The sequence below is a fragment of the Tiliqua scincoides genome, chromosome 6 (genome assembly GCF_035046505.1).
Source record: "Tiliqua scincoides isolate rTilSci1 chromosome 6, rTilSci1.hap2, whole genome shotgun sequence".
NCBI classification, from domain to species: domain Eukaryota; kingdom Metazoa; phylum Chordata; class Lepidosauria; order Squamata; family Scincidae; genus Tiliqua; species Tiliqua scincoides.
The window spans coordinates 60,963,975-61,036,063 of NC_089826.1; the positions used below are offsets into that span (position 1 = coordinate 60,963,975).

The 72,089-nt window shown below is 44.3% G+C and overlaps 1 protein-coding gene and 1 pseudogene across 1 annotated transcript; one reads left to right on the top strand and one right to left on the bottom strand.

The window, feature by feature from the left end:
* The first annotated feature begins 3,921 nt into the window (after nucleotides 1-3,921).
* On the top strand, nucleotides 3,922-34,112 carry LOC136656065 (coagulation factor XI-like). The gene is made up of 14 exons (XM_066632903.1): nucleotides 3,922-3,979; nucleotides 8,468-8,630; nucleotides 8,884-8,987; nucleotides 16,058-16,217; nucleotides 18,091-18,200; nucleotides 20,588-20,744; nucleotides 21,890-21,999; nucleotides 22,140-22,299; nucleotides 22,391-22,506; nucleotides 27,072-27,246; nucleotides 29,132-29,307; nucleotides 29,601-29,696; nucleotides 31,475-31,614; nucleotides 33,945-34,112. The coding sequence occupies exons 1-14, from the start codon at nucleotides 3,922-3,924 to the stop codon at nucleotides 34,110-34,112; spliced, it is 1,893 nt and encodes a 630-aa protein (XP_066489000.1).
* Nucleotides 16,391-16,510, bottom strand: LOC136656384 (5S ribosomal RNA; annotated as a pseudogene).
* Nucleotides 34,113-72,089: the final 37,977 nt, after the last annotated feature.

The window sequence follows — 72,089 nt, forward strand, 5'->3', positions numbered from 1 at the left end:
CCCCCACACTGCAGGATGCAGCACATACCCCATTGGCACGAGTGCATCAGTACTAGAAAGTTGGATAGGATTGGGCACTAAGGGGCCCTAAGTAAGGAGGGGTGAATTTTCATTCCATTCCTTGCAGGGAAATTTCCATTCTGTAGGGAAATTTTCCATTCCTTGCAGGGAAATTTCCATTCTTGCAGATCCTTGAGGATAAGGACCTTGGAGGCCAGCCCTTTTCAATCAGTCAAAAGGGCAGGGGGAGGAGCTAGTAAGAGTATAAAACTAGGTTCTGCTGGCGTGGGATCTTCATGAGCAGTGAGTGGCCTCCTGGAATGGAGTGCCAAGGTACGACATAGTAAGTTAATTGCCTGTGTGAGTTTAGCAGGTGGGTGAGGAAGTTAGGGCCCCAAACACTGCCCTTCACTTCCCTTGAGAAGAGGGGCATCAAACTACCACAACAAACAAAGCTATGCAGTCAGAATCAGCAGCAGGGTGGGGGCTGCCCAGTGTTTTGCAATGAGTGTCATATGTACGACTATGCCTCTTGGGCATAAGTTACGTGTGTGTCCTCGGATTGAAGGTAGGTCTGACCATCATAGCAGAACTGTGGGTTAAATTACCAGACCCAATGAGTGATGTGATAGTGGGGGCCTGCTATCATCCTCTGGACCAAAAACCTCATGGGGACCTTGAAATGAGGAAATAAAGCAGGGAGGCATCAAAGATTGACAGGATTATCATTATGGGGACTTCAATTATCCTTGTATTGACTGAGTCAATTCATGCTCAAGTCATGAAAAAGACTGGATTCCTTGATGTGCTACATGACTGGGCCTTAGAGCAGCTATTCATGGAGTCCACCAGAACCTGTGGTGGTTAGAACCTGGTTGGGGATGTGTTCTGGCCATGCGCTGGGAGTTCTTTTTGGATTCAGAGGAAGAAAAATCCCCTCCAAGGTTGTCATAAAATAGCCTTATTTGTTTAAAACTAAAGAGCATCAACTTACAGGAACATCTCCAGGCATACGGAGGCATCTCCAAGCATAAATTTACAGCATTCCCAGGCATAAGGCTTGTTTTATGCAAGCCTTCAGGCAACTCTACCAGCAACACAACCTGCCAGTGTCCAGTGAGGTGTGAGAGCAAAGCCATGGCTGAATACAGTATGAGAAGGCTAGTTAGAAGGAAATCAGAAGGGAAGGTTAAAAAGTGTCCAGTCTCTCCAGAGTGCATGGTGGCTGTTTAAAATAACAGAGGCCCAGCAGAAGGAAGAAGGGCTTGTCTAAGTCCAGGAGGGTACCAACATGGATAATGAGCAGAGTCAGAGAGACTGTGAAGGTTAAGGAAGCTTCCTTCCATAAATGGAAGTCTTACCCTAATGAGGAAATGATACAGGATGCCAATAAAGACTTTGCGGCTGTAATAAGTTAGAAGCAGGAAACCTGCCAGAGGAGGAGTTGGCCTGCTGCATGGTGAGGGAAGGAAAGGGATTTGAAGATTGCAGAGAAATTAAATGAGTTCTTTGCATCTGTCTTCATGACAGAAGACATCAGGCAATTTTCTGTGTGGGAGATTTTCTGGTCCACAGTCAGGGAATAAAAGGACCTGCCCTCTTGAGGGTTTGGAGCTGGTTGAAGACCAAGAAATAGATCACAATGAAGAGAGATAAAAAGCAGTGTGCTCCAATGGTCTGTTCTGGGACCAGTGCTTTTCAACTTGTTCCTAAATGACCTGGAGGCAGGGATAAGCAATGAGGTGGCCAAGTTTGAAGACAACACTAAACTTTTCCAGGTGGTGAAGACCAGAAGGGATTGTGAAGAGCTCCAGAAAGATCTCTCCAGACTAGGTGAATGAACAGCAAAATGACAGATGCATTTCAATATAAGTAAGTGTAAAGTAATGCACATTGGGGCAAAATAAATCAAAACTTCATATGCAGGCTCATGCAGTGGCATCACTAGGGTTTGCATTACCTGGTGCGGGAGGCCAGCGCATAAACCTCATAATGAACCTCCTCCTATGCCCAGGGTGCGGCAATGCCCTGGACGGTGAGCATGGTAATGTACCATTGCCCCACCCCTGGTGGTTTTTTGGCTATAACTTTTGATAGGTATTTCAATGTGGTTTGATTTCATTCTACATGAAATCACACTTTGATGTAGAACTGATGGTATTATTCAAAAATACCAAGTTAAAAAAATTTTGGCCAGTAGTGGAGTCCCACAAACCCATGCACATCACCCAGTACGCCCCCCTAGCAATGCCACTGGGCAATGGATTCTGAGCTGTCTGTGACAGATCAGGAGAGAGGTCTTGGGGTGCTGATGGACAGCTCGATGAACATTTTGACCCAGTGTGTGGTGGCAGTGAAAAAGGCTAATTCCATACTTGGGAATCATTAAAAAAGGATTGAGAATCAAATAGTTAATATTATGCTGTTGTACAAATTGATAGTAAGACCACGTCTGGAGTATTGCATACAGTTCTGAATGCCACATCTCAAAAAGGACATAGTGGAACTGGAAAAGGTACAGAATACAGCAGCCAAAATTATTACTGTGCTGGGGCACCTCCCTTGTGAGAAAAGGTTGCCGCGTTTGGGGGCTCTTCAGTCTCGACAAAAAGGCACCGGAGGGAAGATATGACTGAGACATACAAAATTATGTAGGGGGTGGATAGAGGGAAGTTCATTTCCTCTCATAAATCACCAGAACCAGGGGACATCCACAAAAATTGTCAGGAGAGTTAGAACAGACAAAAGAAAGTATTTCTTTACCCTGCACATAATTAATCTGTGAAACTCCTTGCTACGGGGTGTGTGATGGTGTCTTGCCTAGATGCCTTTTAAAAGGGGATTGGATAGATTTATAGAAGAAAAGCCCATGACAGGTGACAAGCCATGATAGATATGTGCAATCTCCTGGTTTTAGAAGTAGGTTTCCTCCGAATGTCAGGTGCAAGGGAGTAGCAAAAGATTACAGGTTTCTTGTTTTGTGTGTTCCTGGAGTCCTCTGGTGGGCCATTGTGAGATACATGAAGCTGGACTAGATGGGTTAGGTGGAGGGCTCTTATGTTCTTATGAATAACTTAAGTCCTATCAAACTGACTGGGAGTTACTTCTAAGCAGGCTGGGCTGCCAGAAGGGATTAAATAGGAACCTAAATGTCTGATCTAAAAAGAGCAGACTTAATATGTTGTGTTAAACCTTCTCTGTATTAATAATTTTCAGCAGATTGTTATGCAGATAAGAATGTTCGTCTTTTGGTTACATGTCTTGAGATGACAAACAATGGACTCTGATGCACATTTACTCTGAAGTTCAACTGTGTTCAGTGGAACTTGGGCTGCAGTCCTATCCACAATCCTATCCACAATCCTATCTATTACCTGGGAGTAAGTCCAAGACTATAATGGGACTTCTGAGTAGACATGCATCAGACTGGGCTCTCATTCCCTGTCTTAGTCTTATTTTCTAGGGGAGGTTTACACTTGCACTTTACACTGTTACACTTAACCTGTGGGAGCACCAGGCTCCAAGGGGCGCGGGGAGCCCTGCAGAGACATCAAGCACTGTTACAGTAAAAAACATGATTGAAAACCACTTCCTGGTTTTGATTTATAACCAGAAGTGGTTTTTGAACATGCTTTTTACTATTACAGAGGCTTGGGGAGACCTGCAGAGGCATCTGCAAGGCTCCCCTGACACATACTTCTGGAGGTCGGCAGGTAAATGTAAAGCCCCCCCCCCCCAAATAAGTGTAAAGCCCCCCTCCCGGTAGCAGTGTGATCCTGGGGATTGTGTTGCTGCCTTTCTTCCTCCGTTGCTGCCTTTCTTCCTTCCTATACAGCGAAAGCTTCTATTTGAAATTGAATTTTTTTTCAATAAACTAACACAAAACTGGCATTAAAACATTATGTTGCATTTATTTTTAGGATGGCATGGATTTTTCAAACATTCGATTTTGTCATATTATTTTCTTCTGTATATAGTGGTGAGTATCTGAGTAATATAACAACTTCTTATCTGTGATAATTTGTGAAGATATACAAAGTGTGGACATCTTTCCAGATAAACTAGGCAGATAACAATTGGGATATCTATATGGGTGAAAAGACAGGATATACGTTTTTCTAATAAATAAGTTTGTTTAAAGATACTGTTGGATGTTTGGATCCCCCTCCCGCAGCATTTTTTATGCTAACCTCTCTTCAGGTAGACTTTCATTTTCTTTAATCTTGGCAGGTCAGGTTTCATCAGGACAACCCCTCAAAAGACAGTGATACATTTACTTTAAAAGAGGGCTTATCAGCAGCAGTTTGGATGAATCGCTCATTTGCAATAATGGACAATATCCCAAAACTCCCCTGGAATGGGTGGGCGTGGGCCCAGACATAAACACATTCTTGATTATTGCATTGATCTGGGCAGGTAATCAGAGTATCAGACAAACTGGCCCCTTCAATAGAGCCTTATCAAATTCCTGAGGACATTTTCAACAGTGAATACCAAGAAATGCAGCAGAAGAGTTTGAGTTTTATGAAGGAAAAAACAAAACAAGAAAAACCGCAACAGTACATGATCTCAGAGTGTGGATAGCTTTCTGTGATGGGGGGGGGGGGAAGAAAACTTTTCACAAACTTGCCATTGGATGGAAAGGTTAGCAGTGAATACAAACCTGCAGTGTGGTTATACCCCCTTCTCTCCCCACACATTTGTATTGAAAGAGTAAAAAGAATTGTGCCAATTTGGTAAGGGAGCTTTAAAGGACAAGGTCAGAATCAAAGGACTGAGAAGGAAGCTTCTGTACATCTTCCAGTGTTTCTGAGGTTCCCCTTCTGAAAGCACTACCTGCCTATTTATTTCTGTAGTCACTGACTGGCAAAGCTGGAAGTGGAGGGATGCGGGGGGGAGAGAAGCGCCATGTGGTGCTGGTCTTAGAACAGGCATGCAGGGGTTAAAGTTGCATAATGTCCCTGAAGCGTTCAAAAATATCTTTCAATTTGGAATGTCACCTGATTGCAGAAATCTCACTGCCTTATCCTATGCAAGCCATGTTTGTTCAGAAGTAAGTCTCACTGTGTTCAAAGGCCCTTACTTGTAGGCAATTTGCAGCCATGCAGACCGTTCCTACTCACTTTTACTCAGAAATACACCTTTCTGTGTTCAGTGAGGCGTACAGGTAAGTGTGCATTTGATTGCAGCCTTTCTTCATTAATTGCATTTGAGTAAAAACAATAGCTTTTTTTCTAAACTTCCAAAATTTGTTTTATTTTACAATCTCTGCATGCAGGGATGGGAAAATCCAGCAGGGCTTGACTCGAGAGTCAGTGCCCCTGCAACTTGACTCAAAAGAGTCATAATGGGGGTGCTTTCCAAGTTGCCCCTTTGCCCAGTGGGAAAGTATCTTGTCTATATGCAAAAGGTCTCCAGTTCAATCCCAGGTAGCTCCAGGTAGGGTAGAAGAAAAATTCCTGCCTGATATCTTATAGAGCCATTCAGCATTGATATGACTGCACTAGATGGATCAGTGATCTGACTCTGTATAAGGTAACTTCCTATGTTCCCATCTGCAGTTCTTAGATATACAGTACTTGGATAAAAAAAAAAATCAAAATCTGTAGAAATAACAGTTCTTGTGACCTTTAATAACCTCCATTTTTTTTACTAGCCTGCTTGCTGAGGGTATACTTAGCTTTATCATCTCTGGCCTGCAAGGAAAGAGTACAGGTCGGCCCTCAGTATCCACAAAGGTTCTGATCCTGGAACCCCCGCAGATATCAAAATCCATGGATGTGGAAATTCACAGATTTGGGCCCCTTAAAAGCTCTGAACACGACCAGAGCTGTGCTCCACTGAGGGTTTCCCTGGCCCTCAGAATGTCTTTAAAAGGCATATAAGCATCACTTCTGGTTTCCCAGAGAAATTGGAAATTACGCTGCTTTGCCTAAAAGCATTCTGCTTTGGGCATTCTGAGGCCTGCAGTGGCCGTGGGTGAACGCAGAGCTCTGGTTGAGTTTGGAGGGTTCTGGTGGCCCACCCCTGTGGGCTTAGAATTTGCAGATCATGAAATCAGTACTGAATCCTTGGGTGCCCTTCAGGGAGAAAGGCAGAATATAAATCTAATGATAAATAAATAACAAGCGCCACCTGTCCTAACTTTTGTAGTTTTCCCATCCTGTCACTTGGAGGCGATTCTTCTTAGCCACAGTTGATCGGGCAAGTGGATATTTAAAAGCCTGAAATAAGCTGTTGTGCTTTGGGAGACATCCTTCTGCAGTATTTATAAGCATTATTCAGTTGAGTGGACTTCCAGGGGAAATATCAATAACTTTACATTTTAGAACTGTCTTGCTATGAATTAAGAAATGGTGGGAGGTTACTGATATTTCTGAAAGGCAACAACCAAGGGAAAGCTGCAACCCTGCTCTGCATTTTTCAGTGTCTGATTGTGTGAATGATTTACTTTCTTTGGCTGGCAAAACTCGGTTGCAAAAAATTTCCCATTTGTCAAGTTAGGAAAACTACATAACACCAATTATTGTATTGCTTACAAGTGTTTTGGGGCAAGTTGAAACTTGATGTTATCTAACAGACACAAGTTGTGAGACAAATATGACTTTTAAATTAACAAATGTCTTACTGTGAACGGAATAGCTGTAGCACTTCAGATTACTGTGTCAACAAAAGATCTCCAAATGAGGGTGTTTGATATGGGCTGTCTTATTTGGTGCTAACAGAAGGCTGGTACATCCTGAGAAGCATCAAGAAATGGGATGTGGACTTGCATTAACTAAGGAACTAAGATGCAGTTGGGACCTGGCCTTTCTCAAAGGCATTAGTAAACCATACACACACAAAGTGGATGGGAATCAGTATTGTTATCCCTAAAGAGTGTGTCTCTGGAGTACTTTCACAATGATTGTAGATTCAATCAAGTTTTCAGCCAAAGCTTTCAGTAAGACAGAGTGAAGCCAAACAAATGTTGGGGTGGAGGTTTGTTAAAACAGATCACCCAAACTAAGCAAAGATTGAACAAAGAATCCCTACCCACCCCAACCAAAATATGCCAATCTACAAAAATCAGATGTTGCCCATAAGTACATGTCAACATGTACAAATGTAAAGCCCATTTAACAATCTTGGCTTCCCAATCTAGGAGCCCTGGGAACTGTGAAGGGGACTAAGAGCCCAATCGTAAGGGCTTGAGAGCTGGCAGTACGCGCATACCACTGACAGGAGGTGTTGCAAACATGCTGTGAAACACAGTTGCAGCACCAGGGCAGGAGGGATTGCCAGTGCAAGGCTAGGACCAGTTAGCGCTGGGACTCAGTGCTGGGAGGATGCCCGTGACGAACTGCTAGGTGTAAATAGCAGTGCTGAGCAGCAGTGTGGCTTTTCAGGGTAGGGGTTCTAGGGTGGGGGGAGGGACTGGCCCAGGAGGGGGGTGGGACCAGCTGTGGCCCCCTCCAACAGATCTGATGCCCCACATCAGACTGAAAAGCCTGACACAGTGTTTCTCAAATTTCCACCAGTAAAATAGCTGAGGCAGATTCGAGTAGCCCCATTGTAGAACCTGGGGTCTTCCCTGGGGGAAGGGGATGAAAGTCCCCAAGGAGACCCACGGCAGCTTCCCTGGCCCTGCTGGATACAGCGGAAGCCATTTTGGCAGTGCTGTAACTGGTGGCGCCAGGGACGATAGGATTGTGTGATAGGAATGCTTAATAAACCATTTTCAGCATCCTTGCCAATCTACAGCTTCCTGAGTTGGGAAAAACGATGACAGTTAAGCCAGTTTAAATGAAAAGTGTAAATGTGACCCAAGGATCAAATGTGCCTTAGGTTATTTCTGCCCACTATGGAAACTACATATCTCACTGCCTATTTAGGAGGGAAAGAGCAGGTTTTGACATGAGGACAGATCCAATGCCAACTTGGCTTACTTATAAGTTTCATTAGTATTGCTATTGCCCGTGTACTTTTAGGTGACAGAATAGATGCTGACACAAATGACAAGAGCAGAATAACACTGCAACGAACAAGGATGGAATGCTCAGGCTTCTTTGGCCACATTGATCTAAGGTGTGCGATGCCAACTGGCTGCTTGATCAATCTTCTTGAAGCTTCTGTCTTCACAGATAACAATACTGGTCACCTTCTGAAGTCCTTGCACTGGCAGCAGGAATTCTAAAGTCAGAGTTTCAGGAGGACGGGCCTGGGGCGCAGTGGAAAGCATCTGCGTTACATGCACACGGTCCCATGTTCCATTGTCACCAACTCTAGGTAGGGGTAGAAAAACCCCCTCTTTGAAACTCTGAAGTGCTGTTGCCAGACAGCCCTTGGTAATATTGAGGTAGATGGACCAGTGGTCTGACTTGGCATCAGGTAGCTTCCTGTGCTGGACTCCTTAGTCAACTCTCCTGCAGAAAATTTAAATCCCCTACCTTTAGGGGATTAACACTTTGTTTTTTTTCTGCCCCAGAATGTGTGACTCAGGTCTATCAAGACACATCTTTCCAAGGAGGAGATATAGCTACAGTTTTTGCCCCAGATATGGAGAGTTGTCAAATTGTGTGCACATATCACCCAAGGTGCCTATTCTTTACCTACCTGCGAGGAAATTGGACTGAAAATAATTTTAAAAGGTACTGCTAAGATCTCTGTGTATCTGGTCATTGATGTATAGAGTGCCCTCACTGTACAAGGTGTTTTACAATGGAAAATAAGCAGACAGGACATGTCCCTGTCTCATTTGCTTATATATTTGTCTTAAGTAACACACAATTAGATTGTGTCAGTGGGAGACAAAAAAAAGGGGGGCAAAGTTGGGTTTATTTGAAGAGGGCATAAATCTGAAATAATGTTATTTGAATCACTGGCATCTTTCTTTAATCTCAGGTTTGAATGCCTCCTGAAAGACGCTGAAACTCCAACGTTGCCCAAAATATCTGTGAAAGGAGCAATATCTGGACATTCCCGGAAGCAGTGCAGTCGAATCACTGGTAAGTCCTGTTTATTCAGAGACTTCCCAAACTAGTCAAAGGAATCAATGGAATGGTTGATAATAGGTGGCCATGGATAATGATTGTAAGGAGTGATGGAAGTAGAGTATCTAGGCTTGGAAAGGAGGTTTGTTGTGAGTGAAGAGAACAAAGATGTAAACAGATATTGCACTTCCCCCACTGGTTTTTTGCTGTACCTTTTGATAGAACAAAGATAGGACACATTCTGCATGAAATTACACATTGATTGATATATAACATGATAGTATTATTCTTCCAAATTGTAATTTTAGTGATTTTGGTCACTAGTGGTGTCACACCCCCCCCCCCCCGGGTGTCAACTTACTAACACCTTATTGCAGCAGTTCTCAAACGTTTAGCATGTTTAGGACTCACTTTTTAGAATGACACTCTGTCCAAGACCCACCAGAAGTGATGTCATGGTGGAAATGACATCATCCGGCAAATTAAAATAAGTATAAATAAAGTAAAACAAATAATTAAATAAACAGAAGCCAGCCCTGGTCCACCAAGTGAATTTCTTCTGTAGCCTGCCTGCCATAGCACCCCTGCCTCCAAAATCAGTAAGGTTTTCAGCCCTACCCAGTGCCCAGTTCAATTTAAGAACTTCTGTTCAAACCAGATCACTGTCAGGATCCACCTGGCTTTGAATAGTAAAATAATGCATGATAAAATGGGCGCAAAATATAGACCATAATATCACAATAGATCAATGGGAACAGATCTGGAACCATAATAAGAAACTTACTAGAGTAGCAAATTTTATATTATTTTAGATATTATAGACAAAGAAAACAACATATACCTAGTTATTATGATTTTAATTGTAGCGAGGATTTTATGTGTTAGCTATTGGAAGTATTTTAAAATACCAATGAAAAATGAATTAATAGAGCAAGTGATGAATGTGGCGGAGATGGACAGACTTTTGGAAAGTCTCTCTGCAGGAGCACGTGGCCTCTGGGACCCCAAGTGCCTCTGGGAGCTAAGTGCCAGGCAAGGCACCGCGAGTTTAGCATCTGGGCAAGTTCAGCAGCAGGATGAGGAAACCAGGGCCCCAGATACTGCCCTTCCCCTTCCTTGAGAAGAGGGCAGCAAACCAGTGTAGGGTTTTTAAAAGTACCCCTAAATAAAAACAACAAAAAAGCTATGCAGTCAGACAGCCAGCAGCAGGGTGGGGGCTATCCAGTGTTCTGCATCGAGTGTCACCTGTATGACTATTTGCCTCTGGGGCATAAGTCATGGGTGTGTCCTCGGTGCAAGGAGCTCCAGGGTCTCAGGGAACACGTCCGCTCCCTTGAAGCCTTGGTGGCTGACCTGGAGAAGCAGAGGCAGGCAGAGAAGGACCGTGGGGAGACTTCCGGGGATGATCAGGCTTCGTCCCAACCTCAGGCATGCAGCTCCACAGCTGCCTGGGTGGGAAGTCTTGGGGCTGGAGGACGTCATCCTGGAGAGGAGGGAAACAATCCCCTAGGGGGGACCCCTTCTCCAGGGAACGGGCCCGTATCTGAATGCACTCAGGATACTCCTCGGCGGGAGGGGGTTCGGGGGCTTCTTGTAGTGGGGGATGCAATTATTAGAAACATAGAGAGGGGGGTTTGCGACGAATGTGAGGATCGCATGGCGACTTGCCTGCATGGTGCGAAGGTTGCGGACATCACTTCTCATCTAGACAGGCTGGTAGATACTGCTGGTAGATAGTGCTGGGGATGAGGTAGCGGTTGTGGTGCATGTCGGCACCAATGACGTGGGCAAGTGTAGCCAGGATTTAAATTTAAAATTTAGGCTTTTAGGTAGGAAGCTGAAAGCCAGGACCTCAAAGGTAGTGTTCTCTGAAGTGCTACCTGTTCCACGCGCAGGGCCAGCTAGGCAGGCGAAGATCAGGGGTCTCAATGCGTGGATGAGACGGTGGTGTAGGGAGGAGGGGTTTAGATGCGTTAGGCACCGGGGAACGTTTTGGGACAAGCGGGGCCTGTACGAGAGGGACGGGCTTCACTTGAACCAGAATGGAACCAGACTGCTGGCACATAACATTAAAAATGTGGCAGAGCAGCTTTTAAACTTATCCCTGGGGGAAGGCCAACAGGAGCCAAGGGGCATCCGGTTCGGGACTCCTCATCCCTATGGGACGAGGATGGGAAGGTTAGAGAACAACAAGACAAAGGCAGAGTAGGAGAAGAAATTGGGAATGGTAGCGTGATGGGATGTGATAGACGGTTTGGCACAGTGAGAGGATGCGGGGACAAAGGAGCAAATAAGCAGCCCACCCTGGGGCATTCCGTGTACAAATGCTTTTATGCGAATGCCCGAAGTCTCCGAGCAAAGATGGGAGAACTGGAATGTCTGGTGACTAGAGAAAACATTGACATAGTGTGCATAATGGAAACCTGGTGGAATGCGGTGAATCAGTGGAATACTGCAATCCCGGGCTATAAACTCTACAGGAGGGACAGGCAGGGGCATGTTAGAGGTGGGGTGGCCGTTTATGTTAAGGAAGGGATAGAATCCAGCAAAGTAGAGATTGAAGGTGGGTCCGACTCCACCGTAGAATCTCTGTGGGTTAAATTACCAGGCCTGTGGAGCGATGTAATACTGGGGGCGTACTATCGTCCTCCAGACCAGAAATCGGAAGGGGACCTTGAAATGAGAAAACAGATCAGGGAGGTGACAAGGAGGGACAGGGTTGTAATCATGGGGGACTTCAATTATCCTCATATTGACTGGGTCAACTTGTGTTCTGATCATGAAAAGGAGACCGGATTCCTTGACGTGCTAAATGACTGTGCCTTAGAGCAGCTAGTCATGGAGCCCACCAGAGGACAGGTGACTCTGGATTTAATATTGTGTGGTACACAGGGCCTGGTTAGAGATGTCAATGTTACGGAGCCATTGGGGAACAGTGATAATGCTACGATCTGTTTTGACGTGCACGTCGGGGGAAGAATACCGGCTGGTTAGAAGGAGGTTGAAAGGGAAGGTAAAAAGAGTCCAATCTCTCCAGAGTGCATGGAGGCTGCTTAAAACAACAGTAATAGAGGCCCAGCAGAGGTGTATACCACAAAGAATGAAGGGTTCCACTAAATCCAGGAGGGTGCCCGCATGGCTAACCAACCAAGTTAGAGAGGCTGTAAAGGAAGCTTCCTTCTGTAAATGGAAGTCTTGCCCTAATGAGGAGAAAAAAAAGGAACATAAACTGTGGCAAAAGAAATGTAAGAAGCTGATGTAGGAGGCCAAGCGAGACTATGAGGAACGCATGGCCAACAACATTAAGGGGAATAATAAAAGCTTCTTCAAATATGTTAGAAGCAGGAAACCAGTCAGAGTAGTGGTTAGCCCTCTGGATGGTGAGGGAGGGAAAGGGGAGATAAAAGGAGACTTAGAGATGGCAGAGAAATTAAATGAATTCTTTGCATCTGTCTTCACAGCAGAAGACCTCGGGCAGATACCGCTGCCCGAACGGCCCCTCCTGACCAAGGAATTAAGTCAGATAGAGGTTAAAAGAGATGTTTCAGACCTCATTGATAAATTAAAGATCAATAAGTCACCGGGCCCAGATGGCATCCACCCAAGAGTTATTAAGGAATTGAAAAATGAAGTTGCTGTTCTCTTGACTAAGATTGAGAACTGGTTGAAGGCCAGGTACCAGAAGATTGGAGGATAGCAAATGTCACGCCTATCTTTAAAAAGGGAAAGAGGGGGGACCCGGGAAACTATTGACCGGTCAGCCTAACATCTATACTGGGTAAGATGGTGGAATGCCTCATCAAAGATAGGATCTCAAAACACATAGTCGAACAGGCCTTGCTGAGGGAGAATCAGCATGGCTTCTGTAAGGGTAAGTATTGCCTCACAAACTTTATAGAATTCTTTGAAAAGGTCAACAGGTATGTGGATGTGGGAGAACCCATAGACATTATATATCTGGACTTTCAGAAGGTGTTCGACACGGTCCCTCGCCAAAGGCTACTAAAAAAACTCCACAGTCAGGGAATTAGAGGACAGGTCCTCTCATGGATTGAGAACTGGTTGAAGGCCAGGAAACAGAGAGTGGGTGTCAATGGGCAATTTTCACAATGGAGAGAAGTGAAAAGCGGTGTGCCCAAAGGATCTGTCCTGTGACCTGTGCTTTTCAACCTCTTCATAAATGACCTGGAGACAGGGTTGAGCAGTGAGGTGGCAAAGTTTGCAGACGACACCAAACTCTTCTGAGTGGTGAAGACCAGAAGTGATTGTGAGCAGCTCCAGAAGGATCTCTCCAGACTGGCAGAATGGGCAGCAAAATGGCAGATGCGTTTCAATGTCAGTAAGTGTAAGGTCATGCACATTGGGGCAAAAAATCAAAACTTCACATATAGACTGATGGGTTCTGAGCTGTCTGTGACAGATCAGGAGAGAGATCTTGGGGTGGTGGTGGACAGGTCGATGAAAGTGTCGACCCAATGTGCGGTGGCAGTAAAGAAGGCCAATTCTATGCTTGGGATCATTAGAAAAGGTATTGAGAACAAAACGGCTAATATTATAATGCCGTTGTACAAATCTATGGTAAGGCCACACCTGGAGTATTGTGTTCAGTTCTGGTCGCTGCATCTCAAAAAAGACATAGTGGAAATGGAAAAGGTGCAAAAGAGAGCGACTAAGATGATTACGGGGCTGGGGCATCTTCCTTATGAGGAAAGGCTACGGCATTTGGGTCTCTTCAGCCTAGAAAAGAGGCGTCTCGGGGGGACATGATTGAGACATACAAAATTATGCAGGAGTGGATAGAGAGATGCTCTTTACACTCTCACATAACACCAGAATCAGGGGAGATGCTCTTTACACTCTCACATAACACCGGAACCAGGGGACATCCACTAAAATTGAGTGTTAGAACAGAAAAAAGGAAATATTTCTTTACTCAGCATGTGGTTGGTCTGTGGAACTCCTTGCCACAGGATGTGGTGATGGCGTCTGGCCTGGACGCCTTTAAAAGGGGATTGGACAAGTTTCTGGAGGAAAATTCCATTATGGGTTACAAGCCATGATGTGCTTGTACAACCTCCTGATTTTAGAAATGGGTTATGTCAGAATGCCAGATGCAAGGGAGGGCACCAGAATGAGGTTATCTGGTGTGCCCCTTGGGGCATTTGGTGGGCCACTGTGAGATACAGGAAGCTGGACTAGATGGGTCTATGGCCTGATCCAGTGGGGCTGTTCTTATGTTCTTAAGTTTTGGATCAATAATGAAGGCCGATACAAATTGAGTAATGGAAAAAACCTTTTATGCTTGGTTGAAAATGAAGTTTTAGAAATAAATGATAGGGCATTTAGATTGTATTACATATATATTATATTTGATATGATATATTAATTATGGATGAAAAATGATATTGAGAGGTAAATTTAAAAGAGGAAATTGATTAAGATATGTAATGATTTATTAGTTTTAATGATATACAATTGTGACGTATGATTTCCTGCACCCTTTGTTTTGGTGTGTATGTGTGTATAGTGATGGTTTTTGTGTTGTGTGTTATGTATTGTGTATTTTTTGTTTGTGGTTTTAGGAAAATAAAAAAATTTTTAAAAAAGGATCCACCTGGCTTTGTAAGTCTCAAAAAAGTTCACCTTATCAGCTGAAGTGTCTGTTTAGATCCTTCTTAGTTGGGGGGGGGGGGCTGCCTTCTGGAGCATTTGTTGAGCTCCAGTTCCATCAGATCAGGATCATTCTGGTGGCTTCACATTGCCCTTTGCCTGGCCTGACCACCACCCAAGGCACTGCTTACTTGTGAGTAAACTCAACCGTGAGGCTTAGTTGCCCTTTCCATAGGACTAAATACATTCATCTGCTTGAATGGAGGGATTTCCTTTTCAGGTGTTTTTGGGGGCTGCATTCATTGGATCAGGACCATTCTGGTGTTGTTGGATTCCTCTCAGCCTGCCCTTTCCGACGGACTAAGGCAAGGTTGCCTACTCACGACTAAACATGTGATTCAGCTCAGTTTCACTTTCCATAGGGCTCCATGCATTTTTTGTTCTCCAGGTTTTTGGCTGTAACATTTGATGGAAAGGAGATATTTCACTCTGGTTTTTTGCATTGCATTCTACTGGAAATTTTGCATCCAACGGTTTATACCATGATGGTATTATTCCTAACCACCATGATTTCAGCACGTCACCCCCCTGTACACGTTACCCAGTATGACCTGTACCCCTAGCAACGCCACTGCTCTGACCCTTTCTCCCCATGTGTGGGCTCTGTCAGAGAGGGCTTTTAGTTGAGACTATGGCATACGGAAAAGGGTTAAATACCATCTCACTGCATGCTAGAGTCCTGATCCTGATCACCCTGATAGGTGCTATTTAAGTTTGGGGAAAAAGGTGGAGGACCAAACAATTACTATTAACAATAATATTCATATACCACTTTTCACACTGAAAGTTTACAAAGTGGTTTGCAGACAAAATCAAATAATTAAATGGCTCCCTGCCCCAAAGGGGTGCACATGTGAACCTTAGTACACATCCAGCCCAATCGTAACTTTCCAGTGCAATGTAACTGTGTCAATGGATTTGCGCTGCATCGTGATAAGGGGCAGTCATGAAGGCCTCCTCAAGGTAAGGGAATGTTTGTTTCCTTACTTTGGGGCTGCATTGAGGCACTGGAAAGTTGGATAGGATTGGACTGATCTTCTTAGAAGAGGTATTCTCTGTTGCATAACATGGAATGCCTCCTTTAAGACAGTACATGCCGCCTAAAGTTTTTAGATCTACATTTATTTGAATTTAATGGCTTCCAGATTTATTAGTCGTATTTTGAGTGATCAAATGTTTTTTACTTGATTAAATGCTGCAACCTTACTTTATGGAAACTGACTGTGTTCTGTCTTGCTATGTGCTGTTTGTTTTTTGAAAAGCAAAGTGCTTCTCAGCTATAACTGACAGCAGTTGAGAAAGTCTTGGAGCATGCCAAGCATATCGCAGGCATTCGGTAAATCTAAGAACAGACTCTCAAATAGCAAGAGTAACAATCATAATTTATGTGAATACGTTTTTCTTCTTTTTTTCAGCTTGCAGCAAGAACCTCCATGAAGGACTGGATATGCAGGGAACAAATTATAAAATAACCACTGAAGAGAGTTATCAGCAGTGTCAAAAATTATGCACCAACGAGAAGCACTGTCAGTTTTTCACATACACCTCTGCTTCATTTCATACTTCAGCACATCGGTAAATAATGCTTAGATTCTCTTTTTAACCAGAAAGATGACAGTGAACACTGTGATCCTTTGGATTAGCCTTAACAAATTGGAGCTTGTCTGGGAAGAAGAATGGCACAGACTAGGTGGTAAACGGATCATAGAATTGGTTGGCAACCTTCAGTCTCGAAAGACTATGGTATAAGCCTACAGCACCCGGTATTCCCAGGTGGTCTCCCATCCAAGTACTAACCAGGCCTGACCCTGCTTAGCTTCCAAGATCGGATGAGATCAGGCATGTGCAGGGTAACAGTTGCTGTTCATAGAATTAACATAGAATTAATGGTTGTGGTGTGTATGGGCACAACCATGCCTTCAAGGGGAAGAAGAGGACTGGCATAGAAGCATCAGTGCCAGCACTTGGGCTGGGGTCAGGCCAGTGGCAGAAGGAGATAGTCCTTCCAGTCAGTTCTGAAATCCATAAACTTGATTTTATAAGTCTCTGCTTATAGTTTTCTAATTGAGGCCACTTAACTGTGAGCTTCAAGTCCTCTGCCCCAAGTCCATTGAAAATTACAGCACTTAAATTAGTCATAACAGTCTTATTCCTTGGTTCTAATGGAACTGAGACCATGCTGTTACTCCATAGGAAAAACACATGTGTAGGCCACATCTGTTGGCTTGAACTTATGTAGAATTGCAGCCACATATTCACTGTGATCTAGGGCTACCTTCAAGGCAAAAGCTGTGCCTTGAAGTCCCTCTTCTGGTGCTGCCAGTCATCCTTTGGCAGACCTCCTGTGTGTCTATGTATTCTAGCTGAAAAAGGTGGGAGCTACTTCTTGAGGTTCTGCCCTTCTGGGGGGGGGGGAGAACAGCTGTGTGCACAGGACTGACCTGCTTGTGCAGGAACAAGCTGTTGGCAATTCCTTAGAGCTTCTGAACAAGGGGGTATAGGATCGTGCCCCAAAGCAGGCACTCCCCTATCTCCCCACAGCCGTTTACACCCACACACACAAGCAGTGGCATATCTAAGGCATCTGCTCCCTGGGGTCCAAGAAGATTTTATAGCCCCCATGACAAAATCAAATTTAATTAAGTAAATAAAAAGTGTGCCCCATATTAGTTAGAAAAGCTGTGCTGGGATAAAGAGGGACAGTTATTCTCCCCCTGCTAAATCTAAGAGGAGCACTGCTTGAAAAAGCACCTCTTTACCCAGTTAGCTATGATACATAGAAATGAGAGCTGATTCATATTAACACCTTATTGCCTCCAATCAGTTGCTTCATAACACCTTATTGGCTCTCGGAACAATCAGTTTCATTGGTCTTATTATGATTCATAATGCAAATTGGCTGCAACCGAATCCACATTTACCTGGGTGTAAGCCCCATTGACAATAATGGAACTTACTTCTAAGTAGACATTCATAAGCTTGGGCTGTTAGTCCAAGACATTTATGATTAGTTTCCAAAGACATTTTCATCTTTGAATATATGTAGATATAAGGGTTAACATTCTTATTTTTGTTCTTTCTGTCAGAATAATAATCTTTTTTGGGTAATGGGCTGGGACTTTGTAGGCATAGGTTAGGGCCCCAACATGGCTTAATCTGATGCTGATATCTGGTATGGTCCTCTTCCCCCAGTATCTGGATACATTGTACCCAAAATCATAGTGATTGGCTCTTGTGGCACTGAATTCTATAAGTTAATTATGAGCTACATGAAGAAATTACTTTGCCAATCCATTTCACTGGGTGACCCTACGGGTCTAGTACTATGAGAGAAGGGAGGAAAATGTCAGTATTTGACTTGCCTCCTTGCATATCTGTAAGATAAGGAGCCTGAAGGTTTGAATCGTAGTGTATTCTGGGAAATATAATTTTCATCTTTCTCATTCAGCAGTAAATGCTTCTTGAAGTTCAGCCGCACAGGAACACCAACTGTCATAAGACAACTTGAAAACGTTATATCAGGATTCTCACTGAAACCGTGTCACGTTGCGGAAACAGGTAAATATTTATATTTAAATAAATATTTATACTTAAAAGGCATCAGATGAATGGATGGTACATCACAGGGCATTTGAATACCATGCTAGGTATGTTAATGTATCCCAAATAGGAGACAATAAAAATACTGCAGGGTTCAGATATGCTTAGGTAATCTATAATTATTTCATACTGCATACCACCTTTCAGAGCGCGATACCATAGTCTCTCGAGACTGAAGGTTGCCAACAACATTATTAATTGTATTATTATGCACTCATCCCCCACTTTTCTAAGCAGTGAGAAGTTCTGGGGCAGAGCATTACCTGAACTCTGATTCCCTTTGTAGGAAAGATTGCTAGAGATTAACAACCCAATCCGACCTAAATCCCCCATCAATGTAGTATGGCCAAAAGAGTGCATGCTGCATTCTGTGGGGGCAGGGGGGCAGCAGTCTAGAGGCTTCCTCAAGATAAGGGAACTTTTGTTCCCTTACCCCAGGACATGCCTCTGCTGCCTCAATAAGTCTCCTCAGAACTGTGCCAGCTACTTGTGCAAATCTGAGAAGGGTAAGGGAGAGGGAATGGAACATGGAATGGAATTAGGATGTGGTGTACACTAGTGCTGCTGAGATCCACCCTCTTGCTCTCCCATTACACCTTCTGCCCACCTGGAAACTCCTCCATTCCCTGCCACCAGCTTCCCTTCTCTGCTGGAGATAAGTGACAGGGGGCCTCCATCACTGCCATTATTTGTGGTGGTGGACTCAGAATGGTTGCTGGCAATGCACACATCATGCTTCCGTATAGCCATTTACAGCAGCAACATCAGATGAGATGTTTTTCCAGATAATTTCCCCAAATCGTAAGATCCCCTGAACTTTTCCGTTTCCATTCTCTCTCAGATCAGATCTGCCTCTATTTCAACTCTGCAAACTCCAAGCAGAAATACTTCCTTGGTTCTCTTAAGGACACTTGGGGGGAGGGGCTAAGGAAGGACCTTACAGCTCAACCTTGGCCCATCCCGTTAGGTAGAGGTTACTTGAGGTCATACCAACCTCTTTTGGAGCCACCTAGAATGTTAACAGTTGCTAAGCACTTTTTTGTGCAGTGCCAACCAGGCGTTGCCCAAGGATGAAGCTGAAGTGTCGGGCTCCTTCCCTCCCAATACAAATTTCCCAATGCTATATCTATTATTTTTTTCAAGTTGAGGAAGTACATCACTTACTACTGCAGTTTATTACCTAATCTTCACAACAATCCTGTGAGGTAGGATAGGCTGAGAGATAATGACTTACTGTCACCTTTGTTTCCTCTTCCATGAGGGGAGCTCCACCTCCAGGGGTTTTGGAAACAGAAGCAGAGAATCTGTACAGCCAGGATACAACTGGAGACCTCTGGGCTGAATCCTATCCAGTTTTCCAGTGCTGGTGGAGCAGTGCCAATGGGGCATGCACTGCATCCTGTGGTGGGGAAGCAGTCACAGAGGACTCCTCAGGGTATGGGAACATTTGTTTCCATACCTTGAGGCTGTATTACAGTTGCACTGGTGCTGGAAAGTTGGATAGGATTGGGTCCTTTATTAACACCAAAACAAAGGAGTTAACAGAAAAAGGGGAAGTTGTGTGTCCCTGCCGGATTAGCTTCACCATGCTCTGCCTTGACCTCCGCTAGGGAGAGGCCCTTCACATTAAGTGGAGCCCCAAGGTATGGCTTCTGAGGATATCACAGGTTCCAGGCTATTATAGCAACCTTTGGGTCTGCCCCTTGCCCTTCTTCAAGTGGAGCTGAATTTGTGTTGACTGTATCCTGCCATTCCTCTGGCTGTTTGCTGGCTTTTCCTGGAGTCCTCTCCAACTTCCTCCCCTTCTTTCTGTTCATGGGCTGGTTTTCCTTGCCTCTAGCCTCTCCCTTCCTTGTCTCCTCCCCTACAACTGGACTTCTTGCCTTTGCTCAAACTATCCTCCTTCTCCTCTGCTATCTCATTCTTCTCTTTTCTTTCCTCCGCCTTGTCTCTGCTCCTTCCCTCACCATCCCTTTTCCCTGCTGAGACACTTTTGAAGCCCTGTCCCTTGACTGACATCTGGGAGTGGGTGATGACGAATGATGCTGTCAGTCACCACCCACCTGATCAGCAGAGCCCACCTGCAGAATTGCTGTGCCAATTCAGGGCTCAAACCAGCCCAAATCTGTGAATGAGCCACAGGGTTAAACAGAGAATATGGATTTTAGGCCATTGATCTATTGTCTGTAGTGACAAGCATTTTCTTCAGGAATGGGGAAGTTCTGGAAGCATCAGGACAATTTAGCCTCCACACTTCACTGGCTGAAGTGGCTCTGTGTACATTCTTGATACTCTGATTTCTATATGGATTGCACCTTGACCTTGTACATCTTTTTCCTATGCAGATTGTCAGATGGACATTTTTCAACATAGAGTGTTTTCTGGGACTTCTGTTGCAAAGGTTTTCACACCTGATTCAACAGCATGTAGAATACTTTGCACTTACCATCCGAATTGCTTATTTTTTACCTTTTACAACAATAACTGGGTGGTAAAAAAACGGTGAGTATGACCATTCATTTGCAAGTAACTCACCATGACAAGAAAAGGGAGGATCGCACTGTCTTGTAATGTGGCTCCAACATGCTGTAACAGTGATAACTAGGGAATAATTTCAATCCTTGGATGATCCCATGTGTTGTGTGGAGATAAGGGAGCAACATGCTTACAGATAAACACTGTGGCATAGTTACTGCCGGACAGTTATAACTTGGAAATTGGGTTCATGGGCTCCAGATCTGGTATATAGCTCTGTGGTGTCCTGAGCTCCCTTGTGCTGTGAGGAATGGCTTCAAGTTGGGACTTGTGTTGCCAGCTTGCCCTTGATTTCATTGTTTGGGGGCAGAGTCTCGTGAGACTTCAGCTGGACATGGCTTTGCTGATTGGGAGCACAGGTGGGGGGCAGGGAAATTGAAGGCAAGGGCAGAGAAAGAAGGGAGAGAGAAAGCATGGTGGAAAAAGATGATGGGGGCAAGAAAAGGAACAGATGGCGGGGGAAACTGAGAAAAGGGAAAACGGAAATGGAGGATGGAGACCCAAGGTGGGGAATCAAACAGGAAGAAGGTATGGGTAGAGAAGAAGCAGGAAGGAGAAGTGGAAGGAGGTGGACAGAGGGCAGGCATGCTTAGGAGGTCACAGAAGAGAAATGGCAGAACTGGAGATGAGGTGGAGAAGGCTGGAGGGGGCAGAAGAAGAAAAGGGAGAGCAAAAATAGGGACTATAATGGGGAAGGGCAAGAGCCTTCAGTGTGCATTCCCACGAGCCAGTTGCCTGTTCCCTGGAAGCAATCCCCACCAGATTTCTGCCTCTTAGGGAGTGTTAGCCAGGCAATACCATAGCATCCTAAACTTGTGCCTTTGTGCACCTGGAGGACTTCCTTGTAGGCAGACAACCATACAAGGTCATCTAGCTGAACAAGTCACTGCCTAAAAGTGAGACCCACAGCAGTGGCCAGTGCAGAGAGCAGGTGCCCTACACAAGATCTCAGCAAAGAAACCGCTGTCTTCAGCAAGTAAGGCTTCATGCTGCCTGGGAAGATAATGATAAAAACGGCACCAAAGGATCTGCCCCAGGAGAAATAAAGTCTTGAAGTCACTATTGGCATCTTATCAACTTGAGTTTTGAAGTCATTTGTGTTTCTGTTTTAGATATACCTGTGACATGATGACATCCAGAAGTGGAATACCAGATAGAGTTTTAGAAAGAGAAAATACAGCATCGGGCTTTAGTCTCCTAAACTGCCGGAAATCTTTCCCTGGTAATCTTTACAATATACTTGACCACGAGAGAGAGAGAGAGAGAGAGAGAGAGAGAGAGAGAGAGAGAGAGAGATCTTTAGTTTCTTACCCAAGTCATGTCAATTTAGTAGTGTTTAACAATGTTTACAAAATTTTGCAGCCTGCAATTCTTGGACTTACACAGATTTAAACTTTTTGGGGATGGAACTGAGTGTGGAATATGTCAGTGGACCCAAGGCTTGTCAGCAGCTTTGCACAGACACAATCCGCTGCCAATTTTTTACTTATGTTCCTCACAAAACATCATGCAACCAAGAAAGGTAAGATTTTTTTTTCCTAAGGATTAAAATCAATTCCAAAATGCTGCAAACTATAATTTTAGCTTGACTGCTTGATTCCCTTTCTCTACAGTAAATGTAAATGTTCCTTAAGGATGACTGTCAATGGGTCTCCAGATAAAATTGTGCCTGCAAATGGAATGGTTTCTGGCTATTCTTTACGAATGTGTCAAGTAAGAGGTGACCCTGGTGAGTAAAGTTGAAAGTATGCAGCTGACTTGTCCTGTTTGGACATCCCAAGCATGGCCAGGACCAGGTTGCTGGGAGCTCTGGGGCAAAACTCTACCCTAGGCCCATGGCAACCCACCTGAAGGTTTTATTGTGCCCTGACTGAGGGCCCAATCCTTTCCAATTTTCCAATGCTGGTGCATTTGTGCAAGTGGGATATGGGCTGCATCCTGTGGTGGAAGGGCAGTCACTGGAGCCTTCTGAAGGTATGGGAACATGTGTTCCCTTACCATGTGGCTGTATTGTGGCTACACCGGAGATGAAAAGTTGGATAGGGTAGCATCTCCAGTTGCATTGTTCCTACCTCTGCTGTAGATGCATATCTTGTAGGCCTACAGCGTAACATATTAAGTTGAGAAAAAGTTACTTATAACCCCAAATTCAACAACTTTTACTATTCTGGACACATTTATATTTTTTTCCAACTTTTGATTTTCCCCATGCTTTATAAACCAGAGTATAGCTGTGCAATATTTGACTAATGTCCCTGAACTTTCAGTTGTAGCTTTGTGCAAACATTTCTGTGCAAACATTTCTTTGGTAGTTCTTTCTAGCTTTCCAATGACCATCAGCTTCTGTTTGCTGTGTGTGTGTTTACTTCTTCAAAGTGATTCCATGGAGCAGTCCTGTTTAGGGCTTAATCTGTGTTGAGGCTCACCAGGGCTCAGTTGCCAAACCAGTTTTCAAATGGCTAGGGCTAAAAGTTGGGAAGTGATGAAAAAGAAGGGATAGGCTCAGTATGCAGTCCCAAGTACTGTTAAATAAGTACAACTCTTCTCTGCATGGCATCTGTGGTGAGGAAAAGGGACTTCCGGATCAAAGGAAGCATCTTACAGAGAAACGAAAATCCTGGCACCTCTCCCTCTCTCTTGCTAAAAAAGGAAGGCCAAAGCCCCTTCATTTCCAGTACTTGCTGGTTCAAGTGAAAAATGTGTTGATCTGCTCTACCACCTATGAAACCCGTCATCAGAGCCAACTCGTGGCTTCAGGAAGCCTTTGTCAAACTGTCCTTCATGGGCACCTACCTACCAAGGGTCACTCCAGCGCTGCCAAACAAAAGCCATGGGCACAGAAGTGAACCTGTGGATTAGCAGTGAGCCCCTCGTTCACCCTCAATGATACTCAATGATACTGACCTCAATGATACTGACCCTTGATACTGGCTCTGAATATTATATAACCAGTTCTCAGCTTGGACTGCTGTAGATGATACCAACTAGCCATCATGTGTGAGAGTGTGTGCCTGCACATTTCCCTCACACCTGATATGCTGTTCTGCCCTGCATAGTCAGGTGAGGGGTGGTGAAATATCAGAACCTCTCCTCATCGACTGGGAGTATTGAAACCACACAATTAGACATGGAACATCTAAATTATTTCCTATACTGACCTGGAATGTTGCATTGGGGTTTGCCACCTGAATGCTTGCTTAGCAAGGAGCTTCAGCCAATCGCAGCTCCCCTATGTGCATGTGCAGGAATCATGCACGTGTTTGAAAGCTTCAGGTATAGGTGTGTGCTTCAAACATCTTAACGCTCCAAAGACATTACATATACCTAAAGTTAACAGACAACTCTGTTCTTTTGTGCACAAACTTCAAAAATCCCTCTTTCCCGAAGGATAAGCGAATGGTAGTTATAATTCTGAACAGATTTTCTCTTTCAAAACTATGGGCATGATCTAGCTCAAGTTAAGTCAGTTGTGACCAACCTGGCCAGACACCATATCTGCCCAGGGTAGATGAGAAAACTCTATGCCAATTAATTAAGAACAAAACAATTACTACCCAGTCCCCAAGAGTCATCAGCTAATCTTGGACTATCCTGATGGGTGAGTTGGTCTCCCAGCACAGACTACTGGAAACGTGAGGGAAATGCTGAGGTGCCATGCAGCTCTGCCTCCAGCTTCCTGTGACACCAGTGAGATGTCAGCAATCTGTCCTTGCAGGGCAGGACCAAGAAAAGGAAGCCCCCACCCATATTCTAACAGCAGAGGGGCCCTACTGGGGAAAGCATGTTGTTTGGTGAGGGTTTGAGAGTTCCCTAGTTCCTCTTGTTGAAAAGTGTGTTTTTCCCAGTAGAGAAAACTTCCCAGCTTTGGGCGGGGTGATTTAGATTAGGAAAATGGAGCAGTGGAAAGGATTAAGAGCTCTCAGCATTTTTCAGCAATCTAATGCCATTAAACTATCTGGAGATCAGTGATGGGTGGTCCAATCCTGAGCTGCCCGGGGTGCCCAGCTTCGGCGGCACTGAAAAGGCTGCTGCTGGATCCTGTGTGCCTCGGGCTACCATGGGCAGCACCTCGGGAGAAGGGGTTTTTTGTCCCGTTCTCCTGGGTAAGGGAAGCAGCCCTACAATCAGGCTACTCAGTTTACTGCTGACCAAAAGGTGATGGTCAGGTAAATGCGTTTGTGTAGGGTGCTGAGCCCTACACGAGTGGACAGGATCCAGCAGAGCAGACTTCCACTGGACCCGCCTCCCTCCTTCCCTCCCCCGGCACAACTCCCGTCTGCCCTTTCCCCGCCTCCCTGTCACGCCTCTCTCCGCCCTCCGCCCGCTCCCCCTGCGCTGGAACGCCTCCTCCCTGCCCCTGCTTGCTGTGCTGTGGCTTGGCAGTCAGTGAGACTGCCAAGCAGTGGAGGATGGGCACCTGACCAGTGCTAGCCCAGTGCTGGCCAGTGCCGGGCTAGCACAGGCACTGGCCCGGCGGTAAGCCTCACAGATGTGCCTTACGGCACACTTGTGACAGTGCTTTCCAACTAAAAGCTGGAGCACCAAGCTCAGGATTGGGCTCTAAGGCTGCAATCCTTTACATACTTACCTGGGACTCAGTCCTTTTGAAATTAATAGGGCTTAGTAGAAATACCTAGAATTGGGCTGTGGATATTCTGGCCAGCACCTTTGGCCCTTAGAAAATGCAAGAGCACTATATAGTGGTTGAAATTATTAATGTGCCTAAAACTTTACTTACATATTCATTTGTCCCGAGAAAGACATGAGGCTGTACAGTCATGGCATCTGGTGGACACAAAATGAATCTGGATAATCCACGAGTTCTGGAGAATCCGCATTCAAATCATTGATACTCTTCAGTTGTCCACATATTGGTGAGAGAGATCCCAGATCAGTGAGTGGCTTTGGGCAACTCACAGTCACTCAGCTGAACTTTTTCCACAGATGTGTGAGATTGTGAGGGTTGGGTGTGTGTGTGTGTCTGGCTCAAGTGAGAAGTGGATCACCCCCTCCTTATCTTGCTCCCCCTGCAGTTTCCTCAAACCCAGAAGTTCTAGACTTCTTTATTTTATGTACAGGGACAGCATGAATGAAAGAGTTCATTTGTACTGTCCCTTTAAATAAAACTGAAAGTCTTGAACTTTGGAGCTTGCCAAGACTGCAGAAGGAGCTTTTTGTTACTTTGTCTGGAGCACCACAGCATACACAGCAGTATGGCATTGGCATAGTTGCGCTGCCTTTGGGTGTGCTGCTTGCAGTGCACTGGGGAAATGAAGGTGGGAGGAATGGAGAAAAACCTTCCCTCTTTCCATTATGTCACCACAACTTCTCTGGACTGGTACATAAAGGGAAAGGGAAGTTTTGTTTGGGAATAGGAATTGACAGGAAGAGTACTTAACATCACAAGTCTATGTATGTCTACTCAGAAGGAAGCCCCATTATGTTCAGTGGGGTTTAGTTCCAGGAAAGTGTGTAGAGGATTGCAGGCATTTAAGACATTTAATGACCCTTGAAATGGCTTGGTGGATGAACCAGTTCTTCCTTTTGATGGAAAGGGTTGGATTTCTTCCAATCTTTTTCTCTGAGACTAAACCAGTTTGCCTATTACTACCTCTCACAGTCCTTGGAAAAGGAAAAAGGCATGAAAGAACCAGACACAAAACAACCCACCTGAGATATTCCTGAATAAAATCCAGGAATTGTGGAATGAACAAAACTCTGAGGAACAACTACTTGCATTAAAAACCCTCAGAATCCAATAGCGTACAGCTATTTCCCTGCCATAGTGTGCAGCTGTGACATGGGAGGGGGGCAACTGGGAGGGGAAAGAGAAATTATTTCCTGTTACGCCTCGGCAAGCCTCCCAACTGCCAAAGGGTCTCCTTAGACCTGTTCCAGCTCTTTAGCTTGGCCAAGTCCCAGGAGACAAAGGGGGTGTGGTGGCTTACTCTAGAGAGGAGAGCATCCAGTGCAAGTCACCCAGGCCGGGTGCCACTCCCTCTTGCCGCTGACATGCCTCCCAGCTTCCCCCTGTTCCACTCATTCCACCCTCCCTCTATCGTATTCTTCCTGCCCTGCCAACGTGGCATCAGTGGCCAGCCTTCTTTGCCCTGCCAACATGCGCAGGGCCTATGTGGGGGCCTTGGCTATGCATGCTTCCGAATCACCGTTTTTGACATGAGGAAAGTCACGATAGTGTGTTCCACTGTAGGAACACTAGTTCTGGTGGCAAAGAGCGCACATAAGGTTGGTCAGCCCATCAAACATGGCTGTATTGATTTGATATTTTCTTAGTATGTGCACAGAAGCCTAAAGTGAACAGAAGGATTGTTGGAGGAACAAATGCTTCTCATGGTGAATGGCCCTGGCAAGTCAGTTTACATGTGCAGCCATCTGCGAAAGGACATTATTGTGGTGGTTCCATCATCAGTAATCAATGGATAGTGACCGCTGCCCACTGCACACAAAAGTAAGTACAACCTCTGTGAAGTAAATAAAATGGATTTGTTAGGAGATATTCAGATTCATAAGAGATTAGCACAGTCCTGTCACACAAGAGCTATCTTTCTTCCTAAGGGGATGTGACTATACATGAACTTCCATTTAAGGGCAAGACTAGGAATGTGGGAAGCAGTTATCTGAAACAGCACTATGTTATGTGGTGGTTAGTACATCATGGGTGTGGCTGTGCTGCATCATCTAAACCAGAGAATAAACGTAAGGGCACATGGCATTGCTAAGAGTAGGTAGTTCTCTCATGGCCCTTGCCTAAAAGGAAGATTATCTGAGTACCCATCTTATCCATATTTCTTTAATGACTGGTTATAGGAAGACTTGGGTATAAGTGAATCAAAATATTCCAGAACAATGTTTTTAAATGAATACCTAATAATTGCTCTTATACAATAAATTCTGAAAGTAGTTTGCATAAGAAAGGAATGAGATAGTTTCTTGTTCCATTGGAGCTCACAGTATAAAAGGAGACACAAGGAAACAACAAGAGGAAGGAAGTGGAAGCAAGGACAAAGTGGAGAAGAAGTGGAGAAAAAGGTGACCATTTCATGTTCACGTATTTAAGCTTAGTTGTAGTATGTTGTGAGGAATTTCTGGACATGAACATGTTTCAGCTCACAGAGTTGCTTGCTTTGTTGCCTTCCTCAGTGCTCAACAATTATGGCACTGGTTGCTCCTCCTGCCGCATGGATCTTTAATGGTCCAGCTGGCTTGGTGGCAGTTAGATTTCTTTAGGTCTTCGTTCCTAGCTGTATTTTGGTCACCTTCTCTTCACAGCTAAAGTGGAAAAGAAAAGGAGTATGGGAAGCTACAGGCTAACACCCACATGCCAGGAGGGCTTGTGGGGGTACGTGGTGGTGGAAGAATGCACAAAAAACAATCGCTTCGAGGAATTGGCTGTGGTTAGAAGTAAAAGCAGTGGCATCACTAGGGGTGTGTGACACCACTACTGGCCAAAACTTTTTAAATCTTGTTATTTTTGAATAATACCATCATGTTCTATATCAGGGGTGTCCAAACATTTTGGCACGAGGGCCACATCATCTCTCTGACACTGTGTTGGGGACCAGGGGAAAAAAGAGTTAATTTACATTTAAAATTTGAATAAATTTACATAAATGAATTTATTAGAGATGGAACTTATATGAATGAAGGTCTTGCAGTAGCTCAAGGCCTATAAAAGGCCTTGCACAAAGCAAGGCCAACCTTTCCTTCACTGCCATATCACAGATGTGAAACAGCAAGTAGTGGAGGCAGCTCTCATCCCACAGCTCAGGGGAGAGGTCAAACAGTCATCCTCATGCTGAGAGCAGTTGCGTTGGGCCAGCATGGCCTCCAGTAAGTCTCTGGAGGGCCAGAAGCTCATTGGAGACTGGTGGCTCCCTGAGGGCTGGATTGGGAGCCCCTGAGGGCCTCAAGTGGCCCCTGGGCCGGGATTTGGGCACCCCAGTCTATATCATTTGATGTGTAATTTAATGTAGAATGCAATGAAACAAATCACGTTGAAATATCTCAATTCTATCAAAAGTTACAGCCAAAAAACTAGTGAGGTGGGGCAATGGTACATCTCCATGCCCACCACCCAGGGTGTTGCCTGCCCACTACATAGAAGGAGGTTCATCATATGGGTGATGTGCTGGCTTCCCGTACCGGGTGATGTAAACCCTAGTGATGCCACTGAATACAAGAGAGAAGGATTAAAGTACAAAATAGGGATGCAAGCGGTGTTGGTGTGGACCAAGCGTTTCTGTATTTAGCAAATGGAAAGCAGCCTTTGAAAGAGAGAACACGCACAGTAGGATAAAGTGTTTAATCTTGAGATTCTTTGTTTCTTTGCTTAGCCTGCTGTACCCTGAGATTTGGCGTGTCTATACTGCCATTTTGAAGCAGTCACAGATCACTGACGATACCCCTTTCTTTGGCGTTCAAAAGATTGTTGTTCATCCAAACTTTGAGTATGCAGAAAAGGGATATGACATTGCTTTAATGAAACTTGATAGGCCTATGAATTTCACTGGTACGTGAACCTTTATGTTTGTTGTGACATCCTAGCATTGCTAATTCTAAAACTGAAGTAACATTGCAATCCCATGCACATTTTTTAGGGAGTAAGCCCCACTGAACACAGTGGACCTTACTTCTGAGTAAACTTGCCTATGATTGCACTGTAAGTTGACTTTATAAGCTTTAACCTGTTATTGCTCCATCATAGAAAATAAGATTGGGGTACAGTGGAAATCTGACATATTTTTGAATGAAAGTTCCTTTTCCTCCCATTAACTAACTTAATTCTTTTAAATGGAAATTTAGACTTACAGCAACCTCTGTGCCTGCCATTGAATAAAGAACAGAGTATGCAATATACCGACTGCTGGGTGACTGGATGGGGTTACACAAACGAGACAGGTACTAAAATTAACACTTAGATTTAAGTTTTTGAAGATATACAGCCCAAACCTATCCACTTCCCCCACCCGCCAATGAGGTATTGCCAAAATGGCGACCGCTGCATTCTAACGTGGAGGGCAGTCGTGGAGGTCTCCTCTGCATAAGGGAACATTTCCTTACCCTGGGCTAAAGAAATTACCACTTCCCGGGGTAAGCCTCTGGAGCGGGGAAGAGTCTAACGTAACCTGCACTAACTAAATAACTGGCACACGTCCACATGGACCCATGTCACGGGATCAGGTCCGGAAAGGGGATAGATACTGGCAGTGCCATTACTGTCAATCCTGCCCCTCCGCAGGCTTACAGCCCCCTCGCTGCCCTCCTTTGCCTCCCCAGCTGATTTAACTGCTCTGGCAAGCAATGGGGGAAATGTTGACATGGACAGGAAGGTGCAGGCCTTCCCACAGATGCTGCTGGCACCACAGTGAGTGCTGCACCCTTGGAGCACCTTTTTATGACAGGTACTGGCTGTTTTATGGCAGTCAGCTGTGTGTGTGTGTGTGTGTGTGTGTGTACCTCCTGATGTTTTCATTTGATCTGATGAACTGGAAAGTCTTACTATATCGGTGGTAGGCAAATTCCCCTGGGGGCTGGGGATAAGAATAGGCCCTCAGTTTGGCTGTACTTGTCGTAAGAGGCGACTAAACAGCCACCGGGTAGATGGGACTCGTCAGCCTGGGAAGGCAGCTCATCTGAGAGAAGGAAAACTCTGATCCCAAACCTCCACTGCCTTGTGGCTACATCCAGTCATGGGAAAGGCTTCAGGAGTCAACCTCCAGGCAAAATCCAGAGCCAGAGTCCCTGACTAAGTTCATGGCTGTATACAGTCACGCTCTGGCAACTCCTGCAACGCTGCTGGAACCAACCATATTGGCCTCTGCCTTTCCATTGGACCATTTCAGCGACGTGGAGAGGGGGGATTTGCTGCATGGGTAACAGCCTATCCTCCATACCTACTTTACCCAGGCTTTGCGCACTGGAGAGGACACTCTGTTCCAGAACCACCATTCAGAGCGTGACACCATAGTCTTCCGAGACTGAAGGATGCCAACAAAAGTAGGCAAACTCACCCACCCACCTCCAGAGCACTGGGATTCGTCACTGACATTAGCTCTGTCTTGATTCAGTTAAGCCTATTAACCATCCATTCCACCACAAATCCCCAAGGAAAGTTCTAACCTCAGCCATTCTACTGACCACATTCAAGGTCATATATGCTAGCATAGCATTTGTGTGCACATAAATGTTCATGCAGAGTCAGTATCTCGATTGGTGCAGCACAGTTATTTTTTCTGGCGTACAGTGATCACCAGCCTAAGCAGCTCTGAAGGATTATATGCCACTCTTTCTGAATATGCTCCACTAAGTAGCAATGCCATCAGTTCTAAATCTGCACTTCTTATCTGAAGATTGTTCACAGTGCTTTCAATTGGATTCTTCCAAAGGAATCCCAGCTAAAGCACAGATGGTACAGACTTACACACCCATAGTGGAGGCTACATTAAAAAAACAAAAAACAAAAACAAAAACCATGATCAGAGTAGTAAATCATGCAAAAATATAGCCAAATCTTCTGTGAGGGTGGGTCAATACTTCTAGGCTTTTGGACTTTTTGCTTCTAATCTTTTACTTGTGGCATGCTATGGTGTCCTGACCCATAGGCTGGAAATTACTGAGTTAACATATCATTGGTGTCCCCCCCCCCATGTTCTTATTTCTATCATCTTCCACTTAAGGTGAAGCCCACGATGTTCTGCAAAAGGTCGCTCTCCCTCTAATATCAAATACTGAATGTCAGTCACTCTACCAACAACACAGAATAAGTGACTTGATGTTGTGTGCTGGCTACACAGAAGGTGGAAGGGATGCTTGTAAGGTAACAGCATATTATGTGTTACTTATGGCATACTGTCGCTATTGACTTGTACCAGTTTAACTGCCAAAGAATCCTGGAAATGTAATTTGGTGAAGCTCTTAATACGTATATTAGAAAACCCTAGTTTCACCCTCCCGTGTGTTAGTTCCAAGGAGATTTCGTCTGACATGACTAGGACAGTCCAATGCTATACATCTACTTTGGCTGTGGTGGTGTAAGTTGACTACCTATTTGTCAGGTAGATACTGTTAACATAAGTATGGCTAGTGCAAGCTTGCATTGGGCCCTATAGGTCTTATGGAACAGAGAAGGTTCATTGGATTCCAAGCAAGAGTCAAGGTAAATAGTGTTGACCAGAGATGGGCAGTGCAAGTGCAGCAGGTGAGGCAGAACTGCTCCAGGGCCATCCTCCAAAAATTGCCACAGCCTAACCGGTGATCTCACCTGCATTCTGCCCACTCACTCAGGTGCAAGTGAGTGGATTGTATGCATGATCACTGAGTTAGGCTGTGGCAATGTTGCACCAGTTAGGCTGTGTTTCTGCCCCACCCATACCATATGTCCCTGGTGTTTGCATCAACTGGGGATACCTGAGTTCAAATTCTCCATCAGATAGGAAGCTTACTGAATGACCTTGGGTTAGTTGATCTGTCTCTGTTCTTTTTGTGAGGATAAAATGGGTGAACTTCATACACTGCCCTGAGTTTCTGTGAGGTATGGTGAGACAGAAATGTAAATTGAGTATCCCTTATCCCAGTGATTCTCAAACTCTTGTGTAGAGTTTTCCAACCACTAAGTCTCTGCAGGGGTGGGGGAAAAGCAGTGGCGTGATCCCCAGGATCACACTGCTGCAGCGAAAGGGGGGGATTTTTTCTTAAGTTACTTGCTGTTGTGGTTTGGGGTGTGTGTGGGCACTGCAGGGCTCCCCACAGCTTGTAGAATGTTAAAAAAAAAGTTGCAATTCACTTTTGGTTTAGCAATCAGGCTGCAATCATTTTTAAACAGTCTACAAGCCATGGGGGCTCCTCACACCTCCGGGCCGAAGCAAATAACGTAAAAAATAGCCCCCCCTTCCTCTGCAGCGGTGCAGTTCTGGGGATTGCGTTCTTGCTTTCCCCATACCCTTAAAGAAAAAAGGGCAAGGGTTCTCAGGCTGGTGAACTGTGACCCACCAGTTTGAGAACCACTGTCTTATCCAAAATACACAATGGGGATATTGGGTAAATGGGTATCTTGGGGATAGACAGATACCTGTATTCCTGCCCCGTGACGATTGCAAAAATCAATGAGCATGCAGATTAATTGGTGGGGGGTATACAATTATCCCAAAGCCCTGAGTTGAAGCAGAGCTTTCTACTACCCCTACCTGCTTAACTGCAGTTCAAAGACTGGCTTCCTAGGGGCGCTCTCCACCACTCATCCACCCTTTCATGGGGAGGTTTCTATGAGCTGCAACTGGGAACCAGAAGTGAGGGCTAAGTAGAATGCTTTGTATTTCTTTGGTCCTTGCTGGGCCTGATTTCTGGAGGTTTGGCCACTATCACTGGTGTTGAGTGAAAGGTACAGGTCAAGGAGGAGCGGAGCAAATGCACTGCGCACTGGTACAGCAAGCCAGTGGGAGGCTTGAGCTAGCGGGTGATTGCGAGACAGATGTGTTGACTTGTTGGATTTCATGCTGAGGGCAGGGGCTGCGCTTGGGGAGGCCGAATGTTGTGGGAATTGATGTGAACAAAATGTTCTGGATTTTGGAGCATTTTGGATTTCAATGTTTTGGGTTAGGGCTGCTCAACCTGAACTAACAATTCAAGCATGTTAATTTTATTCAAGAGTGAATGAGTACAAGACATTCAAGAGTGGGAATGTCCCTTTCCCACTGTTTCCTTGACCGATGACATACAGCAAAAATGCATCTTGGAAGACCAATTCCAATGACTGCTTTCCCATGGATGGTGGGGCTGGGGTCTGATTTTTAGGGTCTGCACTGGGATCTCAAAGCTTGATCCTGTAAAGTTAAACTAGTGTCTCACAGTAGCAGTTCATGAAATTAGGCGGTAATAGAAATGAAGACAATAAACTGTTGGGCTTTCATTGAACTTCTTAAACTCAAGTTTCTCAGGCTTCATTTAAAAATACAGTTTGGAACCTCTTGTGGGTTAGTTTATATACAGCAACATGGCAGTAGCAGTTGAGTATGAGAACCTATATAATATGGCAGTAGTTTCTGAAGTTGTTAAATTAGGATGTGTTATTCAGTAAGGATCTACAACTTTACATATGCCTACAAATACATCCTGACATTAAGTGCATTTCTCTTTCTTTCTACATTGCAGGGAGATTCAGGTGGTCCTCTTTCATGTAAACATCAGGATACCTGGTACTTGGTTGGTGTTACCAGCTGGGGTGAAGGATGTGCCCGGCAGAGGAAACCAGGAGTTTACGCAAATATAATTGATCATGTAGACTTTATTTTAGATCAAGTAGATGATTTATCTTTATGATGAATGCTCTTCAGGGAGATAAAGAAATATTCAATGGCATACCCATATTCTTAAAATGATGCCATACAAACAGTTCTGGAATTCTCTGAGTTGTATCTGTCGTTTCTATAAATCTGCTGTCTTGATCTGCAAAATGTTAGCTGAGTTAGAAAAGGAAACTAAATTCATTTGAGGAAAAAGTACAAAATAGAAAGGCAATAAAAAAAGGAGTGAGGAACATAAGGAGTTTTGTTTGTAGATGCACATTCTGAAGTTGACCAATGTGTATTCTTATCTGTGGAGACAATATAGAACAAGTACACAGGAATTTATCTCATTGTGAGTCAGTCCATCTGTAGTGGTTGACATGACCAGGTTCAAAAATCAATTACTATCCTGAAGATCTAGTGAATGGTCACAGTTTCCCAGTCTGCCTGCTCATTAAGCCAGGCCTGGGAGCTGCAGGCCCACAGTTTTCTATAAGCACAGAGCTGTGTCTTCCATGATTTATCCCTGCATAGTTGAGAGATGGCAAAACCCAGATAAGGGAAACTTATCTGTGTACAACAAGGCAGGTACAGTCAATTTTTGTTATCTGCTGGGTTTTAGTTTTCCTGGAAACTCCAGTGGATACTGAATCTGCAGATACCAACTGATTGATCCTATGGGATCAATGGGGTTAGTGGGAGGGGTAGCTAGCCTGGTTAGGTATGCTGGATAGCTTCAGAATAGCCACCATGGATAGCCATTTTTAAGCATCCACAGCCATCTTAAAGCTATGGATAGTTTTGTAATGTGGCAGATAGCCAAGAACAGGCAGCAAAAAGACAACTTTGCACTTTGTCCTTCTTGGTTGAGTGAAGCTGTGGGAACAGAGTGCACAAGTAACAAAGATTGACTATAAATGAAAAAAGTGCAGACTTTTTGTTATGAATGCTCTTTGGGAAGATAAAGTGGGTTTTCATTTAGTAAATTAATGAAAAACATCTAGCTGCTTCTAGAATTTTCTCTGGGGGCAAATACAGAACCTCCAGAAATGCCAGTGCATTTCTAGATTTCACTGGTGGATGAGGACTGTGCAGTTACAGAACCCGCCCTACTGGAGTTTGTCCACAGCTGTCAGAAATCTCCAAATAGCTGAAGGGGGAGTTGCTATAAGCTTTCTTTTGCCTGTTGTATCTTCTGTACACATAAACTTTTGTTTGTATAATGCATCCCCTGTATGCCAATAAATCATTTACTTTCTAGCATATAGTATAGTCTGTCTCTCTTTGGCTGCTCTCTGAACCTAGGAAAAGCAGAGTCTGGCTGAAGCAGCTTCTGAACTTATACACAATCTAGCCTACTATTCTTGATACTGATTGGCAGATGATCATTGGATTAAGGTTTTTTCCCTGGTTGAGTGAGAGGAGGTGGTGGGGGGGCATGGAGGCAGTTTCTAGAGAAATGGCTTCAAATAGAGGAGAAATGGTATGGTTTGAGCAGGCTTATTGAATAACTGGCTGCAATGGGACTACTTCTGAGTAGAGTTGCAAAGAATTGGGTCATACCGGTAAGCCTCCCAGCTGCTGTGCATGACCCTCCTCTCTCTTGCTACTTCTGTCCTTGCCCTTCCCCGTTCATCCCACCCCCTCCCACCTTGTTTACAGATGGAATGGGGGCATCATGGGAGTATTAAATGGGAACACACACACACACAGACACTCTGGCAGCAGCTCCATTTTTTCTGTGGCTGACTTTTTTATGGAAAAGACTCAAAATCAGGACTTTTAGAATCCCCAAAACACTCTGGGCAACTTGGAAAGTCTGCCTGATAGGCCTCATTTTTGAGTTGCATTAAACCGGGGGGGGGGGGGGGGGAAACTCCTGACAGTATCTGAGTCAAGCCGCACTGGATTTGCCCATCTCTGCTATTTTCAAAGGCAGCTCCTTGCACAGCACATTACAATAGCTGGTAGTCGATGTAATCAGTGCATGGATAACAGTGGCTCGGAATGATTATGGAACTCTTTGTCCTAAAATATACCATTTCAATAACTGTTTTATTGAAGTGAGGACTGCTTTCTAACTATCCTTTATAAATTACATTATAAATGTACATATAAAGTACATAATAGTTTGGTTACAACCTGAGTGACATCAAATAAGTAATGTGATAACATTTATTTTTAATAGGCTGGGTCCAGACAATCATGTAAACCGGGGCTTTTCAGAGTGGGGCGTCACAACGCCCCAGCCTGTGGGCCCTGGCCTGTTTCCCCTTAAGGGGCCAGGCAGCCAGGAAGCAGGGAGGAGGCAGCAGTGCGATCCCCAGGAGTGTGTCGCTCAGGGGGGCTGTAGGGTATACTTACCAGAGCCTCCTGCAGCCTCCAGGGGTGTGGGGAGCCCTGTGCGGCTGTCCACAGGGCTCCCTGAAGCTTCACAAGTGAAAGTGGAACACTCCATCTCCACAATCCTGGGGATCACCCCCCTGCCCCCCCTGCAAGAACTTACTGTGGCTTTCAAACTCCCTGGGAATTTGAAAACCAAAGGTATAAACCATTATATAGTGAATGAGCTTGAAAGAGTAAAGAGCTCATGCACGCCCCATCCATATTCCTTCTCTTTCATGGACTGAAGGAGGAGTTTGAAAGCATCTGCTATTTATTTTAGACTAATCACAGCTATGCAAGTTGCCCAAACTTGGGGAACTGTGCTTAGTTTTAACTGGGGCTTTTCACAAACCCAGATCTGAAACCACACTTTGATTCTGGTTTGTCTGAACAAATCAGAGGCTTCCCAAGTTCAGGCAACACATGCAACTGTGGTTACCTTAAATTAGAAAACAGATTTTTCAGTCTCCTTGTTCAGCACTAAGGAGAAGAAGAGAGAGGGGAAGAGTGAGAGCTAGGGGATATCCTGGGCTTGTTCATAAGAACATAAGAACAGCCCCACTGGATCAGGCCATAGGCCCATCTAGTCCAGCTTCCTGTATCTCACAGTGGCCCACCAAATGCCCCAGGGAGCACACCAGATAACAAGAGACCTTATCCTGGTGCTCTGCCTTGCATCTGGCATTCTGACATAGCCCATTTCTAAAATCAGGAGGTTGCGCATACACATCATGGCTTGTACCCCATAATGGAATTTTCCTCCAGAAACTTGTCCAATCCCCTTTTAAAGGCATCCAGGCCAGATGCCATCACCACATCCTGTGGCAGGGAGTTCCACAGACCAACCACACACTGAGTAAAGAAATATTTTCTTTTGTCTGTTCTAACTCTCCCAACATTCAATTTTAGTGAATGTCCCCTGGTTCTGGTGTTATGTGAGAGTGTAAACAGCATCTCTCTATCCACTCTGTCCATCCCCTGCATAATTTTGTATGTCTCAATCATGTCCCCCCTCAGGTGCCTCTTTTCTAGGCTGAAGAGACCCAAACGCCGTAACCTTTCCTCATAAGGAAGGTGCCCCAGCCCCGTAATCATCTTAGTCGCTCTCTTTTGCACCTTTTCCATTTCCACTATGTCTTATTTGAGATGCGGCAACCAGAACTGGACACAATACTCCAGGTGCCTTATCATCAATTTGTACAATCGCATTATAATATTAGCCATTTTTGTTGATCCCAAGCATAGAATTGGCCTTCTTCACTGCCACCGCACACTGGGTCGACACTTTCATCAACTTGTCCACCACCACCCCAAGATCTCTCTCCTGATCTGTCACAGACAGCTCAGAACCCATCAGCTTATATGTGAAGTTTTGATTTTTTGCCCCAATGTGCATGATTTTTCACTTACTGACATTGAAGCGCATCTGCCATTTTGCTGCCCATACTGCCAGTCTGGAGAGATCCTTCTGGAGCTCATCACAATCACTTCTGGACTTCACCACTCGGAAAAGTTTGGTGTCGTCTGCAAACTTAGCCACCCCACTGCTCAACCTTGTCTATTATTTAACCTTATTTATTATTATTATTTAATATTATTGTCTGCCTGTCTATTATCTAACCCTGTCTATTATTATTCAACCCTGTCTATTATTCATTATAATTTAAATCATGGTTTAGAGCAGGAGTGTCAAACTCGTTTCATACAGATGACTGAAGATGCAATCATGGTACCTGCTGTGGGCTGGAAATGACATCATTAAGTAGAAAGTGACATCATTAAGCAGATGATGATGATAGGCCAGAAATAAGTACACTGCGTTCAAATAGAAACTCATTAGCTGCAAATGACAAAAGAGACAATGTGCAAATCTTGGTCATATTTTCAAGATATGAGAGAGCCCAATTGGGAGAGTCCAGTTATAATGGGGGCCAGATAAATTGCTTCCAAGAGGCTGCATTTGCCCTGCAGGTGTCATGTTTGACACACCTGGTTTAGATGATTGTCTCAACCTGGTCAGTCATAGACTTTTAAAATGAACAAAGGTTCCTCACCCCATTGTCTTCTGTATTCAGTAATACAATTCATTTTAATAACTGGTAGTTGGGTGAGGGTAGAAACTATTAATGAGCTAAGAATTTGAAATTCCAAAGTTCCATTTTCTTTTGGATGCAGAGAGGTTATTTTTCATGCTCAAACACACATGTACAATCTGCATATCACAGGTCTCTCTTTGGTTCCCCAAGATATCAGAGTCATAACTGTGACATTGGGGAAAAATAACAATACTGCATTTATTCCTCATATTTTACAGTTTAGATTGCTAATGTTTCAAAACACCTCTTGTAACTGTACCTCTACCAGTAGTTTGACATGCAGATATGAACAGGTGTGGCTGATGCTGTGAAAACCTTCCAGTGCTGAGTTCAGCAATCAAGCTGATGAAGTGCAAGAGTTGGTCTGGCAGTTTATTTTTTTAGTCATTTGGCAATCAGATTAACCATATTTAACAACCAAATTTGGCAATCAAATTTTGCGAGAATTCATAAAAAAGCAGCATGTGCAGGCATTTGGAATACACTACCTTGTCAAAGTATAATGGGTCCAAATGGTAAGAGATGACACTGGCTACTTAGTAAATCTAAACTGCATTGCAAATGTATATACAGTACTCCAGTGATTCTCAAACTCTTGTGTTGAGTTTTCCAACCACCAAGTATTTGCGGGGGAGGGGGGGAAGCAGCAAAATGACTCCAGGATAGTGCCAATGTGGGGGGGGGGAAGGGGTGTTTTTACATTACCTATGATGCCTGCTTACCTGTCTCAGACCCCCCCCCCCAAGCCAAACCTGTAGCAACCATCAATACAGTGCAACAAAGAACCAAAAAGGGGGGGGGGAAGAGAAGGCAAGAAGAAGACAGAAAAAGCATGAATTTAGGGGAAAGCTTAAAAGAATTAGCTTCTCTGCTCATTAACTGCTCTGCTATCAGTTGGCAATGTTTCTTGGCAAACTAACAAAGCATCTAGCTAGCTAACCACAGACACCTGCAAGAGATGAACTTTAGAAGACAGCACACATTTTAATTAGATAAGCAAGCATCCTTGAACAAGTCAAAGTGAGACAAGGCTATTCCCCTTTTGAAAGTAATGAGAGGGAGAAGATGAAAGGGACAGAGTGGAAAGTATCAGGAAACTTTTGCTTTTGGAGATTCTTTGTTTGAATTGCATCTGAAATAGAGGCAGGCCATAGGGGACTAAAAGTTACTTGAAAAGTTTAAGAGAGCAAAGAAGCTGGTTGAAGCCTTAGTTCAGAGAGATTACACTTTAGCAGGTGCTAGGCAACCACTTCTTAGGTCACTTCTTAGCAAGGACATACACCACTATATCTGCCAATATCTTTCTTGCTTTTTAGGGCAAAAGACATATACCTTAATACCAATGTACTCAAGGTAACTGGTCACAATAGTTATATAGAATTAAGCTATAAAAGTTTTAGTTTAGTAAAGCTTTTGTAAACCCCTTTTAATAAAAGGAAACAGAAGCTATGTTAAGCAACAAGTGTAAAAGATAAAAGGACTGTATCAGGGTGCACTAACGAGATGGGCATGCCAAGAAACAGGTCTGAAGTTCTGCCAAAGATGAGGTCACCTGTGTTTGTACCCTCTTTTAATTATGTTACCTGTCAAACAATCTGTATAATTGGAAGGTTCAGCACTGGGTCAATACTGGAAACTTTGTAATTCAATATGTTTAATCGTTTAATTTCACCTTTTTTTGGAGACCTGTAACTTGAAGCTCACCTATGAGGTGTCTCTAAGGTTATCTACAGCTTATTAAGAGTTTGCCCCATCTATGATGTGAATTTTCAGCGAATAGAAAGTCTAGATTTCAAACAACAAGCCTAGAATTGTATAAAAAGTGTCCCACTCCTCTGAAGAGGGCCTTCTGGATTTGAGCTGAGTCTCCCAGAGGCCACAGGCATGCCATGCTGAAACAATAAACAGCCTTCATAGCCTTCCACTTTCAGTGTCTTGCTTATTTGGTCTCAGCGGCACTGGATAGACCCACCCCTGCCTACCAACTGGCGCTGCCCTTTGGGCAGGGTATGACACCTACTTGCTGCTGGGGTGCAGGAAGCCGTGCAGAGTGCTCTGCAGGCTCCCCGTGGCTTGTAGAACGTTAAATGATTGTAACTCACTTCCCAGTTGTAATCGCTAAACTGGAAGTGGGTTGCAATCTTTTTTTTTTTTTTTTAACATTCTACAAGTTGTGGGGAGCCCTGCAGAGTGCAATGTGGGGCTCCCCACACTCTCCAGATGTGCAGCAAGTAATGTAAAAAAAAAAAAGCCTCCTTTCCCCCACCGCAGCGTGATCCTGGGAATCACATTGCTGCTTTCCCCATGCCCCTTAAGAGGAAAAGGGCATGGGTTCTCAGGCTGGTGGGTTGTGACCTGCCAGTTTGAGAACTACTGTAGTGCTCTTATAGCATGGTTTCCCAAACTGTGGGTCAGGACTCATCAGGAAACTGTGGGTCAGGACAAGCTGGCTTTTGGTGGATGGGTCGCGAAAAGTTTTTGAAACATGAAAAAACATAACTTTGCAAGCACCCTTGCCCAGTTTGCAGAAGAAAACTGTTAGCTGGTATGAGGTAATCGTGCCCCTAAATTCAAAAGTCACATTTTCCAATTTTCTCTAGTAATTGGTGTGCTATAGATCACATCTGAATCCAGTTTCAGCCTTTTGTCTGGCCTAACTGCACATCTTGCTCTCTAGCTCAGCCTTCTGGGTTCCCTAGAATGACTGTAAATGTTTTGGGGAACAGTCCTTGAACTCAGTTTCTAGGGAGAGTCTAGCAAATTATTATGTGTAAGGTCTCTAGCAGCCTAGGGAGCACAGGACCCCAATTATTATTATTAATAAATACATTATTTCTTTGCAGATCTCTTTTTAGTCTGGTGCAGGGGTGTCCAAAGCTTTTGGCAGGAGGGCCACACTCTCTCTGACACTGTGTAGGGGGCAGGGGGAAAAAAGAATTAATTTACATTTAAAATTTGAATAAATTTACATAAGTTTGCATAAATGAATATATTAAAGATGAACTTATATGAATGAATGAAGGTCTTGCAATAGCTCAGGGCCTACAAAAGGCCTTGCACAAAGCAAGGCTGGCCTTTCCTTTGCTGCTGCTACTGCATCACAGACATGCAACGACAAGCAGTTGAGGAAATCCTCATCCCACAGCTCACACGAGAGGTCCAACAGTCTCCCTCATGCTGAGAGCAGTTGTGTCAGGCCAATGCAGGCTCCAACAAATCTCCAGAGGGCCATAGGCTCATTGGAGACTGGGGGCTCCCTGAGGGCCTCATTGAGAGGCCTTGAGTGCTGCAAATGGCCCTAGGGCCGGGGTTTGGGCACCCCTGGTCTAGTGGGTTGTGATAGATTGTCGCTTTTAAAAGTGGGTCCTGTTGCTTAAAAGTTTGGAAAGCGCTGCTGCATAGTGCTTACAATCATACTTTTACACTGTTGTCACTAGATGGCGCTTTTGCTTTAATAAGTTATGCTGTTGCAAGCTGTGGCAGAAAGAGATAAGGAAGATCTCCACTAGATCTTCTGTTCTCACCCATAGGGCACTGGACAAATATGGATGTTGATAAGGTCTGGAGATATCCTCATCTCATATTCTTCTTGGAGAACTTCTACGTATAACTACCTGCACAAAAAGTTCAAGGTTATATAATGCGAGGTTTCTTGTATTACTTTGCCTGTTTCTCTTGCTCTCTTTTCTCTCTGGGAACAAAAATTATGCAGTCTTCACACTTCCCAGAGCTTCCTCAGGTGCAATGGCAAAAGGAAGAGCTGAGAGCTTTCATCTTGCAGCTGCCCACTTTTGAGGCTGACGTGGTTTAACAGTAGTAATTGAAGCCTCTCACTAGCTCTGTAACTGCAAATCGGTTGCAACAAGGTGGAGTGAGGGGCAGGATATAGTGGAAGCACGGCCTAGAAGAAGGGAGTAAGGGAATAATCCTGACCAGGTATACTCAGAAGTAAGTCTTATTTTGTTCAATGGGGCTTACTCTCAGGAAAGTGTGGTAAGGATTGCAGCCTTAAGCGGGTAATTTGTGCCCGGGCCCAGGATTAAAAAGGGAGCCCAGGAGACTGGCATGCCATATACACTTAGGAGTGCGTTTGGTTTTCCATATTACTGTATCCATCTGCCAATGCCACATGGGTGGGTAGACCAGGGTTCAGAAGACTTTTCCAGCTGTCTCCCCGTCCCCCCATCCTATTTTGCCCTTCCCTGCCTCCATTCTGCTTGCCCATCACCACCATCCCCACTCTGTTTCACCCATCCCCCTTTGCAAAGGGGCCCCAAAGAAACGTACCCGCTGATAAAATTCTTTTCAGAGGCCCTGAGTGGAAGTTAGCTAAGCAAGATTGCTGGCATTCAGTACTGTATATATTAGTGCAGACCACCATGTCTAGTTGTGCATAGGTGTCCATAATATGCTGTGTTTTTTGAAACGGATAGGTCAGTAAAATTGTCCATCCCTGTGTGGATGAGGTCTTGTCTGTGTTGAAGAGCAAGTATTTTGGCTACCAGGAGAACACACAGTATCCAATGGCAGACTGGGGAGGGTTGGAGGGGGCAAAAGCCCCAGGTGCCACACCTGTGGCTTCTGTGGGATGGCACTGCCATGCCTGCCTCTGCTGCAGCCTCCGCCCACCACAGTGCCACTGCCATCAGGATGACACAGGGGCCAGTTTGCAACTGCAGTATCCACCTTTAGCAGTCTACAGAGAGACCCAGCATCTCTGGGATTTACTTCAATAGAATGTCCATACTGGAAAATCTGTGAGAAGTTTCCAAACCCAGCTTTGCCAGTTGACTTTGGCAGTAGATGCACAGGAGGCTACAACCAAGTGGCTTGCAGAATTTGTATCGTTCTCTTTCTTCAGAGCAGCTTACATATGACTTGGAGACAGTCTCCCACCCATGCATCTACGGACCTAGGTCTCCTTTGCTTCAGCTGTAGAACTTGTGTCAAGTGCCATCAGGCAGGCAATATGTGTATTGATCTTCTTAGATCACTCACATCAATTCTGGCCCTGAAGTTGTGGTACCACCGCCTCTGTGGCAAAAGGGACCAGGATATAATGGGACTGTTCCATTATCTCGTATAACCTTTGGTAAACTAAGGTCATCTCCAGCTCACTAAAAAGGGAAAGAAAGCTTCAATTTCTTAAGCCAAATAGCTCACCTCTTGAACAAAATCATAATTATTCTGCTTTTCAGCTCAGGAACTTTCAATCAAGGTTTTATTTTTATTTTTTAAGCATGCATCTTTTTTGTATTGTTTGCATAATTCTGGTCAGCTATCATTTGTCTTTAATTAAAGTAACAGCTTCACAAAGGCAAATGAAGTGATGAAAAATCACATTTACCTTGGCCCTTGCTCTTCAATCTTCTGTAGCTCCCACTGTCTGGTTATTTTCTTCCATTTCCACTGGGACAGTATTCTTTTTAAACTTTCAGCAATTTTCTGCCTTCAGATTCTTATCCACAGACACAGCTTTAGCACGTCAGTGGTGTTTGCTTAACAGACTGAAGCAAACACCTACTAAAAGGTGAATGTGGACAAAGCACTGAGAGCAGCAATTAAAGTTTCAGCAAGATGGGAAGTCGGAAGAATCAGTTAAATTATTCTGCACGCGTATTGTTTTAATCACTGGAGTTACCCATGGGGTCAACTCACCTTGAACATAATTTTAGAGCTTCCTTCACTTGCATACTTTATCCCAGGGTTAGTTAACAGGGAACTGATGTGTTGGGTTGGCGTCTCAAAAGAATTTTATCTAGCCCCTGGTAGCCCCAACCAGCTACAGCATAAAGTTAGCCCTCTATTTCACTCATAAAGAAAAGAAATTTTTTTGTCAAGCTGTAAGAAATAGTGATACTCCACCTCGGTTTTTCTCAAACTGTGTGTCAGGACCCACTAGGTGGGTCATGAGCCAATTTCAGGTGGGTCACGTAGCACCTAGCTAAGCCACCATTGGAAACACAGAGCAGAAAATACAGGGTACAGAGCTGCTGGGCAGGGTGGGAGGGAGTGGGTGTATTGCCCAGTGGGAGGGAGGCATGGTGTATTGCCCTGAATAGGTGGAAAGATGGGGTGCTGGAAAGGGGGGAGGGCTGTGGTTGGAGAATGATCCCATTCTGTGTTCTGCTTTGACTTCTGAGCTGGAATGTTTGCATTTCACTCTATGCAAAATAACAGCACAAGTGCACTGTGCAATGGGACCTTTGGCTGACTGAAGCTTAGGTTTGATGCCTAAATTGATGATGTCGCTTTTGGCCATGACATCACTTCCAGGACAATGGCATCACTTCTGGTGGGTCCTGACAGATTGTCGTTTTAAAAAGTGAGTCCTGGTGCTAAAAATTTTGAGAACCACTGATCTACCCTTCCACATTACACTCCTCTTTTGGATTTGGAAGGTAAGAGCGGGGGATCCTGCTACAAAATGTCACAGCATGCACATCTTCTTGGTGTAAGTTCTACTGGAGCTTACTTTAGAGTAAACATCCCATGAATTACAGAGTTAGGTTGCAGCTCTCATTCACATGCACTAATAATCCTCCCAGATCTTTTCTTTCTGTTTCATATCTGCTCCCCTCTCGCTTTCACACATTCAGCTTCCCAGTGTATTTCAAATGCATTTTGGTTGTCATGCTGAAAATAAAAATAATCTCCCACCCTCCATTTCAGGTCAGAAGGTAAGTGGTCAAATTATTAGTGATGCCCCTCTAGGAATTGAGCCTTTCTCCCTTAAATTCTTAGACTCTTCAGGAAACAACTTTTGGAATTTATTTTTTTTTTTTTGGGAGGGGGGGTGCAAACCTCTATAGTCAAACCTCAGAAACTCTTTCTTTTTTGGTTGTGCTACAATCCTAACAGTGTGTAAGACCTGAGTTTGGTAATAGAGGAAATTATGCCTTGGCTAGGCCTCCCTGACCATATGTGTTCCATCATTTTAAGCTTTTACTGTTGGATAGTATACTAATCTTCTTATGGAGCATAACCACTGTTTTTGAGGCAAAATATGCCTGTGATTCCTGGACCAAAGCTTGTAGAATAGTAAATGTCAGAAACCAGGGTTCCTGGCAGCCAGACTCTGGCCCTTTGCCTCCATCTGCCATGGATACTGAACTGTGTTCATCTTGGCTACACCCCACTGTGCACGCCCCACTACCTGACTTTACCTGAGCTTCAAGGATCAATCTATGTCCTCTAGGTCTTATAAAACCTGTCTCAGATCTTACCCTTCATTCTGAGCCACTTGTTTCATGTGGGAAAGGGCCATACTCCATTCCCTACATTGCAGCCTTTAGAACATGGTCTTTTGACTCCTGTGTGCCTTGGGTCATATTAGTTATTTCTGGCTCTTGTGATCTCCAGTGGTTCCTTCTGAACCTTGAGCAGCTTGCCTGCCTTGAATGAAGCCCTTCTGATAACTTGTTGCCATTGTTGGACTTGATCTCTGGCTGCCTGGGACAGAATGACCAGACACAATTGGGGACAGAGTACCTTTACCATTGTATAGAAGAAGGAATTTTGGCAGGTGCACCTTTTTAAACCCTTCCATGTTGAGCTGCACCTGCCAAAATTCCCTGATCCCTTGGATCCTCCCTTCTGTGGACCTGGACAGAACTAGACTGATCCAGTGGTGTCACTAGGGTTCGTGTCACCCGGTGCAGAATGGCAGTACATCACCCCCCATGCAGTGGGCAGGGCAACACCCCTGGTGGTGGGCGTGGTGATGTACCATCACTCCACCCCCACTGGTTTTTTGGCTGTACCTTTAGATAGAACAAAGATAGAACACATTCTGCATGAAATTATGCACTGATTGATATATAACATGATGGTATTATTCTTCCAAATTATGATTTTAGTGATTTTGGTCACTAGTGGTGTCACCCCCCCAAGGGTATCAACTTACTAACACCTTATTGCAGCAGTTCTCAAACTTTTAGCACTAGGTCCCACTTTTTAGAATGACAATATGTCCAAGACCCACCAGAAGTGATGTCTTGGTGGAAGTGACATCATCAGGCAAAATAAATCAATATAAATAATTAAAGTAAAACAAATAATTAAATAAGCAGAAGCCAGCCCTGTTCCACCAAGTGAATTTCCTCTGTAGCCTGCCTGCAATAACACCCCCCCCCCCAAAAAAAAAACCATTAAGGTTTTCAGCCCTACCTAGTGCCCAGTTCAATTGAAGAACTTCTGTTTGAACCAGATCACTGTCAGGATCCACTTGGCTTTGCAAGTCTCAAAAAGGTTCACCTTATCAACTGAAGCCTCTTTTTGACCCTTTTAAGTGGAGGGGGGAGGCTGCCTTCTGCCGCACTTGTTTAGCTGCAGGTGCATAGGATCAGGACCACTCTGGTAGCCTTGCACTCTCCTTCACCTGATCTGCCACACCAGCCAAGGCACGTTTGCTTATTCATGAGTAGACTGTGAGGCTTCGTTTTGCTTTCCATAGGGCTCAATACATTCATCTGCTTGGAGGGAGGGACTTCCTTCTCAGGTGTTTTTGGGGGCTGCATTCATTGGATCAGGACCATTCAAGTGTCCTTGGATTCCTCTCAGCCTGCCCTTTCCGATGGACTAAGGCAAGTTCACCTACTCACAAGTAAACGCGTGATATGGCTCACTTTCACTTTCCATAGGGCTTCATGCATTTTTTGTTCTCCAGTGTTTTGGCCATAACTTTTGATAGAAAGGAGATATTTCACCCCGGTTTTTTGTATTGCATTCCACTCGAAAGTCTGCATCCAACGGTATATAATATGATGGGGTTACTCCTAACCACTGCAATTTTAGCGCGTCACCCCCAATGCGCGTCACCCCCCCCCGTGCGTGTCACCCGGTGCGGACCACACACCCCCGCACCCCCTAGTGATGCCACTGGACTGATCTCCAAGTATACGCTAACATTTTCTTTGAAGTTTTTGAAATCATGCAAATCTATCTCAGGCAAACCCTTCTGCAACTGGGGCAGGGGTTTTTCATTGTTAAAACGGGTGAAAGGGCTCAAACTGCTTTCCTGATACAGTCCTGATGCAGATTGTTCCCCTGAAGCTGTGCTGTTGGTCACAAGCCAGAGCCTCCTTATTCTGTAAGGAGGAACCTAATCTAGTCAATCACTCAAAGCTCCAGAAGTAGCAGGGTGACTTATACAGACCTATGCTGCCAACTCGGGTTGACTTGTTATGCCATGGATGATTCTGCTGGGTCCCCAGCATGAAGCAACTGTGACTGAATAGGCCTCCAGTGAAGAATTGCTGGCTATGGAGTTCCTCTTTTAGTTAACCCATTTCTACCAAGCCCACAAGTGTACACATTGGTTCGCTGTTGCATATATGCAATGCTGGTCAGGAGGAATTTTTAAAAAAGCAAAATTCCTGCCATAGTTTTAATTATGTGGCTTTTGTTGCCAAGTTGAAAATTAAAGTCATTACGCAAAGAGATATTTTAGGTATGACCAAGGGCTTGGCCATGCCAAAAATCTATGTATGAGATGATATAATGCTGCAAAGTGAGAATATTTTATTGTGGTGTAGAAAGCAGGGCTTTTAACAAGATACTTGCTATACTTTAAAGGGACATTGTGTCCAACAGTTGTACAATGAACTTTGTTAAAGTGCTACTTCATGTTCTACATTTTTCACAAAAGCTGCCTATGCTGAAAAAGTCTTTTTGCACAGTGTGTCTTGCCTTTTTAAATTAGCTTGTCTTTTCTGCTCAAGCAAAATTGCCTCTCCTAATAAAGAAGCTAGCTTGTCTCCCCCATCAAAAGAATTTTTCTTTAAGAGATCAACCCTTATAGTCGTTAACATCCCTTCTGAGCAATTTTCTCTCCTCCACAATTGCAGATCCAGTCACATGATCCCATTTTTTAAAATGCAAAGATTGTGAAAAATGGCCGCAGCACCTCTAGTCCTCAACGCTTCATGCATAAGGAAAGTTACATCCACATGCCAACTAGTTTCTGAGACAGAGAAACTCCCAAAGGAAGCATTTGGGGACACAAAGAGAGGGCATTTTCGAACATCATAATTTAGACATTGCGTGGCCACATACCACATTCTTTTCACAAAGGGAATGAAAATCCGCTTCAATGTGTGGATGGCACATGGGACCTTGAACATTAAGGTATACATCCTCTTCCTTCAACTCTTCCCCCTAAAAAAACAACACCACCGATGCTCAGCTCTTGTTTTTGTTATTAATATTATCTCGCAACTAGGACAGTTTCTGGGGCTGATCCCTTGCTCAAATAAAGCCCTGTGCCTAGTTTGTTTGAACTCTGGACCAAGTGTTCATAAACAGATGTACCCTAAACTTCTTTCAGCTCATATACTCAGTGAATGATACTGAATTTCTGAGGTGAAGTTCATTGGCTAATCCCCAGCAGTCTCCAAATTGGAAACTGCTGCGTGCTGAAAAAGCCCACTCTATCCTGAGTGGTGCTTACTGTTCTGCTGCATTTCTTCAAGTTGATCAGGGCACAAGGATGCAGAACAGTAAGGGAGGGGAGAAGAGCTGTGCTTTTGACCAAAAGCTCTCCTAAGAGCAGCATCTTTAAAAGTTTACGGCACAATCCTATTCTGGCATTGCCCCAGTGCAGAGATCACTGTGCTGGCCTAGGCTGTCACAAACATGCTGTGACAGCCTAGCAGTTAGGAGCACCAGCAGGAAGGTCATGCCATCCCACTGGTGCCAGATTCGGAGGAAACGCGGGCCAAAGCAGGCAAGAGCTGCTCTGAGCAGTGCAGAAATGGGGAGAGAGTGGGGGAGGGCAGATTTGACCCAGTAAGAGGTGCGATCTGTGGCGCTAGAGCACACCAAATCCTATCCACTGACCCAGGCCTGAAAACCTAACATGAGCAGCTCAGACTTGCCCTGGCTATTTAGCAGGTACAGATCCAAGTTGCTCCATTGATCAGGCTGGGGCTATGCCTGGGGTAAGGGGACAAATGTTTACCTTATCTCAAGGAGACCTCCATCCTGCTTGATCTGCACTTAGAATGCAGCCATGCTGGCCTTGCTACATCAGTGCTGGTTAGGCCCACCTGTCTCTAAATAGGAAGCACATTCCTATTTTGTTGCACAGTCACCTGGTTTGGAGAGATTCTTTTAAAGGTTTGCATTTTCTGCTCAGGATTTCACCATCCTGAGTATGTGGCATGGTTCAGGAACTAGACATTACTGTTAATTCATGACACTAGTGCTATTGTTGTTAATAATAATGAAGCACCATCAATTCACATGGCATTTAGCACAGAGTCAAAGAGAAAGGTCCCAGCCCTGAGGCTATCAAGATATTGACTCAAGAGAGACAACAGAAGGAGGGAAGGGGAATGGTGGCAGGGTTGAAACAATCACATAATTTATTGTTTCAGTGGCACATACAGTACTTAATTCATTTACAGCAGGGAATACGAACTTTGGCTGCAATTCTAACCGCACTTTCCTGAGAGTTAGCCCCATTGAACAAAATAGGACTTACTTCTGAGTAGACCTGATTAGGCTTGTACCTAAGGTATATTGCCAAAGTCATCATAAAAAAGGTGTGGTTTAAGAAAGGATTTGAAGGAAGTCAGCAAGGAAGCATCCTACAGATGTTCCAGTAGGCAGTTCTAGGATAAGGTATGAACTAATTAAACAGAACCAGTCTTGGTACAGATCCAGTGGGAACTGCATATTTTACATATTTTGCTGCCCCCCCTCCCATCATTGCAATAGTTGCCAGTTTCTACCATCTGCTTTCTTTTCATAATCAATAAACTGGAGACCTACCTTCCTTTCCCCAGGTATATAATATGCCAGGTGAGTTCAGGAAAATGCAAATTCCTTTCAACAGTCCCCAACCCTGAGGGAAGACAGGGAAGATCTGCACAACAAATCAGGGACAAAAATAATGGCCTTATCATGCAAAATATTTCTTTAATGAAGAAAATATGATCATGGAGAGAGACTCCTAAACAGATGGGCTGCAGATGTTAAAATTACTCGGTTATACTAGTATAACTGCAGTACACCTGTATATTAAATAGACAATGTTTACAAAAATTGTGTGTTGTGCATGCCTGTAGTTTCTAACTGATCTTCCACCAGAGTTCTTCTCCAGTCTATTATTACGCGTACATGGATGGTTGCAGCAGCAATCTGTCATACGAAGGGACACAAGGATATAATATATGCATTGCAAAATGCCTGTCTGTTCAGAAGTATCCTTTTTGTGTGAAAGGCTGCCCACAAAAATAAGAGGTGCGCTTACTCTAGACGCAATGTAAGGAGTCTTTCAAATGCACACGTGCAGCAGGGAATTTATCTATGTTTTTCATAATGTCCAAAGTAGCCCTTGCTGTGCAGAAAGTATACTGGATTCCTGTGTGGTTTAAGTATAAACTTTCAGGGTCTTGTGAAGTTTGCCCAAATAGTCTGAGTTTTAAAACCTTGGAGCTTAGAGAAGGAAAAGCTTCCAAAGTAAGATCTTCTGTGTATGCTCTTCTATAAGGAAACACATTCTTCATCTGAATGGGAAGACTTTTGTGTAGCACATAACTTTTTAAAAGCGAATATGTGGCAACTTGCAGAGAAATGTGGAGACCAAAATATTTATATCTGTAAGAACTGGGTGCATGCAGAAAGGAGCCATTTTTCAGATGAATGTTCTTAATTGCTTCTAATTTTGCTCACAGCTGGCAGATAAGGTGAGGCAGCACATTGTGCATTTGCGTTGGGAGAGAAAAATGCTGTTAGATGGAGCATTTTGTTGCAACAGAGTCATCAGCTTAAGAGGTTTTTAATAAATGCTTTTCTTTCTCATATTTCCAGTACTCTGAAAGGATAAATTTAAGTATGTGTTATGGAGAGAGTGCTATACAGTTGTTTGAAAATATAACATTTTGTACGTTTGATGACTGTCATCTGAAAAATATGCAGCTTACAGCACAAAATCCTGGTGGGCTTCACCACTGCCAGAACTAGCATTCTGGTACCACTTCTTGACCTTACAGCAGTTGGAAATACCACTTTCCCAGCGTTGAGGTTGTGTGCTTCCGGAATGCCTGCAGAGAGGCCGGAGCGGCCCCATGAACGGCAGAAAGTCAAGAAAGGCCTGTGCACTCAGGTAGGTCAGCAGGAGGAGAGAGGAAAGGGGCTGGGGGAATTCAGACCAGGCAGGGCAAGGCATGATGGAGGAAGGACAGGTGGCACCCAGCACAGGTAACTTGTGCCAGATGCTATCGCCTCTAGTAGCAACCAGCATGCACCCTTTATCTCGGATTTGGCACCAGCTAATGAGCTGGGTCAGGTCTGAGGAGACCCATAGGAGGCCATGGTGTGGTGGAGTAGGGTAAGTAGAACTTTGCCCTAGTTGTCTCTTCCATCACATCCCACGCAGGATACAGTTCAGGCCTCTTTGGTGTGGCTACAACTGTGGGCAGCGGGCAAAAGAATAGGATTGGGCTGTTAGAAGTTCTCTTTCATTTCCAGTATTACTTGATCCTGCTTTCTTTGAAAACAAAGTTTTATGCCCTTCTTTCTCTATAGTGGGTAGTCCTGCCATTGGCTACAGAAGCTGAGACTCATGAAACAATGTTCTTCAGCTACTGTTCATCTACTTAGGCTGCAATCCTATACACATTTACAGGCCTAATCCTACCTACCCTGCCCCCCACTGATGGAGCACACACTACATCAGATTGGGGGGGGGGGAGGTGCAGAGGTCTCCTCAGGGTAAGGGAACTTTTGTTCCCTGCCTTGGGCAAAGCCTATGCTTTCCATATGACTTCCTTAGTCCAGTGCCAACTATTTTGCTGCTTTGAAATCAAGGAGTGTAACGGTGGCAAAAAAGGAGAGGGATAAGATCTGGCATGTGAGTGCTGCCAGTCCCACCCCTCACTCATTCTTTCCCCTCCTGAACCCATTTCTCCCTTGGCCCGCTCCCAATATCACTCACGTCATGCAAGCGAATTGAGTCTTCTCTGCAGATTGGCATGCCAGCGAATGTGCTGTTCTACCAGCATATTCTGACCTTCAGCCAGTGGAATGTGCATTCCACTGGCAGCAGATGAAATGGTGGGCTCCCACCATCTCCCCACTCCATGGAGATTATTTCTGAGTAGCCCAGGATTGCACTATAAGACTGGCAAAGAAAGACCTTCTCAAAGTACTTTCTAGCCCAGGGATTTACCTTCTATGCTTATAAGGCATACTTTGAATGCTTTATTCATGACTTCACTCTGCTTTCTTTTCAAATAACCAGGGGAAGTCTCTCTTTCAAAGAAGGGGAAGGAGGAGCGAGGATGGCAGTAGAAAAGCAACACGAGGTGAGAGTGATGAGACTCCAAATTACCCAAATTTCATTTCTGGAATAAATGTGCAATAAACAGCTTTTTAAAAAAATGGGACAGGGTTAATGCACATTTTGTGTTGCAATGTGTGTCCAGCTTATAAACAATTTTTGTGGAAAACCTTGCAGAACACTAGCTTCCAGAATAATGATGTAGCATACAATGATATGGAACTGATATAAGCATCCATGAAAAGTTTCCACATTTTCAAACTGTTTTCTGGAAAGAAGGTGCTGGAAAATCATTTTCCTAGACAGGTGGACCAACCAAAATCACATGTTGCATTGCAGTACTTGGGAGTGATGGAATGAGTCACAAAGCCTCATAGAGATCTATAGTATGGCCTTGTGCCTGCTCAAGCCAAGAAACAGCTTAGCAAAATAAAAGGGAGGGAGCTGGAGTCAGAATGTTTATTTTCAAGGCATCAACAAAATTGGCCTGGTATATAGGGTGTGGTGGAAATACTGCAAATAGCCCGAAGTATTCCAAATAACCAAACACAATTACAGTATTTATTTTTATTTCTTCATAAATGCTTTCCCCACCTTTCCTGTAAACCGCAGCAAGGCTGCTTTTGTACACATGATAGACCACTGGCCTCTTGATGGAAATTGCTTCCCTGTTTAATTATCGGGTACTCTGATGTCTAATGTTCAGTATGTATGCAAATCAGAATATGGATAATAAAATACAGGTGTGCCTCTCTATCTGCGGGGGTTCCATTCCAGAACTCCCCACAGTTACGTGAAACAGAGGATACAGGCAAACACCTCCCCCATACCTCCAGGAATTCCTCAGGCCTCCTAGTGCCTTACAAGGCACTAAAAAGTCACTTCCAGTTTCACAGAGAAACAAGTCACGTTTTTTAAACTGTCGGGCAAGAGTGGTGATCGTCTGCAAGCTTTATTTCGTTGCCAGCAACAGGCCTCAAGGGACTCCTGTCCGAAGCGATGAGAGCAATTTTTCCAGTCTGAGCCTCATATTTCATTTTGGCTCCTTTGTCTGAGGAATTTCACACCTTTCATTGGCTGGAGTTTGACATCATAGATGGGATTTTCTCTGGGTTGGCTACAGATAGCTTTACAAACATTTGATTGGTTGGCTTCAAGTTACAGGTTTCAAATAAGGCAATTCCATACATTCAAACATATACAATTTAAAGATTTCAACAACCAGTAGAGGGCACTGTAACCTCAATTATATTCAGAACTGGCATTTTGGCATGTCTTCGTACTTTTGGCATTCTTAACTTGGTTGACCTTGGCAAGAGCCACCTGTTTATCTCTCCACATTCCTTCCACCAGACACCAAGGGGCTTTCTGCCAACCCTTGTTTAAGCTTTTTGACTTGCCTCTATTCCATGTTGTGATTCTCTATATGTGATCTGTTACCTTTGGTGTATAGTGGTGTAATTTAACATATTTAATACAAGACAAACCAATCTCTTATTGAAAGTAAGGATTTCCTTAAGAAGTCTTTTCTTATTTACTTTTTCCAACCAAATTACAGCTCCCTCTGTCCATTGCAGCCCAGACAAATGCTCTCATGGATGTTTTGGCTTAATCAGGGGGCTTTCCTATAGATGCTTTTGCTTATCTTATGTCTAGCTGTCTCCTGCAGGTGTTTGTAGAAAATGCTATTTCCATCTGCCAACAGATAAAAAGTTGCATTGCTTCTCCACCAAAATGTTGCATGTTCCTTACCAAAATGTTATAAGTTCGTGTGTTTTCAGTCTCATAACTTTTCAATTTTCCTGCTTTCTGGTGCCAACAGATAAGTCTCCCCATCTCAATGTTACAAGTGCACTGAGGCAAGAGTCTATTTTTGAGATGCTACTCCCTCTTGCTTTCCCATTTGCTGTTGCCAAAACAAGAGTATATCTGAGATGTAACTCTCTTGTTCACATTCTAAAAGTATCAAGCAGGACTTTGAATCCTCAAGGTCTTACAGAGAATACAGGCTGAGACAGACCTTTGATTAGAGCTGGAATGGCTTTTTCTGAGTTACATCTGAGACTTGAGGCTTAAGCATTTTTAATAGTAAAATCTAATAGCTTTTTACTATTCTGTGTGTTTTATTAAATATTCTAACAGTTAAACTCATTTCTAAACTACTATGCCTTTATGTTGATTACTTACACTCTATAACTATTAAGGCAGTTAAGAAATATGTTCCAAGCATTGTAATCTCTTTAACATAAAGCTTTGGTATAGCTCTCTTAGTGTTTATACTCTTCTTCTGAAAAATTATGATTTTAAGACTGTTTTTTGGTTTTGAAAGAAGCCTGAAAGACAAGCAGGGCGCTCCAAGATGACTTGGATGCTTTCCAGCATTTTCCCTCCCTGTTTACAAAGTGTGTATTGTAAAAGAAGACTGCTATCTCCTTGCTGGATGCCTTGGTATGCTGCCAAGAGCTACTTGACAGTCTGCCAAAGCTGCCAGGCTGCAGTTTCAAACTTCTTCAGTCAGACACAGTGGATTTTAAGTTCTAAGCATCATTTTCCCATTAAGCTTGTAAACATTTGCTCTTTAGGCTTTAAGCTAATAATGTGGTCTATAGCATAAGTGGCTTTTACTACCTTGCATCACAAGTAGCCCTGCAGCTGCAAGTATTGCAAAGTATGTGTTATTTACTGTAACCGACTTATTCCAACACACCATAAGATCATGACTGAGTGACATGGCCCTGGTTGCTGAAAGTTTGGGTACCCCTGCTTCCGTGCAGTCCTGGAGGACTAGCAACCTTTTCTCAGCATATCCTTGTTTGGACAAGGAGTCACTTGGGACCTCTGGGGGTATGTGGAAGCACAATCCCACTGCATCCCCTCATACTTTTCTGTGCTTGAAAAAGGCACCTGTTTCTGTCATATGCGTGAAGCAGTTGCAACTCATCTCTTGTGGGACAAAGATATTGAAAAATGGAGAAGCTTCACTGGAGGTAGGCGGCCATTTCCATTCTAGAAGCACCATTGACAGATGTGTGAGAACTCCTGAGTATGGACAGGGATCAAGGATTTCCATGCAAGGTCCATTCTTTTGCACAAATATGTGAGAATGCTCAGTGTAGCACTACAGTAACGTTGGCAGTACTGACACAGCCCCTTGTGTGACCTGGAAGTATGCCTATGAGGAAGAATCTACTGGATGACTGAAAAGGGGATCGGGTTCCTCTTGGCTTTGCTGTTGTTGCCCTAAATGAAATGGTAGTTGCCATAAATGGAGTAGCCTAAATGAAGTGGGGGGGGGGCAAAGAGTGGTTCTGTGCCAAGAATACTTGTTTTGGATTGCAATTACAGGGGCCCCCATATTCACGAATCCCATATCTGCAGATTCAGTTATCCGCAACTGTTCCCCCCATTCTCCCCCCCCCGCATGTACCCCCATTCAGAAGGCCTTCTGAACTCAGCAGATACTATCTGTCCCAGGCCTCTGCCAGGGCTTGGACTGAGCTATAGAGCTCAAAACACGTGACTTCTGATTTCATAGAGAGACCGGAAGTGATGTTTTTAATGCCTTATAAGGCTTTAGGATGCCGGAGCATGGGAACGGGCTTTTCCCTATATCTGTGGTTTCCGCTATCTGTGGGGGATCCTGGAGCGGAAACCCTATGGATTAGGGGGAACGCCTGTATTTAGCTTTTTCATGCAGGAGTGGAAAATTCTGTCTCATCAGCAAGTTACTGTTTCCTTTCCCAAACTTGCATTGTTTGGAAACACTTTCTAGAAAGCTGCTTTGCGACTGTAATGGGGATAATCAGTCCCCTGAATACTGCCACCAATCCGACCTTTGTTTGGCCTCAGGCATGCACTTAAGGCCTTGGTCAATGATCCAAGATAAATCATTGTATGTAACTACATGACTCAAGATTTAATTAGGGTGTTGTGGTATTTGCAGCAGGCTCAGCTTCTCCCTGAGGGTAGGGGAATATTGGAAGACAGAGGCATTTCTGAACGAGTTCCTGGCTGCAGTTTCTGTGACCCAGTGTAATAATTCAGAAACCACACTATTGTTCGGTTTTTTTAAATTCTTTGCCATGCCTATGTATTTTTGTATGCCTATGTATGCCTATGTATTTTGTGCCCCTTAATCAAGTTTCTGCAGCACAGGTCATTTTATACCTTCCATTAGGACTTGTTAGATTAATTTTGTCATCCAATCATGTCTTGCTTTGTGCTCTCTCTCTCGCTCTCTCTCTCTCTCTCTCTCTCTCTCTCTCTCTCTCTCTCTCTCTCTCTCTCTCTCTTTGTGTACACATGGGAATATTGTGCTGTATTTCTGAATGCACTCTGGATTTATCACTGTTATTATTCTCATCAAGTGCTACCTTGGTACCACTTAATGTAATTTGTGCTTCGACTGTTAATTTTTTTAATGAGCCATTTGTATTTTGTTCCTTTCACTACCCTTTAAGAAATCTTAGAAGTTTGGGCATGAAGTTTTCAAGACAAAACAAAAATGATTTTTAAGCCAACCTTCTCCTTGGGTCTTTCTCCCACTCCCTCAGGGGAGGGAATGTAGCTCAGTAGTAGAGCACATGCTTTGGATGTAGAAAGCCTTAGGTTCAATCCCCAGCCTCCCCATATAGGGCTGGTAAAGACCCCCATTAGAAACTCTGGAATGCCACATTGCTGAGATCAGTGGATCTGATTCAGTAGAAAATAACCTGCTGTTTTGCTCCTTAAAAAAAAAGTAGTATCTAACAATGTAATGGAGGTTAGAATTCCCCATCACCCCCAGCAGAAGGCTGCCACCAACAGTTTAATGTTTACAAGGAATGTTTTTTTAACTTCCCAAAGAAACACTTTTAGCATTATACTTCTTGCAGCTTATATTTTTAAGTACCTCAGATCAGTATAAAACATGGTTAATCCAGTTTTATGCAAGATCACTAACAGTGCAAGCATAATACATATCTACTCACTAGTCAGTGCCACTGAGTCCAGTGGAACCAACTTCCATTTTTGTGTCCACAGTCGATGCAGCCAATAAGCACTTACCTTGGATTCCCACTGAAAGCAATTGGGCTTTCCTCTCAGCATAGGGTTGTGCTGTACACACTGGACTTACTTTAGAGCTCCATGCTCATGAGTCTCATTGACGACTACAGCAGGTGAAGTTTCATGAGTGCATAAGACTCTTCCCCTTTCAGTAATACTTTGCAATATAGTGTATGGTTCAACAACAATCACCTTGAACCAGAAGTTCTATATGAATCTTAAAACTTGGATTTGCAGTATCCCCATGTCCTGGGATTGCTCTGCCCCTTCAGAGAATTCACACCCACAGCTGTCCCTTTGAATGAATGGTGAACATGCCCATTCTGAATGTGAGACTCTGGCTTCTGTATCTCTCTTAAAGGCATTGTGGTTTTGCTGGAAGAAATGTCTTCAAGGCCAAGAAATATTCACATCTATGAACCTCTTGCAAAAGAAACTAATGAGCATTGAGAAGCTACCAACCTGTTAAGTACTGTTCTCTAGGCAAGTACTGTTCTCTAGGCAATCCACAGTTTTAGCAGAAGGATAATTTACACACAGGTAGGTCACTAATTAAGATACCTGTCCTTGCCTGCCATTTCCTATGGCTCTGTATTTAAAACAAGCAACATGCCTTTGTTTAGTGCTTAATGGGAAATTGCACGTGCTTGTGAAGTCAATTTACCCAAGGCTCACCAAGTTAATTTACAGCCATACTGCAAATAATTAGACTGTTAGGATTATTTAGATATTTTCTATTGACCCCATGGGGTGTGATTTAATTAAAATAATTGTTTTGTATCTTGAACAGTTAAAAAAAATACCGTTTCAATTTACAGCCCAATCCTGAGCTCAGGAGGTGGCTGGAGATCTCCTCAGCGAAAGGGGATATATTTCCCCTTACCTCAGAAAGGCCCAGCCACCACTATGAGACTCCTTGAATTTGTGTCAGCTTAATCATTGGCCATCGGGTTTAAGCTCTTTGACTAGCCTTGAAAATAAACATTCTGACTCCAGCTCCCTCCCTTTTATTTTGCTAAACTGTTTCTTGGCTTGAGCAGGCACAAGGCCGTACTGTAGGTCTCTATGAGGCTTCAGGAGTCAACCTCAAGGCAAAATCCGGAGCCGGAGTCCCTGAGGCAGTTCATGGCTGAACACAGTCATGTTGTGGTGACTCCTGCAATGCCACTGGAACCAACCGTACTGGCCTCTGCCTTTCCATTGGACCATTTCAGCGACGTGGAGAGGGGGGATTCGCTGCATGGGAAACAGCCTATCCTCCATACCTACTTTACCCAGGCTTCGCGCACTGGAGAGGACACTCTGTTCCAGAACCACCATTCAGAGCATGATACCATAGTCTTCCGAGACTGAAGGATGCCAACAATAAATCATTGGCACAAATCTGGGAAGCTCTGGTAGGGCTTCCTGGCCCAGGAAGGAGGGTTTGGATGTAATATATGCCACCTCTGCTGATCCTGCTCCCTCTCAGGCCTGATCCTCCTGTTGTTCCACCCTTCCCCACCCAAAAACACACCCTCCCCACTTCCAACATGCCCTTCCTCTGCCCTCTCCCAGCTCCTGCACTGCCCAGTGTAATCTCACCTGAGCTGACCAGCGCAGGGATGGGATGCAACACTGCTGAGTTGTCAGCCAGCTCTTGAGTAGCCACAAATGTGCTTTCTGGCATCACACTATTTGGATCACGCTATTAGTTTTTAAAAAAATGAATAGAATTGCATCTCTCTCTCTCTCTCTCTCTCTCTCTCTCTGTATTTTCTTCAATTGCTTTTTCTTATGTTCATTAAAATATATACGGTGCATCTGAATGAATGCACCAGACTCTCGCTGAATGAATGGCACATAGCAATAAAGAAAATTTGGAAGAGTGTTGGGATAGGAGTTGGCAACCTTCCTACTCACTTGGCTGTAGCTGCATCATTTTCTGCTTATCAACATTTCCAGGTGTGTAGGTCACCTCAGAAGAGGCTTGGATGCTGTCGAAGTGAGTGTAGAACTACTCCGGCTTCAGGAACTCCAGGTTGTAAGGAATGAGTAAGAGTAGGCCCAGTCACCATTTTGTTGGCAGAATGTGATACTGCCAACACTTATGTAGAATACAGGGGATATCTTACTGAAGGTTTCATTTTATCCCATTTTCATACATGATAGGGGAAAAATTCCACCAGCAAGTAGGTCCAAGCTTTCTTTTGGTGGATGACACCATTATGGAGATCTTCTTCTCTTCTCTGCAAATCAGATTGGAAGGGACATTAACAACATCTGGTAATACTCAATAGCACCTCTTTTCCTCACAAATAATATTAAACATTCAAATTCAAGTTAGACACTACTTATGCCTATGCTTTGAAAACATGTGCTTGCTTTTTAATATTAAGCCATTTCTGCCCAACATTGCATACATGCAACAGGGAGCAAATGTGTACACCTGTGGGTCGGGCTGAAATGGGTTAAAGTAGTTGAACTGGGTGTCCTGCAGATCAGGACAGGGGTGCATCAGCTTCAACTATCTTCTGCCACTGTGATTTGCCAAGGAAAAATGTCCCCATCAAAACCAACAGCTCATTTGTTTGCTCATTTGATTGCTCATTTGTTACATCAGGTATAAAACAGAACCATGGAAAGTCCAGTATCAAGTGTAATCTGTAGTGATGAATGTGTTTGTCTGAATAATACTTTTCCCAGAAACAAAAATAAAAAATATTTTCAAGGCAGCAAATACAGAAGCTGGTGCAAAGCAATGTACCTATGGCCCAATCCTAAAGAGTCGCAGTGCTGGCGCTGAGGTTCAGTGCTGGCACTGGGTGTCACAAACGTGTGTAAGGCATGTCTGTGGCACCTAGAGAGGAGGGGCTGCTTACTCTAAGCCAGTGCCTGTCAGTGCCTGGTCTTAATGCCATTCGGAAGGCCAGCCAGTGGTAAGTAGTATCAGGGCAGGGAGAGGCTGGGAGTAGGTGGAATGAGGTGGGGGGAAGGTGGGGTAGGGAGGAATGGTGGAACTAGTGGAGGGTTGTTTCTCTGGAACCTGGACTCTAGAATATGGACTGGAGAGACTGGCAAAGTATGCGCTGGCAAAATAGCTGGTGCAGACTTGAGAAGCCCTGTTGCGTGGCTTGGGGCTTTCCCCAAGGAAACCCCTAGTAGCTTTGTTGGTACCACTGGATGCAGTGGTAGCTGTTTTGGAATGCTGCACCAGGGGAAGCTGCTAGCTTTAGGACTGGGCTGTTAATTTGCTGACTTGATTCACTGTTGGTTTCTGCTTGCTAAATCATACCTATTTCAGCACCAGGGACAGATTCAACGCTTCATTGCCTTGTATTGCAGTCTACATTTGGGGGGAACATGCTGCCATTCATAACGGTTAGCATTTACTTCTTCTTAGCAGCAAGCCTTTTTTTTTTTTTTTTTTTTTTTGGCTGTAAGGTCTTTACGGAGAAGATTTTTGAGAAAATGGTAGAAGCAATAAAAGATTTCATAAAGGAGCATGAGCAAGAGAGGAAAGAATATTATATTCAAATTTTGCAAAAGGCAAGCCTTTACTAGTAATGTGTGCTACCCTCTGGGTCAACCAATTTATTAGTACCTGCTTGTGCTCATCCCTAGTCATGAGCTCCTCTTCTGATGAAATGTGCTGATTATCTGCTAAAAGTTCTTTATAGAACGAGAAGTGAATTCAAGTATGGTGCGGTCATAGCATAAACATTCATCCAGTCATTTCATCTGGTCCTTTAGTTGAAACCAGGAAGATTTGGTGGACCAGGAGCAAACAGAAAAACTGGTAGAGAGGATGTAGAAGAGTAGAAAGTAGGTTCCTTGGGGAGGAAAATGAGTGAGAGGAGTTGTTCCAGGTGCTGAAGACTATATGGTGATGTTTCTTTTCTTTTCTTTTTTGTCTCAAAGAGCAGGCACAGTGAGATTTTAATTTATATACTACTTTTCCATAAAAAATTGCAAGCAGTGCAATTCATATTACACAGGATAGCACAGCAACAGCAACGCACACCAACATTTCAGTTCAGGTGGTTACAGGAGCTAGACAACACGACTCTGCTGGACACTGCTTCAGCAGCTACACACTGGCTGCCCATTCATTAGGGAGGGAGCAGGTGTTTTTCTGCATAGGAGACCTGAGAATGCCTTCCCTCCATCTCCCCCATAAGCACTGTACCTCTCTTTGTTGCTGTCTTGAGGAGGCTCTACCCATACCTAGCTCTACCCATACCTGGGAGGGAGTTTCAAACCCACTTACTGTTAAGTCTCCCTCCCCATGCTTTTTGTCTCAGTAATGTCCCAAAAGGCTGGCAGCCCTGTGCAATCCTAACCCATTCTGTGCCCTTCGAGCCCCAAGTATAGTGCCACCAATCTTTCTTTTGGGGGAGGGGTGCAAAAGTCCCTATAAACTGTACCTCACCCAAACACTGCTAGCTTACTGCCATTGCTAACACAAAGAAGACCACTCTTTCACTGTAACCTGGAACACAAATGCTGTTCCTGCTGTCTTGACACCCAAACCAAGGCTTCTGGTGGGAGGGGTAGTACAATGGCTGTCCTACCGCTGCCTCTAGTTGCATAGTTAAGGGGGTGAAGGGGTAGCAATTGCACCAGGCAACAAACTTTAGGGGAGGCAACAAGCTGAGCTTGACGCCAAAATTGTGAAAATCTTGGTATGTACAAATAATATCATCATGTTATATATTATGCTGCTGAATGCAGTGAAATGCTGAATGCATTGAAACAAACCACATTGGAATATCTGTTTTCTATCAAAAGCTATGGCCAATTAATCAGAAAACGTTTTAACTGTGACAACCTTGGTAAGTACGAATAATACCACCATGTTACATCATTAGAAAGGTAATTTAATGCTGAATGCTTTGAAACAAATTACGTTGGAATATCTGCATCCTATCAAAAGGTATGGCCAATTCACCAGAAAACTATTTATTTATTTAATAAATTAAATTTGACTTCATCATGGGGGGGCTACAAAATCTTCTCTGACCCCAGGTAGTAGATGCATTACCTACGCCATTGCCTGTCTCTTTAGTCACCAACCAATATGTACCCCCCCCCCTTTTGCTTCATGCTTTATTGCAGACAGGAGGGGGGAATGGGACCCTGCAGCAGTTTTGGGAGAATGTCGGCATTCTTGGTAAGAGGCAATCTTTCATCAAATTCAAGGTGCAAATGGAAAGTAGGACTGTAGATCAAATGTACTGCAGACATTTGTGCATTAGAAAACTCTTGAAAGTCATTAGAGTTCTCCCCATCATATGCTGTCATCCTGCAGTTTAATTTCGATCCAGTTAGCATTCAAGGATCACAGATGGAGTTCTGTGCGCTGTATGTGTGACTGGAAGAACTGTCACTCATCATCCCAGCACTGTCAGTTGTTTCCTCCTTGATTAACAAATGCCTAATTCTTACTCTATGCCAATCCCTCCAAAAGCAAATAAGGCCATGAATCAGAACCGCAACAGTCAGTGAAAGAGAAGTTCATAGACGCCTAAACAAGGTATGTAATTTAGACATAATGTTAGCTGTCAGACTTTTCCAAGTAGCAGACAGATGAGTGAATGTTGGAAAAATATTAAGCACACAGAACAACTTTTTTTCCCCCCAAGGAGACAGCAAGTGATGCTATTCTTGCTACTAATTTTAACAAATGTGTTAAAATCAAGTCAACTAAAATGTGAATCAGATTTTGAAATACTGTGGGTTATATCTTAAGTTATCCTTCTGCATGCTTAAGGGGGCTTTCCCATGCAGAAGTGATGGAACAAGATCATAAGAACATAAGAACATAAGAACAGCCCCACTGGATCAGGCCATAGGCCCATCTAGTCCAGCTTCCTGTATCTCACAGCGGCCCACCAAATGCCCCAGGGAGCACACCAGATAACAAGAGACCTCATCCTGGTGCCCTCCCCTGCATCTGGCATTCTGAATAACCCATTTCTAAAATCAGGAGGTTGCGCATACACATCATGGCTTGTACCCCATAATGGATTTTTCCACCAGAAACTTGTCCAATCCCCTTTTAAAGGCGTCTAGGCTAGACGCCAGCACCACATCCTGTGGCAAGGAGTTCCACAGACCGACCACACGCTGAGTAAAGAAATATTTTCTTTTGTCTGTCCTAACCCGCCCAACACTCAATTTTAGTGGATGTCCCCTGGTTCTGGTATTATGTGAGAGTGTAAAGAGCATCTCCCTATCCACTCTGTCCATTCCCTGCATAATTTTGTATGTCTCAATCATGTCCCCCCTCAAGCGTCTCTTTTCTAGGCTGAAGAGGCCCAAACGCCGTAGCCTTTCCTCATAAGGAAGGTGCCGCAGCCCAGTAATCATCTTAGTCACTCTCTTTTGCACCTTTTCCATTTCCACTATGTCTTTTTTGAGATGCGGCGACCAGAACTGGACACAATACTCCAGGTGTGGCCTTACCATAGATTTGTACACGGTATTATAATACTAGCCGTTTTGTTCTCAATACCCTTCCTAATGATCCCAAGCATAGAATTGGCCTTCTTCACTGCCGCCGCACATTGGGTCGACACTTTCATCGACCTGTCCACCACCACACCAAGATCTCTCTCCTGATCTGTCACAGACAGCTCAGAACCCATCAGCCTATATCTAAAGTTTTGATTTTTTGCCCCAATGTGCATGACTTTACACTTACTGACATTGAAGCGCATCTGCCATTTTGCTGCCCATTCTGCCAGTCTGGAGAGATCCTTCTGGAGCTCCTCACAATCACTTCTGGTCTTTACCACTTGGAAAAGTTTGGTGTCGTCTGCAAACTTAGCCACTTCACTGCTCAACCCTGTCTCCAGGTCATTTATGAAGAGGTTGAAAAGCACCGGTCCCAGGACAGATCCTTGGGGCACACCACTTTTCACCTTTCTCTGTTGTGAAAATTGCCCATTGACACCCACTCTCTGCTTCCTGGCCTCCAACCAGTTCTCAATCCATGAGAGGACCTGTCCTCTAATTCCCTGACTGTGGAGTTTTTTCAGTAGCCTTTGGTGAGGGACCGTGTCAAACGCCTTCTTGCACACAGAAATCTGAATGGAGTTCTGACTTGGGCTTTGCACATGTGCAACATTTTATGCAATGCACTGCACAAGATGTCACACATAACATTGTTGTGCAATTTTCTTCTGCATGTACTTGTGCAACCACTCGCGGAATAGTGCCAAACGCCATCTCATTTCCACATATGCTCCTTTGGAGGCTGAGATGCTGTCCCATATGTTTAAATCCCAAAGAAGAAGATGATGACACATTGAGTGTACAATTTAAACTGTTGTAACCCACACCATGAGTTCCGAATGAAATGAGCTGGCTCTTTCAATGAAGTAGAGGTAAGCGGCAGGAGAAGAAAGCTCTAATAAAGAAATATAAAGTTGATGTTGTTATAGCCTTAAACCATTTTTGCCTGGCCCACGGGTGTACGCAATTGGTCCCTGTTGTGTATATGAAATATTGGGCAGAAATAATTTAATTGCTATTGCTGTGTCTGGGTGGTGTGTGTGTGTGTGAGAGTGATGACCAGTTCCCCAATATTTAGGATGACACCACCAGGTATGATGATATCCCAGAGGGCTACTTTGATCTGAGTCCATAAGAAGAGACATGATATGCTTACCTAGAAATGCCCCATTCAAGCCATTTCTGCCCAACGTTGCATATATGCAACAGGTATCAAATGTCTACACCTGTGAGATGGGCAGAAATGGGTTAACTTGATTGGACTTACTTATGAGTAGACATGCATAGGATTGGACTGTTAGGGCTCAATCCTAACCAACTTTCCAGCACTGACGTAGCTGTTCCAGTGGGGCATGAGCTGCATCCTGCAGTTGGGGGGCAGGCACGGAGGCCTCCTCAAGGTAAGGCAATGTTTGTTCCTTTACCTCGGAATTGCACTGCCCTTACCTTGGTGCTAGAAAATTGGGTTAGGATTATGTCTTTAGTCTCTGTTTCATGTAATGACCAGCCAGAGGCTTTCAGGATGCTCACAACTCAGCTCATGGAAGGCAGCAGCACTTCCCTGCTGTTGCTCCCCAGCACACAGCCTTTCAATGGCATTCTTCTTCTGAACACAGGGGCCATATGGCCATCAAGCCTAAGAGCAATATTGCATCTAATCCCTTTTTAAAGGCATCTAAGCCAGGAGCCGTCAGCCCTTTTGATGGCAGTGGATTCCTTCTGTTAATGGTGTGGTGGGTAAAAAAAGTATTTTTGTTTATCTGTCCTGCCTCCACTGCTAATTGGTTTCATTGGGTGCTCTAGTACAGGGCTCCCCAAACCCCAGCCTGCAGGCTGGGTCTGAGATTTAGAGAAAGCCCTCCCCGTGAGTGGAGCTTGCCATGGCGCCACATGTTTTCAAACAGAACAGGTCACAGGGACATTCTGGACAGTTGCGTCTGCCCGGACATCCTGTGACACAGCCTTCTGGGATGCTGGGTAACAGGTGACTGCCCAGAGTAGCGCCTGTTGCTTTAACATGCATGAGGCAGAAATTCATCTTCTGAGGGGGCAAAAAGTGAATATCCCTCTTTAAAGAGCAGTTCTAATTCTTCACTTTAAAACTGAAGATCTCTCTCTCTCTCTCTCTCTCTCTCTGTGTGTGTGTGTGTGTGTGTGTGTATGTGAGCGAGAAAGAGAGAGAGTGAGAGAGAGCAGGCCAGTGAAAAACAGAATCCTAAAGAGTCAACCAAGTTTGGCAGAGGACTGTCACAGCAGTGGAGGAACTAAATGGAAAAGGGATTGACGGTGCTGCAGCTGTCATTGCTGTAAACCATCAGCAGTCATTGCAGAGACAGATGAGGCCAGTGCAATGATTAGGACTGCTGCAGTTGGATTAATAGCTGTAAAAGCAGCCCCCACCCCTTGCCTTCCTGCTCTGGATTTCAAAGCCATCAGGAGAAGCTGCTGAAAGGAGAAAAGAGTTCTTATTTCAATAATCCCTTCCAACACAGATGACCGGCAGAAAATGATGAGGCCATGTTGACCGCCTAGGCTGCAGCTAATGAGACTGCATTAAAAAAACAACAACAGAGCGTTCCCTCAAAAATCAATAATACTTTGAGATGCTGTAGCAACTAGCCAGCCAACTGGTCACATTTATTAGGCTTTTGAGCTTTGCTGTCATTAGAATGTGCAACGAGTGCCTGAATGGGATGACAGCAAGGAGATGATGCCATTGCCTCTTCACTCCGTCAGTGCCAATATGTACATTTGTGCTGCATGTCTATTTCTAATGGAGTTCCCAGTGACTGTGCTGGAAATAAATACATATCTAGAGGGCCACAGCTAATTTGTAGGGGCTTCTCATGAGGAAACACTGAGTGCTTTTGTTTACATCTTTTAAACAAGTGATGCACAGTTTTTGCACTCACAATTGCTTTGCTCTGCCAATATTCTTGTCAATGAACTTATTATCCAGACTGTGAGAAATGTCTCACATCCATGCATCACCGAGGGTGGAAGGACCTGCTCTTTTGGGAAATGTGCTTTCCCAGACCCCTGTTCATCAGTGAATCAGTGGAAGGGAGGGGGCTTCATCCTTCATGCACCTTTTAATTCTCCCCTGCTCCTGCCCTGGGAGCTTTCTCCCCAGCTGGGCTTATATCCAGTTTTGGAGCATGTCTGAATGACTTGGGGGCATTTGCAGAATAGATCTAGCAGCCAGGGAAAGCATAAGTGCTCTCTTCGAGTTTCTGCTGCAAATGCTGCATCACTCCAACATTTGCATTATTAGGGGGAAATGGAGCTGGGGAAGAATCCCTGTGTTTCCTTCATTGAGGGCCCAGTCCTATTGAGCTCAGTGTCAGTGGTATGCTCGCACCGCTGGTGCTAGACATCATAAAAGTGCCATATGGCATTTTCCGACTAATGGGAGACACTCTGTACTGGCAGAGGGGCCAGCACCACTTGGTGCTGAACTACAGTGCCAGGAAGACACCAGACTGGAGTGGCCAGCAGTAAAGCTTCTGGGGTAAGGGAGGGTGGAAGGAAGGTGGGGGAGGGTGGACTGAGGGGAGGATAGGTCCCAGGAGGAGGTGGGGATGGTGGCAGAATCTGCTGCTGAATCCTATGCCCCCTCCTATGTCAGAAAGCCAAATACAGACTTCCTTGGTTCTGAGCCTGCTAAATAGAAGGCAGTTTTGAGGATACCCATTGCTACAAGTGGACCTTAACTTACCCCGACCCATTGCTGCCAGCTGCTAGCAGAGTTCCTTCAGTTCAAGGCGACTCCAGCAGCTGCCCTGGCCCCACAGGATACAGCAATGTTGGTATTGCTGTACCTCGTGGCAGCACCAGGGCACAGGATTGGGCTGCCCCTGCCATTCTGCTCTGACTTTGCCTCTTGGAAACACTTGTTGGATCAAGGTTTCATATCAGTTTGATATTTCACACTTTCAGATTTACTCTTTGTATGATACCATGTCCTGATTTGACCCCGAGAGGCACCAAAACTTGTGACTACCAAAATTGCATCAGAACATACTTTCCCACTCTTAGGAAAAAATCCTGTAAGGTCTAACTGAGCCCATTAGGTCTTCCTGTGTTGTCTCCTGTCCATCTCTTGTTGCAGCCCTCCAGCCCACCTCCTGTCAATCTTTGTTGGCAGGCCTCCAACCCGCTTCTTGGTAGGGTTTGCTATAAAACCATTTGCTTCAAACAGCTGCTGGACCTGCTTCTGGTCATCTTCCTTCCAGTGTTCTTACTAATGTTCACACCCCAGAACACCTTGCAGAATGCCTTGTGGTTGACATAGTGAAGGGTTTGCTACTATCGATGGTTTCAGGTATCTGCTGTGGCAGTGGGAACAAGTCCCCTTTGGATACAAGGGGGGATGAGATGAAGACTGTACTGTAATGTGGTGATTCCCAAACTTTTTAGCACTGGGACCCACTTTTTAAAATGTCACTCTATTGGGACCCACCTAGGTTTAATGGCCTTTTATAAAAAGGAAATCTAGAAAGAAATGTTATATATTTTTTTGTATTTACAAGTAATAATAACCAGAAAAAAGACCCTCAAACATTTTATCTCCCTATATTTATACAGGCAGTTAGCAGCTATCTGATTTTTGAATAGCTTCAGGGCTTGATTCAATTAGTCACCTGATCTTTCCATCACCCTTATGGGACCCACCAAAAATCAGGTTGAGACCCACCAGTGGGTCCTGACCCATAGTTTGGGAACCACCAAGTGTGGTGCATTACTGTAGCAGTCATTTTTTAAGCCTTCAGTTGTCAGGGAGCCCATTGCAAACTGGAGAGCCTAATGTGGCTTGCTCTTGTACATTGGAAATAGTTCTGGTGTTGATACATAGTCAGTTCATCTAAATTGCTGCTCTGGCCTGTTGGGCTTCATTATGGCCTTGCATGAACTGAGAGCATGCTCCAGAGCATCCCTGGCATCTCTCTCTATGTTTGATTTTAAGTGAAAATTGGCAGTGGTGGGCAAATCATCTTTTGGGGCATTTTGTATGCCATTACTGAGCGCCTCATGGCAGAACTTCTGATAAGCTTTCAAGGAACTCTCAGGGCTCCCTAGAATGTAATATGAAAAGTGCAATGTGTACTCCAGGGAACTTTCAGCAAATGATCCAGCAGAGCTTAATTCTGAAGGGTTGATTTATTCATCAATCCTTGACACTAGTGCCTGAAAGCTTATGCATGTTTTCTGGCACTAGGTGGGGGTAGACAGCCATGCTGAATGAATGCTTTCTGGAGTCAAATACCATAAAATGACACTTCGTCTGGTTAACAGACAGTGAACAAAATCTTTTGAATGAAGCATCATTTCTGGTACCTATTTTATTGAAGAATATAGAGGCAGTTGATCCGCTGCTTATGGTACTAGCTCTATTTCTTGGACAGTGGTCATGTTGCATCATCCAGACGTTTACAGAACTTTCTGAACCTAAAAAAAAACAAATGCTAAAAGAAGCCCAGATAATTAAACAATTTCCTTGTTAACTCTATCCTCAAAGAAACAAAGCCAACTATGATTCCACATAGAAATTGGAGAAATTGTGGAGTTTATTGACATAAACAAGGAGGAGATAGAATGAACAGGGTTTGATAAAAAATCAATTGATGAGCGATTGACACCCAATCCTACTTAACTCACCATGTGGTAATGCAGCAGCAACAGCACAGTCACCACTATATCCCTTAGGGGAGTTTTGGCTGCTGGAAGTCTCCTTGTGATAAGCGGACATTTGCCTCCTTGCCCTTGGGTAAGCCCCAGCAGCCACTGTGGGTCAACTTGGAACTGTACCAGCTTTGTAGCTGGTACAAGTCAGATTAGATCCATACACATGAATCATAAGAACATATAAGAACAGCCCCACTGGATCAGGCCATAGGCCCATCTAGTCCAGCTTCCTGTATCTCACAGCGGCCCCACCAAATGCCCCAGGCAGCACACCTGATAACAAGAGAGCTGCATCCTGGTGCCCTCTCTTGCATCTGACATAGCCCATTTCTAAAATCAGGAGGTTGCACATACACATGGCTTGTAACCCGTAATGGATTTTTCCTCCAGAAACTTGTCCAATCACCTTTTAAAGGCATCCAGGCCAGATGCCGTCACCACATCCTGTGGCAAGGAGTTCCACAGACCAACCACATGCTGAGTAAAGAAATATTTTCTTTTGTCTGTCCTAACTCTCCCAACACTCAATTTTAGTGGATGTCCCCTGGTTCTGGTGTTATGTGAGAGTGTAAAGAGCATCTCTCTTTCCACTTTATCCTTCCTATGCATAATTTTGTATGCCTCAATCATGTCCCCCCCCTCAGGCGTCTCTTTTCTAGGCTGAAGAGGACCAAACGCCGTAGCCTTTCCTCATAAGGAAGGTGCCCCAGCCCAGCAATCATCTTAGTTGCTGTCTTTTGCACCTTTTCAATTTCCACTATATCCTTTTTGAGATGTGGCGACCAGAACTGGACACAATACTCCAGGTGTGGCCTTACCATAGATTTGTACAACGGTATTATAATATTCGCTGTTTTGTTCTCAATACCTTTTCTAATGATCCCAAGCATAGAATTGGCCTTCTTTACTGCCACCGCACATTGGGTCGACACTTTCATCGACCTGTCCACCACCACCCCAAGACCTCTCTCCTGATCTATCACAGACAGCTCAGAACCCATTAGTCTATATGTGAAGTTTTGATTTTTTTGCCCCAATGTGCATGACTTTACACTTACGTACATTGAAATGCATCTGCCATTTTGCTGCCCATTCTGCCAGTCTGGAGAGATCCTTCTGGAGCTCCTCACAATCACTTCTGGTCTTCACCACTCAGAAAAGTTTGGTGTCATCTGCAAACTTTGCCACCTCACTGCTCAACCCTGCCTCCAGGTCATTTATGAAGAGGTTGAAGAGCACCGGTCCCAGGACAGATCCTTGGGGCACACCGCTTTTCACCTCTCTCCATTGTAAAAATTGGCCATTGACACCCACTCTCTGTTTGCTGGTCTTCAGCCAGTTCTCAATCCAGGAGAGGAGCTGCCCTCTAATTCCCTGACTGTGGAGTTTTTTTCAGTAGCCTTTGGTGATGGACCGTGTCGAACGCCTTCTGAAAGTCCAGATATATAATGTCCAAGGGTTCTCCCGCATCCACATGCCTGTTGACCTTTTCAAAGAATTCTAAAAGGTTTGTGAGGCAAGACTTACCCTTACAGAAGCCATGCTGATTCTCCCTCAGTAAGGCTGGTTCATCTATGTGTTTTGAGATTATATGTTAAGGCATTCCACCATCTTACCTAGTATAGATGTTAGGCTGACCAGCCTATAGTTTCCTGGGTCCCCCCTCTTTCCCATTTTAAAGATAGGCGTGACATTTGCTATCCTCCAATCTTCTGGCACCGTGGCCGTTTTGAGGGACAAGTTGCATATCTTAGTCAAGAGATCAGCAACTTCATTCTTCAATTCCTTAATAACTCTAGGATGGATGCCATCCGGGCCCGGTGACTTATTGATCTTTAATTTATCAATGAGATCTGAAACATCTTCTCTTTTAACCTCTATCTGACTTAATTCCTTGGTCAGGAGGGGCTGTTCGGGCAGCGGTATCTGCCCGAGGTCTTCTGCCATGAAGACAGATGCAAAGAACTCATTCAATTTCTCTGCCATCTCTAAGTCTCCTTTTATCTCCCCTTTC

Excerpts from the sequence above, each read along its gene's own strand:
- LOC136656065 (XM_066632903.1), top strand. The coding sequence starts at position 3,922 with ATGGCATGGATTTTTCAAACATTCGATTTTGTCATATTATTTTCTTCT. Across the intron at positions 3,980-8,467 it reads ATTTTCTTCTGTATATAGTG|AATGTGTGACTCAGGTCTAT; the intron begins GTGAGTATCTGA and ends TTTCTGCCCCAG. Across the intron at positions 18,201-20,587 it reads GTGTCACGTTGCGGAAACAG|ATTGTCAGATGGACATTTTT; the intron begins GTAAATATTTAT and ends TTTCCTATGCAG.